Genomic DNA, 72,089 nt, shown 5'->3' on the forward strand with positions numbered 1-72,089 from the left:
TTTTGAAAAATAGATTTTTTTGAAATTTTTGACGTCCTACAAAAATAAATCCATTAATACAATAAAAAAACAGAAAATTAAAAAATTATAAAATGAAACAAATAAATAAACCAACATAGACAAACCCACTACATCCTCTCCCTGATCCTTCGATCCAAGAACACGTTGCTTGGGCTTGGCAGCGGAATGGCCTGGCCTCGGGTGTCGAACCCTGCCCTATCCGTCGTCCTGCCCCTGCTGCATCGGTTCCTTAAAAAAAAAAAGTGACCAGCGTTGGGGATTTTTCCGCCCGGGGCGAAGGTGTTTGTGTGGTCTATTCCTTACCGTGGCTAATTTGGATTGTGTAAAAATTGGGCTGTGATGAAATTGGGACTTTCTACGGGGAACACTACAAGAATGTAAATGTTTATTTCTTCAAAAACGTTATTCTACGAAAGTTCTTGACAGATTCTTTGAAATTATGACCTAACGTTGAATTCTAATAAGGACATCTTTTTCGGTGCCTAATTTTTAATATATGTGTGGGAGGACACAGAAAAACGGGAAGGATGAGCCGGACAGGCAGAGGGGATAGGGGAAGAGAAGAGACAGGAAAGGAAAAGATGGACTGAGAAAGGAGGGAGGAGGTGATAGACTGCGAGAGGGGCAGAGAGGGGGGTGACAGGAGGAGATGGAGAGAGAGAGAGAGAGGGCAGGAGAAGATGGACAGAGAGTGGAGGAAGCAGAAGGAAATGGACAAAGAGAGGGGCAGATGGAGATACATATAAGGAGAGGAGGAGATTAGAACGTACGTCCAACTCACATACATATTAGGAACGTCACATTTCTCTTTTATTTTCCATTTAGGTAGACTGAGCCACAGGAAAGCGTGGCCGGGCACAGTTAGTTCTTAATCAAAATCTTAGTGTCAAAAACTGAAACAATTCGGACATTATAAATTTGTATTTTTGAGAGGTCTAAAAGCAACGTTTTGTTAATTAGCGCAGAAAGTAAAGAGCCAAAACAGTTAATGCTAACCCATGTTAAGCGCACTGAGTTTGCAAGTAAACAGCGTTAAGTACCCACTGGCAAATGTTTAAATATAAAATTTTGGCTATAATTCATTATTTTAAAAATATGTCACTAATGTACACATACTTGAAAACAATTACTTACTTGAATGAAAAAATCACGTTTCGCGTACTTTAAATATCTAACTTATGACATTTTATTAAAGCTTTCTGCCCAATTTGTCAAAACAACCAACCGCTCTCTTACCACTGTTTACAATATGGTTCAAATGGCTCTGAGCAATATGGAACTTAACAACTGAGGTCATCAGTCTCCTAGACTTAGAATTACTTTAACCTAACTAACCTAAGGACATCACAGACATTCATGCCGGAGGCAGGATTCGAACCTGCGACCGCAGCAGTCGCATGGTTCCAGACTGAATCGCCTAGAACCTCTCGGCCACCGCGGCCGTCGATGGCCTGGGGCAAGATCAATTTGTGTTGAGCAAGAGTTTAGGAAGACGTGAGGCAAAACAGACCCTACGACTTTTATTAGGCGATGGATTGAAGAGAGTAAAATGTACTATTAGAGCATTAGTGGATTTAGAGAAACAACACATAGCAGTAGTAACTGAAGTAAAGTCTTGGAAATTCTGATTGTACTAAGGATCAAACATAAGGAGTAAAATGTAATCTGCAGCCTATGCATAAACAAACTGCAATGCGGTTTGAAGGACATGAAAGGAAACAGTAAGTGAGAAGTAAATGTGACAAGCACTATCTCCAGTGCTTCCCAGTCTTGTACATGGAGCAAACAGTAAAGAAAGACAGCTAGGATCTTGGAAAAAGAAGTAAAGTTCAGAAGGAATAAATAAAAACTTCGCGGTTTACAGAATCAAATGTTCTTGTAATAACTTGGCGAAAAGTTTTTCCGAAGTAGTCTGGAACAATATTGCCTGTAGCTCAAAATATACATACACGTATCGAATAAGTTATAAAGAAAAGCTGTATTTTACTGTAATTATGACTTTCAGTGTATGAAACTTTTATGACTGGTTATTAGTACAAAGACGACAGTGTTATATAATCAAGCAACTGCGTAATGATGCGGATTGTGAACAAGAAAACTACCTAAATGTCAAATATCCAGTAAATCAAAAATGAAATTTTGCGAAGTATGAATAAACAAATTTAACTACTGTACACAGCGATAAGTGATATTCGTGACATAGGCATCACACGCGACAGTTGATGCTGAATCTTAAGATTCTATTATTAACATCTCATTCTGCCACGTTACAAGATGACTTTGTAAGGCTGCAAAGAGTATGGAAGAACAGTTCCACGAAATTGATTGTGACTTGAAAAGAGATTGGAAAGTGTAGGTCGACAAAATTAAAACGACGCTAATGGAAAGGATTCTGACTAAATCAGGTGATACTGAGGAAATAACACAGAAAAGCAGACCAAAAGCAGTAGACAAGTTTTGGTGTTTGGATACCGACATAACCGTCGACAGCAGAAGTAAAGAGAAGATACAATGCACACTCTGAATAAGAGATATATTTGATATCTAATACAAATTAATTACGAACTTTTTTCTGGAAGTACAAAGATTGGACAAAAATATGGAAACACCAAAAACTAACACAGTATCATGCCTAATATGGTATAAGAGACCCGTTGACACTCAAAAAACTTTTCAGCCCTCTCGGATTGAATAAATACAGGTCTTACATGGTCTTCAAGGGAATCTTATTGCATTATTACTGCAAAGTGGTGCCAAGTTCAGCTAACAGTGATGGAGGTGGATACAGATAACTGATTCTTCTCTACAAATTGGAACACAAAGCCACAAAGACTCAACAACACTGATATTTGCTTAGTGTTATGGCCAGAGGAGATGCGATAACTCAACTTTGTGCTTACAATAGCAGTGTTGGACGACACGTGAACGGGGGCTCAGCACCATTATGGAACAAACAATTTAACATGAGATCAACCTGATCTGCCAAATTGGTCACGTAATCTTTGGCAGTAATGCGACCTAACAGAATAACCATGAGCCCCACTGTACACCACGATATGGTTGCCCAAAACATAGGTCCCGCTTTGTTTCACTCTTGGGACGTAAACTCGACCAGAAGTTGGAAACACTGTGAAACAATACTCATCCCACCAAATGACCTTTTTACATCGCTCCATAGTCCACGTCTCATGGCTTCATAACAGCGTTTCCCTTTTTCAGACATCTGCATCACTGATTAGCGGTTCTGAGATTCCAGCTTAAGGAGGTCCCTTCCTGTTGTTTTGTTGCTGACAGGACTCAGTAACGTGACATTGAGTTCTGCAGCGACTTTTAGGGCTGTCGCTCTTTATTTTTCGCTACACTACTCTTAAATGACCGTCCGTCACGATCACTCATCACACGCTTTCATCCCCGTTGTGACTTAGAGAATGATGTTTTTCGGCTTTTCCTATATCATGCCGGCCGCGGTGGTCTCGCGGTTCTAGGAGCGCAGTCAGGAGCCGTGCGACTGCTACGGTCGCAGGTTCGAATCCTGCCTCGGGCATGGATGTGTGTGATGTCCTTAGGTTAGTTAGGTTTAAGTAGTTCTAAGTTCTAGGGGACTGATGACCACAGCAGTTGAGTCCAATAGTGCTCAGAGCCATTTGAACCAACCCATATCATGTGTAGGAGTATGAAACCGGAATTTCCCTACAGATGGTGCTAGCCGTCAGTGTATGGCCCGTGCGACAGCGTCTGCACCTCCATTTGCTTCCTGTAACAGCTGAAGATGAATGTCAACACACCAAGTTCCAAACATCGATATCTGTTTCAAACCTGCCGAGGTTTATGCTTACGAACTACGATTTGAGGACAACATTGATTTTCTGTTATTATTTGAAGAAAACCACTGCAGAATCGAATCGAATGCCTACCGAAGCTTTTGGCGAACATGCTCTTGGGAAACACAGTTTTCCGACTGGTTCAAAAAATTCAAAAGGGTGATTTTGAAGTGAGAAACGACGAGCGTGGGAAGCCACCGAAATAGTTCGAAGACAACGAATTGCAGGCTTTATTGGATGAAGATTGTACTCAAACTCGATAGGATCTTGTGCAACTATTTAATATGACGCAGACAGCCATTTCTCTTCGGTTGAATAGGAAAGGTGTAGAAAGTGGAAAAATGTGTTCCGCATGAGCTGAATCAAAGACAACAAGCAAATCGAAAGACCACATGTGAAATGTTGCTTACCAGATACAAAAAAGTCGTTTCTTCATCTAATAGTGACAGGTGATGAAAAAGGGATATATTTTGGGAATCCTAAGCGTCGTAAATCATGGGTGAATCCAGGTAAATCATCGACATCCACGGCTAGACCAAATCGGTTTGGAAGGAAGACAATGCTCAGTGTTTGGTAGAATCAGAAGGGTGTCATCTACTACGAGCTGCTAAAACCTTGTGGAACCAATACAGATCGCTGCCAGCAACAAATGATCGATTTAAATGGAGCATTACGTGAAAAACGACCGGAATATGGGAAAAGGCAACAGAAAGTCATATTGCTCCAAGATAATGCCCCATCATACACAGCAAAACGGGTCAGGGAAACGATCTAGACGTTCATTTGGGAAATAGTAGGGCATGCGGCTTGTTCTCCAGACTTGGCTCCGTCCGATTATCATCTGTTTGCATCACTGGGACACGCTCTCGCTAATCAACGCTTCAATTCGTATGAAACTGTACGAAAACGGCTCGCTGACTGTCTCGCTTCGAAAGAAGAACTATATTTTTGGTGTGGCATTCATAGCCTGTCGCAGATGTGGGAAAAATGTATAGACGGCCATGGAGATTAATTTGTGTAACAATATTGTTTATCAGTTTCAGACAACAGACTTGTAATTATTGCAACCAAATTCCGGTTTCATACTCTTATACCTGGTATGCTGCATAAATCTTCGACAGCAAACATTTCGGCTATCTTGGTTAGGTAATCACCCACCAGAAGAGCGCAAACATTTTGCCCACGTATAAATCCAGTTAGCTCCGACGTGTTGGACTCGTAGCCACATGAAACACTGTTTTGACCATAGCTTACACTTGCAAAGTATTGAGGACACTGCACAGGTGACGATCTTTATCAAACACAACAGCGCTATCTGCAGGCTGTGCCAGCGTCTACGCTAGTATTTACGTTCAAGCATGCATTTGTCTCGGTGGTTCCATATTTTTGTCTAACCTCTCTATTTGTAATGACTTTGCTCTTCTGTGGAAGCGAAACGTGGACGATAAACAATAGAGATATGATGAAAGGACGTTATTTTGAAATGTGGTGCTACAGAAGGATGACTAAAGTTAGATGAGTAGGTCGGATAACATTTTTTTTGGAAATTTATGGTAAGGTACTATGGGACGAAACTGTTGAGGTCATCGGTTCCTAGGCTTACACACTACTTAACCTAACTTAAACTAACTTACGCTAAGGACCACACACACCTCCATGCCCGAGGGAGGACTCTAACCTCCGACGGGGGAAGCTGGGATAACTAATAAATCGAATCGGGGAGAAGAGTAAGTTATAGCTCAATCTAAATATAAGAATAGATAGGTTAGTGCGACACATCCTGAGGAGGAATAGCTAATTTCGTACCGGAGGCGAGTGATAGCAGAATAAATCGGAGAGAGAGAGTAAGAGTGAATAGCTTCAGGTGGATGTAGGTTGCAGTATTTATGCAGAGATGAAGAGACTTGCTCGGATTAGACCAGCATGGAGAGATGCATCAGACTTCAGACTGAAGATCGTAACAGCAATATCGTGTATTCTATTTTCTGAAAAATTGTAAAGAAACATGCACATTAAGGAATGGGCGTATGTTAATTAGACACACTTCATTACTAAAGAAAGCTGCATGTTCACTGTAGAATTTTGTCACACGTGGGCTCTTGACTTCTGCGGTGAATCGACGTTTCTCTTGCCAGGTGTGCCACGGTGTGGCATCAGGCGGCAAGCGAAGACACGGAAATAGGCGGCTGCCTTTCCGTGACTCAGAGGGCCCGTATTCCCAGCAGTGAGGTCACGTACCCAGGGACGCCAGAAAGGCGCGCTGCCGACGCTCTAAGCAGCGCCTTTGACTCTCCGTTCCTGTCACTCCCAACTCCTATCTAAAATGTGAATCTATTAACAGCTCCCGAACAATAGTACAAGTGGAATGGTAAAGGCGTAACTCAGTGCCGTGCTTTTTGAAATCAGCTCCACTCAATCATACGTGGCAGGCCTTCAGAAGTACGTAAGAGCGTCTTGGCGCCATGCTGGCGCTTACGTGCATATATTACTGATTATATAACCTCACATTCATGTCAAAGAACTCCAAAGGCTCCTCATGTCGCTTTGCACTTTAAAAAAATGTTTAAATTACCATTTTTCACTGATCGTCACACTGGGCTGTATCCAAATACTTTGCGTGTTACACTAAAAAGGGCTATCCTCTCTTCAAAGTTGTCTTCGCAGTGTAATATTCGCTCATTGTACTGAGCGCAGTTAGAGGTTATCAAAAACATTGTACGAGCGTTCACATACTGGACAGTCTGCAGGCTGCATGTGTAGACATCTGTAGTATTGAAAAGCGCTGGCACGAATGATACTACGATCACTTAATTGTTTGCAACATAAGACGGTAGCTGTCGTGTGATGGGTCGAAAGACAAATCTGTAGATAACAGTTATTAAGGTACTTAAGAAGTGCACTGAACATATTAACTTATAAAACAGTCGACGTGACGTGGCCGAATGATAACCGGAGGTAGGCGATAGTGTGTAGTTATCGTCCTAGCAAACTAATTTTGCAGGCGATTTCTAGTTGCAGTTCGAGTCAGTGGCTCTGTCAGTAGGGAAAATGACGTCTGTCATTATTTGACAGTAATTCTGGTAGCGTACACCGATGTTTAGGATTTTCTAGAAACCATTAAATAATATTTGCTGGCATCTCAACTTTGCATATTTCTACGCAATATTGGCGTCTTATTTCAGTCAAGCTATCTTTTTCAGAGGCATCATGAAGCAACTGAGGAAAAGGTATCTTTCCCCGTTAAAAAATGTCGTATATCAGAGCCGGATTTAATCATCTGATCATCTCCAAGCATCGAAAAATTATTTGCAAAAGTCTGTGTGGCAACGTTCTTACTATGGCATCAAATAAAAGAAACACAGCCAATGTAATGTCACAGTTAGGATCATGCCATTCAAGCTCTTGTAAATACTTTTACGGTACCCGAAGACGCTGAATCGATCGAAACCAGTAGTTAATGTAGATTTGTTATAAAGCCTCACATCATAGTCCAGCCACCAAGAACTGTTAATAAATACTTTTTCGCAACCGGTTTCAGTCTTCTGACCATCCTATATATCAAGGGAGAGAACATATGAAATGCATTTGAATTAAAAAGAGTATTTGTTTTCATTTATTCTTTTGTTAACAGCGCGTTAACATCTTCAGATTATCTGTCGCGAGAAGAATATAAGAAAAAATTAGGACATGGTCCTGGCTTTCACGATTCTAAATGTAAGGAATTGTTACTGACTTCATAATTTTCGTTTTGCAGCATATTAAAAGCTTAAAACCCCACGCGCCAAAACGGATGAACCCGCTGAGCCACAGTCAAAAGAAACTAATATAATATCGTGTAACCAGGGGATGAGATGCTAAATAAATACTCAAACTGAACGACACACGCCTTAATAAAGTCGTACCATCAGGCCAGAATGGTGGAATAGTAGAACGACCAAATGCAGAGAGATGTGTACACATTTAGACATAATACACAGATATGCCGTCGTAAGTTCGTTGCAGGAGCGTCAGTCGGGCATAAGTGCGAAAAGTCTAATGAAACTCGCAAAAAATGAGGACGCACATAGTTGGCGCACAAAGCACTCATCTAACAGTCAGCATATTTATAGCTCACAGAAAAGATTTACAAATGGATGATCCACTATAATGAATTTAATCCAGCAGAGAGGCGTTTTATGTTTTTTAATATGTTATATAAGGAAAAGATCTCTGCGGGTTGATCTGACTCGACGCGTGCTTCAGTCTAGCACACAGCCGGTTTATGATTTTTAAAATGTTGTAAAAAGAAAATTTTAAGGTCTGTAACGATTCTATATTCAGTTTTAGAATGGTCAAAGCTAGAACCGTACCCTAATTATTATTTATTTTGTTACCTTTATTTTGTTAACTTGAAGATGCCAACAAAGACGAAACGCGTTGTTAATAAAAGAATAAATTGCAACCAAGAGTGTTTTTGATTCAAATGCATTTCATGTGTTCTCTCCTTTCATGTACAGGATGCCTGATGATCAGAAGACTGTATCCAGTAATCAGTAAAGAAGCATTTACGAAGGTTGGAACTTAAATAGTGCCAACTATTTATTCACAACTGATGCAAAAGAGTTACATGTTTGCAGCTGTTACTGTCCTTTAAAGTAGTAACCAGCGTTGTATAGAACCCGTTATCAGCGATGTGGAAAGCGTAGTATACCTTTACCAGAGCCTGTTCTGTTGATGATACGAATGGAGCGGTCTACTGCCTGTCGAATCTCTGTAACAGTTCTGAAGCGAATGCTACGAAGTGGTTCCCTCATCTTAGGAATCAAATCAAAGTCACAAGGACTCAGGTCCGGGGAGTATGGTGGATGGTACAGTACTTCACAGTCCCATCGACTGAACAGAGCAGCCACAGCTTGCGCTGTATGCGCCCGCGCATTGTCGTGCAAAATGATGGGTGGGTTGCGCAGAAAGTGTCGCCGCTTCTTTTGCCAAGCTGGACGCAGGTGATGCTCCAAACACGAACAGTAATACTGTGCATTGACGGCCTGACGTGGAGGAACGTAATGCGTTAGGATAACACCATCACAGTCGTACACAGAATCACCATAACTTCAGACCGCTCCATTCGTACCATCTACAGAACAGGCTCTGCTAACGGTATACTACCCATTCCACATCGCTGGCAACGGGTTCTACACAACGTCTGTGACTACTTTGAAGGACAGGTGCAAACATGTAACTCTTTTTTATCGGTTGTGAATAAATAGTTGTCAACACTTAAGTTCCAACCCTCGTAATAGCAAAATTAAAAGTCGCTTGTATTGAAATATGTTCTCGAACAGGGCCTGGCGTCATGTGCTCTCTTCCTTCATATATAGGATAAAATGATGAACTAAAGGTTGAAACAGATTGTGATATAGAAATCTTTATTACCAGTTTATTACCGGATGAACTGCAACTTTTCTTAAATACATTACTGACCATTAAAATTGCAACACCACGAAGACGACATGCTTCAGACACGAAATTTAACCGACAGGAAGAAGATGCTGTGATATGCAAATGATAAGCTTTTCAGAGCATTCACACAGTGTTGGCGCCGGTGGCGACACCTACAACGTGCTGACTTGAGGAAAATTTATAACCGATTTCTCATACACAAACAGCACTTGACCGGCGTTGCCTGGTGAAATGTTGTTGTGATGCCTCGTGTAAGAAGGAAAAATGCGTACCATCACGTTTCCGACTTTCGTAAAGGTCGGATTGTAGCCTATCACGATTATGGTTGATCGTATCGCGACATTGCTGCTCGCGTTGGTCGAGATCCAATGACTGTTAGCAGAATGTGGAATCGGTGAGTTCAGGAGGGTAATACGCACGCCGTGCTGGATCCCGACGGCCTCGTATCACTAGCAGTCGGGATGACTGGCATCTTATCAGCATGGCTGTAACGGATCGTGCAGCCACGTCACGATCCCTGAGTCAACAGATGGGGACGTTTGCAAGACAACAACCATCTGCACGAACAGTTCGACGACGTTTGCAGCATCATGGACCGTCAGCTCGGAGACCATGGCTGCAGTTACCCTTGACGCTGAATCACAGACAGGAGCGCCTGCGATGGTGTACTCAACGACGAACCTTGGTGCACAAATGGCAAAATGTTATTTTTTCGGATTAATCCAGGTTCTGTTTACAGCATCAAGATGGTCGCATCCGTGTTGGGTAACATCGCGGTGAACGCACATTGAATGTGTGTATTCGTCATCGCCATACTGGCGTATCATCTGGCGTGATGGTATGTGGTGGCATTGGTTACACGTCTCGGTCACCTCTTGCTCGCATTGACGGTACTTTGAACAGTGTACGTTACATTTCAGATGTGTTGCGACTCTTGGCTCTACCCTTCATTCGATCCCTGCGAAACCCTACATTTCAGTAGGATAATGAACGATCGCACATTACAGGTCCTCTACGGGCCTTTCTGGATGCAGAAATTGTTTGACTCCTGCCCTGGCCAGCACAGTCTCCAGGTCTCTCACCAATTGCAAGCGTCTGGTCAATGGTGGCCGAGCAACTGGCTCGTCACAATACGCCAGTCACTACTTTTGATGAACTGTGGTATCGTGTTGAAACTGCATGGGCAGCTGTACCTGTACACTCTATGCAAGCTCTGTTTGACTCAATGCCCAGGGGTATTAAGGCCGTTATTACGGCCAGAAGTGGTTGTTCTGGGTACTGATTTCTCAGGATCTACGCACCCAAATTGCGTGCAAATGTGATCACATTTCAGTTCTAGTATAATATATTTGTCCAATGAATACCCTTTATCATCTGCGTTTCTTCTTGCTGTAGCATTTTTAATGGCCAGTAGTGTACTTACAAAGTGGGTGGCACCACATTCATAAATTACACAAAAGTTGTCATCAGCTCTTCGGTATTTTGAAATATGATTTTTTTAAATATTTGTGGTAGGTAGGGCACCCTATGCAAAACACACCATGCCCCAGAACACGTGGTCCGATGTTCAGAGTAACTTCGTAAACGTACGCATCATCGGCCAGTATGGAAATGATAGAGCTGCACTTCGTTGTGGCAAGTAGAAGGCCACCACAGTGCGTTAGTGTTGTTCGTGTTCAGTGTTGTTACGAGATCTGGTATGGTATACAGGGTGAGTCTGGAGAAAAATCACACGATTTGATGAGTTATAGTGTTGGTGATTTTGAACAAAAAACGTTATTTGGTCATAAGGCCTATTCCGAATGGTTTCGGAGACGGTACACATTAATGCAGAGTCTTATTTATTTTCTGTAATTGTCACTGCCTACAAAGTATCATAGTGATCTGGAGGAAGTTGAGAAGAACAATTTCATACGAGACGCTTTTGGTCTGTCAAGTCGCGAAACTACCTCAAATTGGCTTACAAGAGTAATCTAAGCTTCAGCGCAAGAGCATCACGAGAGATTTTCAGTATTCTTGCGCTTCCTTCGCGTAAACTGTTAGCCTAAAGCAAAAATCAGTAACACATTTTCTGTTGAAAATGTAGGTTAATTTTATACTGCGACATGTTTTCGACGGAGGGTGCGATTTCCGAGTTATTCGAACAAAAAAGTACAAAACTGGTGTTAAACGTGTTCTGTCTCAGAAACGATCGGAAATAGGACAAATGTCAATATGTAGTACCTTGTTCAGAATCGCTGTTACTATCACCCGTCAAAGCTATAAGGGGCGTGACGAGTTTCAGATACTGAGTGATCAACGTGGAGGATATGTGGTGGTAGTAGTAGTAGCTTTATTCATTTGTAGATCTCTTTTTACTAGGATATAGGACAAGTTAAAGTATTTACAAATTTAGATCAATTTAAAATAAACTAATTTTTATACACATATATTTACTAACTTCTGGTTACAGACTATCATTACATTTACTCCTGGTATACAATACTTTTTTTACAAATAACTTGTTAAATAATGTAATGCCACATTGTTCACCCATACCTCACAATCAGTCACTGCACACACTATACACACATTGTTTCATAACACTTCACTCACTACACACGCACACACACACACACACACACACACACACACACACACACACACATACACACACACACACAGACACTGGTGATCTCTGGGCCATTTTCTGTAACGCAGAATTCCGTTTGCTATCCTGAAAACCGAGTCAGCATCCCTCCATAATGAGTGAGATGTTGAGCTCAGAAAGAGGAAGAGGTGTTAGTATTGTGCTATGTATAGCTGGGAGGTTGTTATTTGTAGAAAGGAAAAAGAAGGAAAAAAACATAAAGTGAAGCTGTTGTGCGGCATGTTGGATATTTTAAAGTCATTATTATTATTATTTATTTGCATAACATTTTTTATCTCTGTTTTAGCTAAGTAATCCTTCAATGTATAAAATGTACTGCAGAACAGGTACTTTTCAGTTGCCTTATTAAATAAGCGTATTTTTTGCAGTTTCTTTAATCTCTTTTGGTAATTTGTTGTACACTTTTATTCCTTGGAAGAAATGCCGTGTACTCGTGTGAGACAGTGGTATGATTAGCTCACGGAAAGGTTCATCATAGTGGGCCACCATTTAGCTAGATGGATAAATCATGCCATATTCTGATGAGTGCGGCTTCCGGATGTGAAGTTGCCCGATGTTGGACTGAATGGGAACGTGAGGGCAAGCGTACTCATTGTCAGGGTTCAAAAAATGGTTCAAATGGCTCTGAGCACTATGGGACTTAACTGCTGAGGTCATCAGTCCCCTAGAACATAGAACTACTTAAACCTAACTAACCTAAGGACAGCACACACATCCATGCCTGAGTCAGAATTTGAACCTGCGACCGTAGCGGTCGCGCTGGTCCAGACTGTAGAGCCTAGAACCGCTCGTCCACTCCGGCCGGCCATTGTCAAGGTTCCAGTCAAGGACGTCTGCGGCGGTGGTAAGTTGCTATGGGACCAAGCTGCTGAGGTCATCGGGTCACTAGTTAATCTAACTTAAACTAACTTACGCTAAGGACAACACACACACCCATGCCCGAAGGAGAACTCGAACCTCCAACCCGGGGAGCCGCGTGAACCGTAACAAGTCGCCTTAAGCCGCGCGGTACTCTGCGCCGCAAGAACATCGGTCAACCAAAGGAAGATCGCCGTATTGCACACCAAGCACGCCGTAGCCCCTTCACATCTGCGGCTGCCATCCGAGAACTACTATCGGAAGGCTAGTAACAGCCGGTCTAAGGCTGCCGCACACTCCCATATGCACCACAACAACAAGGACTGCATTTGGAACGGTGCTGTGGGCAGGAAGCATGAACTGATGATGAAAGACTTCACATTCTGTTCAGGAGTGAATCAAAGCTGCGCTCTGCCTCGGACATAGCGAGTATGGCGGCGACCTGGCAAGAGGTTCAATCATTCCAATGTTTAAGAGATAGCCGTAGCGGTGTTACTTCTGGTGTGTGCTGGAGCCATCAGGTATCACGACTTGTGACTGTTGGTGACGACTGAGTGAATCTGATGACACAACGTAAGTCATGGACATCCTGATTCCTCATGTATTACACCTCATACCTTGCTGCCATATTTTAAAAGGACAGTGCTTCTCCACACATGGTGTATATGTCTCTATGAAATGTTTGTGCGATGCTGAGGTACTTTCATGGCCCACAAGATTCTCAGATCTGTCCCCGTTAGAACATGTTTAGGACCAGTTCGGACCTCAATACCGTCGCAGTGCCAGTATCCATGATATCAAGGTCCATTTACAACACTAGTGGGCAACATGCCGAGGAGGGGATTCGTCGGCTTTGTGACGCCCTTCCAAGGAGAATCAATGTATGCATCGAGACCAGAGGGGGAACAACGTCGTAAGCTCACTCTGTCAAATTCCTTGTCCAACTGACTGTAATCTCTGCAACTGCCTCGCACGCCCTCTCAGCCCTTGAAGTTTCATTTTCTCCTTTCTTTCAAGGCGCTCCATTTTCTTTTTCTCAAGTGGTGTGTATATTGACTTTAATCCACATAAAGTTGAATCAACGAGTGGCTAGCCAGAGAGTGAGGAACCAAAGCGAAAAGCCTTGTGCCACGATGTCATGCCACAAACGCGTACAGAGCAGTGAGTTCAGCGACAGTATAAATCACGAAGTGCGGTGGAGACATCTCAAGAAATGATATTGAATAACACGCAAGTTCCGCTTTAAAAATTCATTTTTTATATTAAGTATTACTGACGTCCGCAGCTCGTGGTCTCGTGGTTAGCGTTGCTGCCTCTGGACCTCGGGCTCCCGGGTTCGATTCCCGGCAGGGTTGGTGATTTTCTCTGCCCAAGGACTGGGTGTTTGTGTTTCTCCTCATCATTTCATCATCATCATCAGCATTCGCGTAACGGGGTGGCGACAAGAAGGGCATCTGGCCACCCCTTAAATTAACCCTGCCAAATCCGACAACAACTATGCGACCATGCGGAACTGTGGAACAAAGGCACAAGTAAAAGAAGAATATATTCAGTATTACTGAAGGTAGACGGCTATTACGTTGCAGCATTTCGAACATAGTGACGAACCAGGCATCTGTCTGATCGCACAGGGAACCTATCTTTGCCCTCGGGAACAGACTGCCCTTCTTCTCTTGCCGCCATCTTACCGAGCGTCTCTTGCGCAGCGAATGCTAGCCCGTGACTGGAAAGCGCAGTTCATTCCTGGTTATAGAAAGGATAAAAGATTTTATTCACCAAAGTACAAACGTCGGTGTGTTGTAGCATCCTAGATTAATTCAAATATAATGACGCTCCTGGAGGAGCAATGTTGCTCTGAAATAATCAGTAGGTATTCAGAAAAAAATCACAAGAGTGAAACGCAAAATACTTTTGCAAGCACGATATTTTGCAAACAGCAAAGGCAGGTGAACACATAGATTCTTTGTTTCTACGTTTTCGGGCTTTCGACGCTGTACTACACTACTGATCAAGATGGGGCCATATGGGGTATTTTCTTGGATATGTCATTAGTTCGATGAATATTTGAGTGATAGAACTCACGGCTGAGCTTCTCATGGTCGGGATTCTCGGTCTTGAAGAATTTCGTAAAGGACATAAAAAGCATTTGCCGTTGTCTAGAAGTTACTTATTTAATAATTTTAGTTTCAACCTTTTGGCCATTTTCAAGTGGTACTGCAAAAGATTTTGCTTCAACGCATGTCGGACATTAATGTACGAGGGTTTTAAAGTTTGACATATGCTGAAACAAAATCTTTTGCCGTGTCACTTGAAAATGTCCCAAAGGCAGAAACTGCAATCGTGAAATAAATAATGTAAACAGTCAATGGCAATATGGGTTAGAAAGAACCCACTGCGTTAGGCTGGACGGCGAATGTCCTATATAAACGACAGTAACACCCAGTTTGTCCTAAGGAAGCATACATTATCTGACGAAAGTATCCGAGCACCTAGTAATAAACATTGATATGTAGGTGTTCGTCCTCTGCTCTTGAATTCTGCTAGCAATACTTCGAGACAAGTGTGACGGGGCGTCGGGATGGTTCCCAGTGTGCGAAAGAAGAGATTCTCGAAGGTAGATGCATATGACTACAGCAAAAAAAGGCAACCTTTTAGCGTTTTTCTATTTACCATCATTGTCTTATTTGCTACGGGTATTTATTTTTGAGACCTCGGCGAGTGCGGCAAAAGCGCCGGAGCAACGTCTCCCGGCACAGCTATCCTCGCAGTGCCGTTCTTGTCAGCGAGAGTGCATACCGAGCCCCAGCTGATGTTGCTTCAAACACTGTGGACATATCGTGGAATCAGCCGTAGCATAACGAGTTGCAGCGTCTGCTGAAGCTCTGAGGAAGACAGCCAATGGACGGTAAGGTGACCCGATGCCGAGAACTCCCCAGAGGATTATGGAAAGCTACGGCTGGCTCCATCACGCCCCAGTGCCACAAAACTGGGGTGACTTTAGTTCAGGCCTCAGAACGTGGAAACGCCGCTCGATACTGGCGAGTGCACCCGCGGTGGCGACAGAACGCAGCGCTGCCAAGAGTTTGGGCGGTCAGGCAGTTGTCGAGTGTTGGAGACTCGGTGACGGTCTTGCCAGCCTGCGTCATAGGAACGTCGTTGTCTTCACGGCAGTGTCCGATACAGACTGGGCGTCATAACATAGTCCAGCTGTCCGATGGCGACTGACTGGCCCCATGATCGGGAGGAGGGACGTAAGGGGTGAGGATTTGAACACTCCTGTCAAGATGCTCATTATACCGAAGAGGTAGCACTACCACATTGTCCCGCCACGCAGGAGCTTCTTGAGTGTTGATCAGTGACCGAGGATTTGGTGATTGCCTCAGGGAATAGGCTGAAGCACAGAAGTGGCGCGCCGCTAAGGATGCTGTTTCGGCTTGAGTCCTCGCCTGCTGCAGCTTAGAACGCCGCATTTCAGCTGCAGACACCGTTTGATTCATTACAGAGATGTCTGAATATCTGCGGAAGAACTGCAGCCCATTCTTGCTCAAGAGCCGAAACCCTAAAAAGTAGTGCTGTTGGACACTGGGATCTGGAGCGAAGCCACAAAGCATTGCCTAGCAGATGCCGCTTTATGACGAGATGGATTTTCATGTTGATACAAAAGAACATTGTCTCTGAACTGTCCAACTACTGAACACGCTACACAATGAGGTAAAACGTGTTCATATTTTTCCGTATTTCGCGTTAGCTTAAGCGCAGTAAAGAGCCCGCACACTAACCACGAAAAACACACTCGTATCGTAACACCACCACCTTTACACCGCACTTGTCCGCCTGCTCAGCTAAATGGTAACGTGAAACTTCCTGGCAGATTAAAACTGTGTGCCGGACCGAGACTAAAACTCAGGACCTTTGCAGGAGAGCTTCTGTGAAGTTTGGAAGGTAGGAGACGAGGTACTGGCGGAATTACAGCTGTGAGGACGGGGCGCGAGTCCTGCTTGGGTAGCTCAGTCGGTAGAGCACTTGCCCGTGGAAGGCAAAGGTCCCTAGTTCGAGTCTCGGTCCAGCACACAATTTTAATCTGCCAGGAAGTTTCATATCAGCGCACACTCCGCTGTAGAGTGAAAATTTCATTCTAGGATGGTAACGTGTTTGCCTGCAGTTACTGGGCTCGGACAGGGTTTGGAGATTTTCTCTGCTCGTGGACTAGGTCTTGTGTTGTCCTCATCATCATTCATCACCACCGATGTGCAAGTTACCCACTGTGGCTTCACCTGAAATAAGACTTGCAACCCGGCGGCCGAATTTCACCTGATGGGATCTATCGGCCAACAACGCTTCACGATCATTTTATTTTTTCTGTACTGCACTGTTGGCACTACATGTGATGGCAGATAACTTTTTCCAGGGATTCGCTATACCCAAACCCTTCCATCGGATTAACATAGGAAACAGCGAAATTCATCATTCGTTTCGAGTCATCCACTGTCCAGCGGCGTCGATCTTTGCACAACCTCAAACGACGCTTAGCACTGACTTACGAGCAGCTCCTCGACCATCGTACCTCATTCTTTTTAGCTCTTTATTCCCAATCATTGTGCTAGCTGGATTAGTGGTAGCTCTTTGGACTCTCGAGTCACTCCTTCCGTTGATTTCATGATATTTTTTACAACCACCTTCCGCAACACTCGACGCTCTCTGAGCGCCAGTACTCGATGTCTGCCTACCCTTGGTGTACCTGCGGTTGTTCCCTCACATTTTTTCTTCACAGTAACATCGCCAATAGTAGTTGTCCCTAGTGGATTTGTTAGTAACTACTGCTTCTCTACTGGCCACATAGTTCCCCACCCCCTCCCCCCTCCCATCGCCTCCTTTTGTACTGGAGGGTCCGCCTTGTGGCACGTAATGGCCAATTGCGCAGAGCATAGGGATGCTTCTTTTCATCAGATAGTTTATAAAGTTCGCAATACACACAAATGGTCTGTCAAATAGCTTCAGAAGTAGCACCAAATTTTACGCTAACAATATTGTCAATCGCAGTAATTCGTCATAGTTGAATAATCATCATAAAATTCAATGGCTTGGTCATACGCTACTACCTGTTTCGGCTTTGTAGGTAGCAATAGATCTAAATTTTGCAATAACGATAAGTTGGCGGGTAGTCAGTAGACTGACTACACTCTTGTGTTTTGCTGCTATAAAGCCGAAACCAGTGAAAAATCTTAATAAAGTTTCACGTGACCAAGACACTTTCATAATCTAACCCGATACGAAGTCTTGTTCACAGGTCCAAACGGCCTCATTTTGTAATCATAATGAAGTGTCGAATGACTTGGACATCATTTCCACTTGGTGTAGTGAATCGCACCTCACTTTAAATGTGAATAAATGATAGATAATCTACATCTGCATCTATACTCTGCAAGCCATATTGTACACTGAAGAGCCAAAGCACTGTGCAGCAAAGATGCCACAGATGACAAACAAAGAGGTCGTGCTATAAAAAGAAAGGGCACCCTACACCATCACTCCCGCTTGTTGGGCCGTATGGCGGGCGAGTCTGATTGGTATCCTACCGTTGTACGGGGTGTCCCGAGACCCGTCTTTGCTCGCCATGGGAGCGCAGTTCTAAGGGGGACTCATCTCTGAAGACAGTTTTACTCCGCTCAACGAGATTCCAGATCGAATGTACACGTCACCATCGCAGACGAGCTTGTTAATCTACGTAGGTTAACGGTAGTCGGCGAATGGGGCGCCTTGAGATCAGCCCCCCTACTGCGAGGCGGCTGTTAGTGGTGTTTCTGGTCACTGAAGCAAGAGTGACACGTCGGATAGATGATAATGATAAATCCGGGGCTCCAAGGGCTTCTCTGACGATTGCAGGGCCCTCTCGTTCTGTTCTCTCTCTAGGTCGACCGCTTCCCTCTTGGCCCTAAGTTCGGTCATGGTTCACAAATTCCTGCCAGAATCGAAAATTGTGGCTCCGTTCCTATTCAAATCTCAAGTGAGTCTCCAATTACTCCAACCGGCTTTTCTGAGCCGAACTCCACGTCCTCTGTCAAATGCTGGCATCTGCGTATATTGTTCACCCGGCTTTCTGCTAGGCTTAGTCACTATCCATCTGGGTTGTTGTTGTGGTCTTCAGTCTAGAGACTGACTTGATGCAGCTCTCATGCTACTCTATTCTGTGCAAGTTTCTTCATATACCAATACCTACTGCAACCTACATCCTTCTGAATCTGCTTAGTATATTCGTCTCTTGGTCTCCCTCCTAGGCATCCCTGCTTAGCCACTTTGCATTTCCTGCCGATCTCATTTTTGAGAAATTTGTATTCCTTTTTGCCTCCTTCATTTACTGCAACTTTATATTTCCTCCTTTCATCAATTAAATTTAATATATCTTCTGTTACCCAAGGATATCTACTAGCCCTCGTCTTTTTACCCACTTGATCCTCTGCTGCCTTCGCTATTTCATCTCTGAAAGCGGCACATTCTTCATCTACTATATTTCTTTCCCCCATTCCTGTCAATTGTTCCTTTATGCTCTCCCTGAAACTCTCTAAAACCTCTGGTTTACTCAGTTTATCAAGGTCCCATCTCATTAAATACCCACCTTTTTCAGTTTCTTCAGTTTTAATCTACAGTTCATAGCCAATAGATTGTGGTCAGAGTCCACATCTGTAAATGTCTTACAATTTAAAACCTAGTTCCTAAATCTCTGTCTTACCATTATATAATCTATCTGAAACCTTCCCGTATCTCCAGCCCTCTTCCATGTACGAAACCTTCTTTCATGTTTCTTGAGCCAAGTGTTAGCTATGATTAAGTTATGCTCTGTACAAAATTCTACCAGGTGGCTTCCTTTTTCATTCCTTACCTCCATTCCATATTCACCTACTACGTTTCCTTCTCTTCCTTTTCCTACTATCAAATTCCAGTCACCCATAACTATCAAACTTTCGTCTCCCTTCACTATATGAATAATTTCTTTTATCTCATCATACATTTCATCAATCTCTGCGTCACCTGCGGAGCTAGTTGGCGTATAAACATGTACCACTGTGGTAGGCGTCGGCTTCGTATCTGTCTTGGCCACAACAATGCGTTCACTGTGCTGTTTGTAGTAGCTTACCTGCATTCCTATTTTCCTATTCATTATTAAACCCACTCCTGCATTACCCTTATTTGATTTTGTATTTATAACCCTGTATTCACTTGACCAGATGTCTTGTTCCTCCTGCCACCAACCAAACTTCACTAATTCCCACTACATCTAACTTTAATCTATCCATTTCCCTTTTTAAATTTTCTAACCTACCTGCCCGATTAAGGGATCTGACATTCCACGCTCCGATCCGTAGAACGCCAGTTTTCTTTCTCCTGATAACAACGTCCTCTTGAGTAGTCCCCGCCCCGAGATCCGAATGGGGGACTATTTTGCCTCCGGAATATTTTACCCAAGAGGACGCCATCATCATTTAACCCTACAGTAAAGCTGCATGCCATCGGGAAAAATTATGGCTGTAGTTTCCCCTTGCTTTCAGCCGATCGCAGTACCAGCACAGCAAGGCCGTTTTGGTTAGTGTTACAAGGCCAGTCCAGTCAATCATCCAGTCTGTTGCCGCTGAAACTACTGAAAAGGCTGCTGCCCCTCTTCAGAAACCACACGTTTGTCTGTCCTCTCAACAGAAACTCCTCCGTTGTGGTTACACCTACGGTACGGCTTTCTGTACCGCTGAGGCACGCAAGGCAAGGTCCATGGTTCATGGGGGGAATCCATCTGCGTACACGGAATGAAATTTGCAAAGAGTTCATGCCTTGGTATATACATGTCTCCTCTTTACTATTTGTACCAGATATGCGGTGAAACTGCACTGCAGCGACACACATTCATCCATCGGCAGCCGAAGTTTACAGTTTTCCATTATCCCTCGATACCTGCACGAATATCAGTTTGTGCCCAATTTACGTAACTCCTTCCGTAGTTTTTCCTTTTTTTAGCCTAGAATGTACTTTAGGTTAATACCAACAAGCTGTATGATAGGAACTATTACGTAAAATATGCATTAGAGAAGGCGAATGGAAAAGGTAGATTTGTTCGAAAGGTTCTTATAAAGTGCAGAGCCCCTGTAAAAAAGTAACAGTACACAAAAAGTTAGGGTTGCCTGTTCTGAAGCACGTTTCCAGGATTTGGACTCCTTATCAATCATACATGACAAAAAATGGTCGATGAACTTAACTGTGCTATCTCTTCTGCAACTTCTTCCTTTTCTCTTCACATTATGTGGTATACAAATTGCCTCTTTTATATAGCCTTCCTACATATCATCTTCCATTGCATTTTTCAGAAATAATATCTAGGAAAGTATTGGATGCTTCCTTATAAAACTAGAAGATAAATGTTCTTTCCAGTTATTTATAAATTGAAGTTATTATATATTTTACTTAATCTATAACTTAAAACGCACTGTTTGCCTTCGGGAATTTGTGGTAGGATACCATCTGGACATTCGCTAACAAAACATAAAACATTTCGACGAAATATGTGAAATATATTGGATGTTGCATTCCAGCTACACCTTACTCCTCTATTTAGTTTTGTTTGTCTTTCTCGCATTACTGTATTTATTTATTCCGTACTTAATTACAATCCTTTAATGAATGTTATTGTACACCGGAGATAAACTGGTCTTCATCTTGTGGTATTTGTTTTTATTCAGACCATTGCATTTTCTTACTATGCAAATTCTGCGTGAATTTCTAGATTTTCTACTTTCGTTTGTGGTTAGTTCAGTAGCTGTGATATTTTCATTCTCAGTTTTTCTCAAACCTAATTGTAGCAGATAAATAAGTCCTAAAAGATTTTTAAGTGGTCATTAATGATACTTGCTTATAACGTAGAAATGTGTTCTAAAGGCAGATTCCTTAATAATTTCGCTGATGACCTCTGGCGTGGATTATTCATCAGTGTCATAAATTCTGATCGTAGAAGTAATTAAGCCCGTGTGTAATGCAATAAAGCTCATTTCAGAAAAAAGGATCTTGGTGGTTATTTCTTGCAAGTGACTGTGTATCTGTTAAAATTTATTTCCTTGAGTCTGAAAATCCCTTCTGTAACAAGTAGTGACTTGCCCGTTAAGCTCCTGTTACCTCTCGCGCAAGCAATTGCACACATGGCGTAAAATTCTAAAAATCCACCAGCCTTTTCAAACCGTCCAGTGTTGCATAGCAAAGACATCGCTCCGTGGGTAGAGCTTAAGCGCAAAGCCAGTTCTCATTGTGAAATTACATTCCAGCTGACATTTACCGCTTGGGTCACATTTGCTTGTTTGACATTGGTTCTCAGTGGAATAACACGCAGGCAGTAATATGATAACAGTAATTTTCCAATTTCGCTTCTCTCGCATGACTATTTCAGTAACAGGCTAACACACAAATGCAATTACTACTTCATCCTTCGCAGGGCGTCAATGTTTACCGAAGCAAATCGTGGCCTGTACGTTCTCATCCAGCGACATTGAATGGTTACGATAGCGATTTTGTGGAGAATTTAAATAAAAAAGTCCTCGGTAAAAAAGGGTCACTTGCTATGTCCATTCGGCGAGCGCTTTTAGTTCGGCCACAACTTGAATTAATCTAATCAAAACAGTGTAAGACCAAGTTATCATACATTGCAATATTTCTACATCGCACCGGAGTATGTCGGCAGGGAATATTTTAAATGTTTTTGAAGAAATATGTATCACAATAGCATGAAATCGAGCCCCATTTTCAACCTTGAGTAATCAGATGGAATTGAGACACTACAATATTCTAAATGGATTGTCACTGGTAACTACTAGCATGATTTTCACGCAAATTTAACAACTGTGTAATACTGAAATACTACTCCTTTTGTAATTTTACAATATTGAGGTACTGATGTAAAGCAGATTACGTTTCATTTTTCATTTTATACTTACACTAAACTAAAGATATTAACGTTACGCAATGCGGTTCTCAGCCTTCGGTTGTTTTCCAGTAATGTGCTAGTTTCTATTGTGTTTACTTTGTTTTCCTCTTACAGCGCTACCGCTACGGTCGCAGGTTCGGATCCTGCCTCGGACATGGATGTGTGTGATGTCGTTAGGTTAGTTAGGTTTAAGTAGTTCTAAGTGGTAGGGGACTGACGACCTCAGAAGTTAAGTCCCATAGTGCTCAGAGCCATTTGAACCATTTGAACCTCTTAGGCACAGTGGGCCTTCTGCCTTCCAGTGTACTGCTAGCCTCTACGGGCTGCTTACACCACATCAGTGTGGTAGCAATACGGCGGCAGTACGCATATCACGCTCGCCCGGTTGGCCGTGCGGTCTAACGCTCGGCTCTCCGGACGGGAAGGAGCGCTTGGTTCCTGGCACGAATCCGCCCGGTGGATTTGTGTCGAGGTGCGGTGAACCGCCCAGTCTGTGGATGGTTTTTAGGCGGTTTTCCATCTGCCTCGGCGATTGCGGGCTGTTTCCCCTTATTCCGCCTCAGTTACACTATGTCGGCGACTGCTGCGCAAACAAGTTCTCCACGTACTCGATCACGCAAACATAGGGGTTACACTCGTCTGGTGTGAGACGTTACCTGGTGATCCACTGGGGACCGAACCCCACAGTAACCCTGGGTTCTGTGTGGGGCGGCGGAGAGGTGAAGTGGGCTGCGGTAATCGTCGTGGGGTTGTGGACCACTGCGGCTGCGGCGGGGGCGGAGCCTCTTCGTCGTTTCTAGGTCCCCGGTTAATATACAACACATAACAATACACATATTACACGGGATTTTAAGTTATACTTCATTGGTTTTATACAGATGGTGTGTATCGGATGTTATAGTATCCCAGTGGATGTTAACTGGTAAGCTGTTTTTCAGATTTCTTCCGTTCTCGATGTTTTGGTTCCATACTAGAGTATGGCCAGTCTGTCGATGGGGTATTGAATAGAATTGGAGAGAAGAGAAATTGTGGCACAACTTGACTAGAATCGATTGGTAGGGCATATTCTGAGGCATCAAGGGATCACCAATTCAGTATTGGAAGGCAGTGTGGAGGTTAAAAATCGTAGACGGAGACCAAGAGATGAATACACTAAACAGATTCAGAAGGATGTAGGTTGCAGTAGGTACTGGGAGATGAAGAAGCTTGCACCGGATAGAGTAGCATGGAGAGCTGCATCAAAACAGTCTCTGGACTGAGGACCACAACAACAACAACTAGAGTATTATTTTTAGATGATATTTCCCGTGTACTTACAGTACTTTCCCTATACGTTAATTAACTTTTTAGGCATTTTACCCTTATTCGCAGTAGTGCCCCAGTCATCATTAGTTTTTTTTCTAGTCCTGGCTCCGTCAGAAGTCACGCTATGTACATTTTGACAAGAATTTCTTATGTGTACCAAGTTTTATTATGATAGCTCCCCATCGTGATTTTGACACTTTAACGTGGGTAACTTCCCGAAAGCTGGTACTGCGTAACTTTCCGTCTACATTACAGAAATGTAAGCATTGTGAATACTCTTCATTGTTTTTTGTTGAATGTCAACACTATGGTTCAATATATCCACCATTTCAAAAAATTTACTCAGTGATTTGTATTCTTGACAGATAAACCTGATGATGCGTCTATATTGGTGTGAAACATGTAGTTGCGAATAAAAGAACCTTCATACAGTTATGCGGCTTTTGAAAACACCTTCACATTATTGGCTTTTTAATTGTTATTGAGTGCTGAATGGTGCTATTGTCGTTAAGTGCCGTTCTTGTAGGATTCTACAACAAATGTATGTCAAATATATGAGTGGATCACTTAAGTCCCCTTCTTGTAGACAGGTGTGAGCTGTGCTTTCTTGGAACTATTAGGCAGTTTTCTGTTCGAGGGGTTTGCGATTGTTTATAGTTAACAAAGGGGTTAATGTAGCCGTAAACTGACTATAGAATCTCATAAAGATTTCATAAGGTCCCTTCAGTTTGTCAACGCCACTATCAATAACACTTACTTCCCACATCTTCTCCGTTGTATGATTATAATATTGGGGCAATAGTCCTAGGTTGTCCTTTTTAAGAAGTTAAGCATTTCTCATCTTGCTTTACTACTCTGTTCCACTTCCTGTCTTCAACACGAGAGACTGGACACTAACTCTGGCGCTGCTAACAGCCTTTATATACGACCAGAATTTATTTGGGTTCTTGAAAGGTCTTTCGACAATTTTCTGCTCTGGTGGTCATTGAAGGCTTCACGCATTGCTCTTCACAGCTAAACGCGTTTCATTCAGCGTCTCCATACCTCTCGCCTTATACTTCGTTTCACATATATTATGCTGAAGTCTTTGTCTTTACCAGTTTTCTGTCAGTGATTGGCTGAATGCTTGCTATTATTCCCTTATGAGGTTTACCCCATTACTTCCTACAATGTATTCGCCAAACTGTAGTTCTCTGAAGTTTAAGCATCTGAAAGAACCTCAGGCTTTGGATATTTATTACTGACTTCCTCTGCTACTTAGCTTGATGTATTAAGTGTCCTTAAGACTTATTATGCATCACACAGTTTATTCCTAATAGAATAAGTCATTTCTTGAAAGAAAGGCGAAACAAAAACATTGAACTGAAATAAACTTGGGCTTTGCTTAAAATTAAGAATGCCTCATTCGTGATCATACTGCAGAAGCGTTTTGTATTTTTTCTGTTACAACTATTTACGTTTGTTATTCTAGATGAACGCAATCATTGTCCAAGAAAACCGATGTAGTGTATGAAAAATTAAACACTGACAAAATAAATCTAAACGGGATGAAGAAAAAGTGCGTATGATCGGCGACCTATCGAATAATGTGGCAGCCATAGCTGAATATATTGCACTGAAACAGGCTGCTAAGGTATACAGCGTATTACCATAATAAGTTAAACTGAAAGAAGAGAAATCATATTCTCATATAAATATTTGCACGTCTGCCTTACTAATGATAGATGACGAAAACAGGTTTTAAAAATAACTGAAGGCACATCTGCTTGAGTACTCCTTTCATGAGCATATAAGCTGTTTACGTAAGTGGGTTTCACTTACTGAAATAAAATGTAAATTATGATTAAAGTAATATACAATCAAGTTACTGGACAGAATTTTCACTGTAGTTGAGTAAATGTTATCCTCTTTAGCCTATTATGTCGTTACAAATCATAGCGAGGTATCCCAAACATCAACCATGAAAAACGTAAATGGATGAACTAAATGAAATTAATCCAAATAATGAAACAATTGACACAACAACGCAACTGGATACAAAACTTAAATGCCACTACAAAAAAGTTATAGCAAGTGTAGAGAATCACTTTTCTCCGCGTACGGAAGTTCCTTGATGTCACGTCCCACAGGCAAATTGTTTGCCGAATTTCTGAATCTATAAAGACGACTTTATTCCGCAAACTACCTTACGGTATGTGGCGGAGGGTAATTTTTGTACCACTGTCTGCTTTCCCCTTTCCTATTCCATTCACGGGTGACGCGTGCGAAGAATGATTGTCGGTAAATCTCCGTTTTATCTCTAATTTCTTGGATTTTCTCAGTGTGATCATTTCATCAGGCTTATACGTAGGGAATTGATATGTTGCTTGACTCTTCCCGGAACTTGCTCTTTCGGATTCCGACAAACAAGTGTTCGTTAAGTCTGTGCTTTCATAGATGTATTGCACTTCCGTAAGATTCTCCCAATGAATCTCAGCCCTGCATCCGCTTTAACCACTATTTCTTTTATGTAGTCACTCCACTTTAGGTCGCTCCAGATGTTTACTCATAGTTATTTTACGGTAGTTACTGTCTCCAGTGGTTTTCCACCAATAATGTAATCAAGCAGTAATGTATCTCTTCGCGTATTTATACGAATTTCATTATATTCATTTACATTCATTTAAGTTGCAATTCTTTGGACCAGTCATATATGCTCGGTCGGTGTTCTTAGAGTTCGCTGCAGTTACTGAAGCTGTCTTCTTGTAGACCACCCCATCATCTGCGAACACCGTTCTGCAGCTTCTGAAGTGATCTACTAGGTCATTTACATAGGGTTACGAGCTGTCATGTTTAGATAAGATTATGTGATCCATATCTCAAACTGAACTGTCTGTGTAGCCAAAACAAAAAAAAAAAAAAACAGGAACACAGTTCACTCGTTTTTCTCCCCACTGCTTCACCTGCATATGCAGTTGACGCATACGTATATTGAACACACATCCCTTCTCTCACTCTCTGTCCATTTCTTCCTCCCTCTGTCTGTCCACCTCATCCTCCCACCTCTATCCATCTCCTCCTCCCCCTCTCTTTGCTTATTTTCTCCAATCCATCTCTCTTTCCATCTCCACCATGACCCCCTCCTTTTTCACTTGCCCTCACAACCACTCTACACCTTCCAGTTTCCTCATGCAGATTCCCCTCCTCACATCTATCTATCCATTTCCTCCTGGCCCTACCTGTAAGGGCCCAGAAAATCGTATCTTGCCTCAGACATGGAGGCTACCCAGGCAAGCAGGTTGATCTGACAGGCCTACACTGCCACACAACTGCCTGTTGTGTAGAGCAGCCTATACGCCAGAGGCTGAAAGAAAAGCGTTGTTTGTATTCTTTGCTCCTATTGGACCTAGGAGGTTATAAATACTGCAGTGCTAATACTTGTGAGGCCTACTGTTTCTGTGCTAAGTTTGGTCAAAATCAAACTGGAGGAGATGCCGAACATACACTCTGCTTTACATAGATATAACATATATTATAAAGAGTAACGGTCCGATCACATTTCCTTGAGATTATCCTCAAATTACCTTTACATCAAACTTCCTGGCAGATTAAAACTGTTTGCCCGACCGAGACTCGAACTCGGGACCTTTGCCTTTCGTGGGCAAGTGCTCTACCAACTGAGCTACCGAAGCACGACTCACGTCCGGTACTCACAGCTTTACTTCTACCAGTATCCGTCTCCTACCTTCCAAACTTTACAGAATCTCTTCTGCGAACCTTGCAGAACTAGCACTCCTGAAAGAAAGGATACTGCGGAGACATGGCTTAGCCACAGCCTGGGGGATGCTTCCAGAATGAGATTTTCACTCTGCAGCGGAGTGTGCGCTGATATGAAACTTCCTGGCAGATTAAAACTGTTTGCCCGACCGAGACTCGAACTCGGGACCTTTGCCTTTCGCGGGCAAGTGCTCTACCAACTGAGCTACCGAAGCACTACTCATGTCCGGTACTCACAGCTTTACTTCTATCAGTATCCGTCTCCTACCTTCCAAACTTTACAGAAGCTCTTCTGCGAACCTTGCAGAACTAGCACTCCTGAAAGAAAGGATACTGCGGAGACTGTGACTTCCGGACGTGAGTCGTGCTTCGGTAGCTCAGTTGGTAGAGCACTTGCCCGCGAAAGGCAAAGGTCCCGAGTTCGAGTCTCGGTCGGGCAAACAGTTTTAATCTGCCAGGAAGTTTCATATCAGCGCACACTCCGCTGCAGAGTGAAAATCTCATTCTACCTTTACATCAGTTGATTTTTATATCATATAGAGTACTGTGTCGACCTCTGCCTGTAAGGAAGAACCGAATTCAGTCACAGCCCTTGTCTGATACCTGGTTAGCTTGCATTATTTCACTAAACTGCTCTGTGGGATGCTGTCGAATTCCCTCCTAAACTCAACGAACAGGACATCAGCCTAGACCCTGATGTCTATGGCACTCTGGATCTTATACACAGAAAGAGTTTCGCAAGATCTATGCTTGCGAAATCCCTGTGGATTTTCATTCTCCGAAATTGTCATCATAAATGGGCAAGAAAGATGTCCCATAATTCCACACAGAATAGTCATATAATTATATGTATCTGCCCCATGAGCCTTCTTGAAAACGAGAATGAACTGGGTTTTGTTCCAATCGCTAAGTGTCTGTTGCCTCGGCAATCTACCATAAATTATTGCTAAAATGGAAGCGATCTCTGTAGAATCTCACAGGAATCTCATTCGGGTGAGATGCCTTCCCACTATTGCACGATTGTAGTTTTCTTTTCTATTTCCTAACCACTAATATCGATGCCTACCATTTTAGGATTCATACAATGACTAAGATGACTAAAAGGATGAACCGTTTTACAACCTTCCACAATGAAACAGTTTCAGACCTTCTCTCACTCATTTTCCGTTTCGACGTCCGTGTGATCACCGAGCGACTCAATAGATAATTTGGATGCGCTTATTGACTTTACAGAGGACCAAAAATTCTTAGGGATCATGGTCAGAGCAGGCGGAAAAAAATTACTTAGAAATTCACTGAACGGTGCTCTCATTGTTCTTTTTGCGCTCATTTTCGCTTTTTTCAGCTTTTGTTCGTGAGGTAATCTTTGACTTCACTTAAATCTGTGATGGAACTCTCCTTGGTTTCTTAGGCTTGGGTATTACGTCTTAAAAACTTGCTCGGCACATACATCTGTAAGGAGTGTTGAATAGTGCTTTTGAATTCCATCCAGTTGTACTCCACATCTTCGTGCTCATAACTGAATATTGATGTTGATTTCCCGGATACTCTGCAGTTTGCATCCTGTCATTCTAGCTAAGCAAACAAATTTTCTTACCTTTCCCCTGGCTGCGTTTCTTGTAACACTAGTAGTCGCTGCCGCCATCACAGCCTTATGATCACTGATGGTCTGTAACGTATTCTCAAAGCTGAAATATATGTAAGGCGCTACACTCATGAGTTGGTACTCTCTGTTCGAGGTCATTTTCAGACAAAACTTTCAGAATAATATTACACGAATGTCTGTCTCTGACAACACGTGTGATCATTTGGCTCTCCCATTCTATATCTGGTAAACTGAAGTCTGTCCATATTACAAATGTGATCAGGGAACTTTCTCACAACACTCTGCAAATTCTCTCAGAAACGCTCTGCCGCTGTAGCTCCTGGCGCACGTGGTCTATAAAAGCATTCGATTGCCATGTTTGCCTCCTTTTTGATGTTTAATTTCATCCACATTAATTCACATTCTGAATATGTAATAGCCCCACTAGATATCATCGAATTATTTACACTGCAATAAATACTTGGCGATCATTGGCGTATAACCTAACCTTACGATGTATTTTCCATTTAAATTTAGTATTTCGTTGCTGTTCACTTCCTAATTCAACCAACTTCTTTTTGTTACACTATCTAGGTGTTATTGTCTTTAATAAGCGACACTAATTCTAGGACCTCATCGTGGATGTTGTTGAAGTTTACTAGTACAATATTAAACGTTTCTGTTTCCGAGTGCAGGACGAATGTTCTCTGAGAATAATATTGTCGATCTATCTTCGGTTTCGTCACAGATCCGAGGAAGAGTTCGAATCTAAAAAAAGGCCACATGTTTATGCTACCCAGTTACCCGGTGGCCTACAATTACCCATGCTATAGCAGAGGTCAAAACATTCGCATTAGATATAGTTGCAGAATGATGTGAGACTCTGGTTTAGACCTTCCACTCTGCTGAGCATTCATTCAGGAACCGAGTTGGCAGGAAAGTCTGCCATCGGTCCAACATTGCGAGGCATCATGTCCTGGCTCACGTATGTGTTATCAACGCTGGCTAGCACATCGTACCTGTTAGTAGTGGGACAGCCGTGCGGCTAGTTACCAGTTTCGATCACTGCCCAGAGATATGCGAACTCTGCACTGTCTACCACACACCTTCGACTGAAAACAGGCATCGCATTGGAAGACGCTGTGACAATGGAGCTACCAAGGGGGTTTCAATGGAACAAAGGTGTTGCAGCTTTCGCCACCGGTGTTCCATTGCCGTTCCATGACAAAATATAATTCAGAAAATTATACTTTCACATATTTCTTTACGCAAATTACAAATATGCATTAGAAAAGCACTCTAACATCTAATCATATTTTACAAATAGCCTTTCCATATCACAGCTATGTTTCGATAAAATTTAAAGGCAATAATTTTTAAATAAATTTAGGTGACTCGTTAAAGAATACCGATACAACCTGCTCTTTTTTCCAGTCGCTTGAAACTTTGTCCTGAGCGAGAGTTTCACGATAAATCCAATCTAAGTAAGGGGCCAATGCCTCAGAGTATTCTCTGTAAAACCGAACTGGGATTCCATCTGCAGCTGGTGACATATTTGTTTCCAACTCATTCATTTGCTTCTCTACACCAAGGATGTCTGTTACTATGTCCTTCATATGGGAGTCGGTGCGACGATCAAACGACGGTACGTTTATACGATCCTCCTGCGTGAATGATTTATTAAACGTAGGATTTAAAACTTCGGCTTTCCTTTCGCCGTGTCGTATTGCCAATTCAGACTTGTCAAAGAGCTGATGGATATGAGCCTTCGACCCGCTTACGCATTTAACGTAGGACCAGAATTTTCTCATGTCCAAAGGAACATTGCATCGTAATTCACAATAACACACGCGATGTACTGTATTTATTCACCTACACAGGGCTGATTACTTTCAAAAAACTGTCTCGCCTGTACGGGAATATAAATAATGGATTACGGTGGATGACGACACATGGAAGCTTGAATCTGATCGTGAGCGGAAAATGCAAGTTCGAGTCCCGGTCTGGCACAAATTTTCATTGTTGTCATTCCATTATACAGCTGATGGTTGTCTATATTCGCAACTGCGAAAACATTTCGTCTAAGAATTTCCTCGAGTTCTCGGTAAGACCTTGTGCTAAGGTGTGGCGGTGACAGTGGCTGCGTGCTTCGCACATCTCTCTTTTTATAGATGCACGACTTTCTGTTAATTTCGCCTGTCGTCATTTCCCTGTGAATGGAAAGTGCAACAATCTCTGTTCCCTCAGCAATTTCCGAATTTTGTTATTAAACCACTGCGGGTCTTATCCCGAAATCATCTTAGTCGGCACATGCTTCTCCTGGGCGCTGTTTACAATCCGTTTAAACTTTGCCCATAATTATACAATTACGAATCCAGAATGCTGTTAAGTCACATTGTTTCATTCGTTACAGGGGACCTATTTCAGCCAATAGCCATTGTCAGGTAATCTGTATTTAAACGGTACATAATTTTGGTACAATAATACCTTATTACTAAATATTAACTATACAACATTGTTATAAAATTTGTTCCATACATCACACGTTATCGCGGTTCTGTCGCTGTCTTTGTTTTAACTACACTCCATTAGTGTTCTTGGAGTAATAATGGTTGGTTGTATTAGACATTACTTGTTATCTAATATAATTTTCAGATTGTCTTCCATTTATTTAGAGCAATAATTATGACAGATTATGTGACAGATATACCAGTGGTATTGGATTGTTACAATCAGTTGTGTCTAGTATGGTATAATTTTTGTAATCTTTGAAATTAATTATAAAACAGACTAAGTTCATAACATTAATAAACATACCCTATAATCTACACTTTTTTATAATTGATTTCAAATATTACATGATATTCGCTGACTTTCTCCAGCAGCGTTTTCAAAAATGGTTAATGGGTAATCTTTGCTAGTGGTATCGTTAGTGGTCTTGTGAAAGCTCTTAGTGTTTCGTAATATTTTGTGTGTCTATCCGTTTTCTTGATTGATTACTTCGATAAAGTATTCGATGTATTATTTTTCTTTTCGTCGATTCGTTCATTAATAATGTTAGTGGACAGTTGTGTGTATGTAAATAGATTTCCATCTCTTCCACAACGTTCCTTAGTGGTCCTTTGGATGTTACGTGCTGAATTTGGATAGCTTGTTCTAAATTATCTGTTATCTGCTGTACGTCGTTCGGTTTCTAAATGGTGGGAAAAAGTTTCGCTGTATCTCATGTGGTTGTGGTATATAACACAGAAGTTTGAACCCGTCTGGCATGTCTAGAATTTATTACAATCCAATTTTGTACGTACCTTGGTACGAGTGAATTGCTAATTTCGTTTCACCCGATTCAATTTGTGAGGTAATATTGTGTCGTGTTTGATAAACGAATCTTATGTATGTATTTTTTAGTAGCGACTTAACTTAACTAGATTTCTTTCTTAGGTATGTAGTTGGCATGTATGGGAATTTCTGTTTGACTGGTGTTTCTGTTGTGTTATTTCTTGTCTTATAGTCTACTCTACTGCTTTTATATTTCTGTTGCATAGTTGAAGGACTATTTGTGGATTATAATCATTACTTTTCTTGTAGAGTCGTGTTCTGATGGTAGCTTTATTATTCTATTTACTATGGAGTGAAAGTAAGCGTATTTTAGTGTGCACTAATAATATTTTCTGTTGTAGTAAGCTTTCTGTAGATTTCAGATTTTTGTGCATTAATGCTTTTATGATAAATTCAATATAATATATTGTTTTATTATTTTCTGGCTCTATTATAAATTCGATTTTGGTATTCAGGGCATTTAGTGTCTTGTGTATTTGTTGGATGTCTGAATTGTCTCCGTATACCAGCATTATTGTATTATCAACATACCTGTAGTAATATATGGCATTTTTAGTCATAGAGCTTTCTTGTCGCAATAGAGAAAAGTGCCCATGATACACACCGACGAAATTATACTATTATTAAAATTAGTACTAGAGCAAAACAATTTTCAGTAAAATAACAAAATTTATACACAAACAGGTGGTGTACCTATGGGATGCAGTATAGCTCGTACTATACCAGATACATTTCTAAATACGCTAGAAGAAAAATTTTTCAACAACAAAAACACTTTCACTAAAAGAATCATATATTACTACAGATGCTGATGAGACAATAATATTAGTGGAAACAATTGAAACATCCGACAAATACAATAGACACTAAAAACACTGCATTCCAAAATCAAAATTGATAGAGAAGCAGAAAGTAATAAGGCAATACATTTCATCGACCTTATCACAAAAAGCATTAACACTGTAAGTTGGCTGTTTAAGTTTTTTTATTGGTAACGCCGCCGCCACGTAGCGCTCTGTATGAAAATCCCTGGCTGTGCCCTGTGGAGCCTGTGGCTGGTTGGCATTGGTGTAATACTCGCCATTGTAGTGTTGGGCAGCGGCAGCTGGATGCTAACAGCGCGTAGCATTGCGCAGTTGGAGGTGAGCCGCCAGCAGTGGTGGACGTGGGGAGAGAGATGGCGGAGTTTTAAAATTTGTAAGAATTGGTGTCACGAACTGATTTATATATTATGACTATTAAGGTAAATACATTGTCTGTTCTGTATTTAAATCTTTCATTTGCTAACTATGCCTGTCAGTAGTTAGTGCCTTCAGTAGTTTGAATGTTTTATTTAGCTGGCAGTAGTGGTGCTCGCTGCATTGCAGTAGCTCGAGTAACGAAGATTTTTGTGATGTAAGTGATTTGTGAAAGGCATAGGTTAATGTTAGTCAGGGCCATTCTTTTGTAGGGATTTTTGATAGTCAGATTGCGTTGCGCCAAAAACTATTGTGTGTCAGTTTAAGCACAGTCGCATATAATTGTTCAAAGGGGACGTTTCAACACAAACAAATTTTAAATCTACCGAAAGCTTACTGCAACAGACAATAATGTTAATGCACATTCATGTCACTCAGAAAGGTACAAAAACGCTTATTTTTACGGCATGTATCATGGACCCTCTCAACTATGTTGCAAAGTTATTTCCATAAAGACACCGTTACGGTGTGGCTAATGGACGTAAAGTAATTTGTAGAGATGATCATGATGTCACTTATCTTGATGTTGCTGAATATACGTTGTACATGTGGCTTCGTTGTCTAGGCGACGATTGATTCCTTTGTTGCTCCGGATGAAAAGAAGGTGCGGGTTTTGATTATTACCAGACCATCTAAATCAGGAAGCAGGATTCCACGATTTTTTGTTTGGAAAGAAAACACATATTTACTGTCAGAACTTTGAACTCGAAAATAATTTAGTAAATTTCACACTCTCGAATCACATAAATAAAGTACCACGTGCATTGTGGACACCACACGTTTATTAAGAAACACACATAAAAACAACAACTCTCGATCGCAGCCAAAACACAAGAGCCCAAAATCACGTTGCTGACCAAAGAACTTACAATTTCTGTATCGGTTATTGATACCGCATTTTTAAGTTAAATGAAATATCAAATAGCATAAAGGATAATTCAGAGACAATAATAATGAGAGTGACAAAATTGTACATATAAATAATGCAAGTCAAACTTTTAGAAATAATAAAAGTCGTAATGTAAATACACACACTCTCAAATTTGCATTGATCGTAACACCTACCTAACATCATACTAAGCGAATGATTTTCGAAAACAACTTCAATTAGTGTATAATATCTCATAACAAAATGGACTCTATTGGTTAGTTCCATTACACATGATAAATAGAGTAATAAACCTAATATTAGAACACGACTCTATCAAAAAGAAATTAGAATCGTACAATATGTGGCGTAGCATAATGACTAAAATCCAAAAATAGTCGCTCAAATATACAACAAATATACCAAAGCAGTAGAAGCTGCTATACGAAAAGAAATAACACACGTCCAGATCGTACGCTTGCGCTATCACTTCAGACCTCTAACCTCCATCACCACTAACAATAAATTTCCAACCTCCATCACTGGTATTAACCTCCAACCGCGAGTCCGTCCATCGACACACAGTCTCTTACATAGGGAGCACAGTGTTGTCACAGTTATTAACGCAGTCTATCGTGCTGCAAACATACAAACATATAAAAATCCTCCTTACATTCTTAAATACAAAAACCACCACGATTTAGCGAAACCAGTCTCGCAGCCAAAAAATTGGAAAATGGATGCCAAAAGCAATCGAAACAGTGATTCTGAACGGCTAGTCCAAAGAAGTAGATGTGCTGAGTTTATTTATGCCCATCATTTCCACCGACACGATATCTCATTTTAAACGACTGCATTGGGCTGTGTTCGTCTGGCATTCTGAATGTCCACCAACAAGGTACATGGACAGTCGCTTCTATTGTGTCGATCAAAAGTGAAAAATCCATGCTCTTCACATCATCGATTATACGTTGCGTGCTCGCGAGTGGGAGAACCGGAAAATTCACTTGGTTTTGCAGAAGACGGTAAGAACAATAACATTCATAATCCCAAAACACTTCAACAAACCTTTCCAAATTTAATTTTATACACAAAAAATCACTGTCAATGGTTTATTTTGTACATACACCGTCAGAAAAAAGTCACAACACCAGAAAATAGTTAACGTAGGGTAATGAAGTTTCTGGAATACATTTATCTTGGTAACATATTGAAGTGAATAACATTGTAAAATCACAGGTTAACGTAAACGAGATAATCCACTGGAATGATGCTACATTAATGTAACAGAAATATTCAGCGCAAACATGCAGACGTGCATGCATTGTGTTGTACAAGGTGCCGGATGTCATTTTGTGGAATGGAAGTCTATGTCTGCTGCACTTGTTTGTCGGTCAGTACAGGGACGTTAATGCTGGATGATGCTGGAGTCGTCGTCCGATGATGTCCCATACATGCTCTACTGGAGACAAATCTGGTGATCCAGCAGAAAAAGGTGACATATCGACACTCTGTAGAGCATGTTGGGGTACAGCAGCGGTGAATGGGCGAACGTTATCCTGTTGGAAAACAGTCCGTGAAATTCTGCTTAAGAATGGTAGCACAAGACGTCGAATCATCAGATCGACGTACAAATTTGCAGTTAGGGCGGGTGGAATAAACACGAGAGTGCTCCTGCTGTCATACGGAATCTAACTCAAGAAAATAACTCCAGATATAGGTCCAGTGTATCAAACACACAAACAGATTGGTTACAGGCCCTCAACTGGCCTCCTTCTAACCAACACACGATCATCACTAGCACCGAGGCAGAACCAGATTTCATCATTAAACTCAAGAGGTCTTCACCCTGCCCACCAGTGAGCTCTGGCTTGACACCACTGAAATCGCAAATTACGGTGGTTTGCGGACAGTGGAATGCTTGCTACAGCCCTTCTGCCTCGGACTGTCCTTGAAGTAAACCTATTTGTAACACTTCGTTGTATCACTGTCGTGTCAAATGCTGCAGATACAGTAAGAGGCGCCAAAACCAAACGAACGAAATAGAGAACGCAATACTGTAACAAAATAAGGAAACAAATAAGAACAAATTATTCTGTTATTATTAAACAATAGAGCGTGTAATGTTCAAATGTGTGTGAAATCTTATGGGACTTAACTGCTAAGGTCATCAGTCCCTAAGCTTACACTCTTCATAACCTAAATTATCCTAAGGACAGACACACACACCCATGCCCGAGGGAGGACACGAACCCCCGCCGATACCAGCTGCAGCTTGTAATGCAATCTGTTGCTAATACATACGATCTGTACTTGTGGCCCATGTCTAAAGGAGGTGTGGAGTAATAGGCTTGAGTTATGCTGGAAAATGGATCCTTTAGAACTAATGTGCGCGCTCCACTTACTCAGATGTCAGTTCACAGTAGGAAGATTAACGAATGTTTCCTACGTTCTGTATCGTCAGACAATAACAGAAGATTGCAACAAAATTTTTAGTGTGGATATCCACGACTGGAGAACTGCAACATGATGAAAAAGACCGTTTCAGCTGTATGATAAATTTTTACTTATGATCCAATTAGTTTCATGGCCTTAGAGCCACATCTTCACGGATACATATTTACTCCGTTTGAAATAAATTATGAAATAAATAATTCTCCCTGGAGAGTGGCTCTAGCGCCGCGAAACTAGTTGGGTCATAAAGATTTATCATACAGCTGCAGCGGTCTTTTTCATTAACATAAAATAACAGAGTCATTTGTCCGTCCTCTTTTGTTTACTGAATTATGTAGGTAATTCGTAATAGCAAAGTGCCTACAGTGTGACAGATGTGTTTCACAGTATCGGCGATGAGGAACTGGTCTAGGGCTTAAAGTGTGCATTTTAGATCCCATGTTGTAAGGTGGTCGTGTCATTTTGGTTTTTGTTTGTTATCGATGTGATTGTCAGAGAGACAATAAGTTAGGTTACTATTAAACAATCTTTGGTCTTGTCATGGCATATTCTTCGCCTTTGCGCAGTCTGATTCATTCTTAGTTGAAGTGCGGTAGGTGATAGACGTATTCAGTAGTTCTGTGTTGATTTGTGATGGTATCTGTTATATGAGCAACGATGTATTGTAAAGGACGGTAAGGATGAATGTAATGTGTATTTTGGAAGACGAAAAGGATATAAAATTTGAATGATGTTATTATTCTTGAACAGAAGAAATCTGAGGTAAGACTGCGCAGCTTGAAGTGATTATTGTTAGATAGCTAACTTGCTCAGAGCTGAGGTAAAGACCATCCCACTTCCCTGAGTGATGCATTAATCTATTAACTGATTAAGCTGTTTGGTTTTTATAGAAATGGTTCAAATGGCTCTGGGCACAATGGGACTTAACAGAACTACTTAAACCTAAGTAACGTAAGGACATCACACTCATTCATGCCGAGGCAGGATTCGAACCTGCAACGGTAGCGGTCGCACGGTTCCAGACTGTAGCGCCTAGAAACGCTTGGCCACAGCCGCCGGCTGGTTTTTATAGAAATCCTCTGATAACATTGTAGTCTCTTTAAATCATTGTTCACTTTGTTAAGCACAATATTGTCCAGGTGTATGTTATTTGTCAAGATCACGCGAAGTTATACTCTGTCTTTTGAATATACATTTCATTCTAAAATCGTTGTTTTGGAATAGCATTTCTTAGGAATGGTTACTCTCTCCACGCTTCTATGTATGATTATGAATTACCATATTAAAAGTTAGAAATTTTATTTTGAAATAGAAATCTAGCTTCGCCACTGCTTATTTGTTGTTGTGCTTTTGATAAGTATGCAAGAATCTTGTCATGATGCGAGGTAAATGAAAATTTTTATTAGGGTCAGATAATTGTCTCACTATCGTTGCGGATCTAATATAAACACAATCTGCATTCAGATCAGTTACAGTTCATTTCAAACGAAATGCACACTATTTTTTTTAATCGATATTTATTCTACATGTTTGAAAGTTTTACAGTGTGTAGATACATACTTTAGGAATAATATTTTCATTTCTCCAAATAATTTCCATCCTTCTCAACTGCCTTACGCCATTTTGGAACCATCAAATGTATACCCGGACGGTAAAATTCTGGATCAACCTGTTCGAGCCACTGTTTGGCAGCGTTTCCCAAAGAGAGGATAATCACATGGAGCCAGGTCAGGACTGTACGGTGGGTGTTTCAGTGTTGTGTATCCGAGTTTTGTGATCGCTTTCATGATTTTTTGACTCACATGTGGCCGTGCATTATCGTGCAACCGCAAAATATCCTGCTTTTGCCGATGTGGTCGAACACGACTCAGTCGAGCTTGAAGTTTCTTCAGTGTCGTGACATATGCTTCAGAATTTATGGTGGTTTCACTTGGCATGATGTCCACAAGCAAGTGTTCTTCGAAATCGAAAAACACCGTAGCCATAACTTTTCCGGCAGAAGGTGCGGTTTAGAATTTTTTTTTCGTGGGTGAATTTGGATGATGTCACTCCATTGAGTGCCTCTTCATCTCTGGTGAAAAATGATGCAGCCATGTTTCATCACCTGTCACAATTCTTCCAAGAAATTCATCTCCACCATTCTCATACTGTTCCAAAAGTCCGCTGCATAGGATTTTCCTTCTTTCTTTGTGAGCCACTGTCAACATCCTGGGAACCCACCTAGCACAAACCTTTTTTACGTCCAACACTTTCAGAATTCTGCAAACACTCCCTTCGCCTATCCCAACATAGCGTGACAATTCGTTGACTGTGATGCGTCTGTCAGCAGTCACCAATTCGTTAACTCTCTGCACATTGTCTAGAGTGTGTGCTGCACGAGGACTGCCGCTGCGAGGACAATCCTCAGTATTGCCGTACCCGCTTTCATCGCGTAACCTGCTCTCCCATCCACTAACTGTACTGCGATTGATAGCAGCATCTCCATACACCTTTTTCAACATCTTGTGGATGTTACCCACTGTCTCATCTTTACAGCACAGGAATTATATGACAGCACGTTGGTTCTGACGAAAGTCAAGTGTAACGGTCGTCTTGAAGACGTGCTGTAACGGCGCTACTCACGGGAACAGGTTGAACTAAGTTTGAAAACAAAAGGCAAGGATGTATCTAACACTGTAAAACTTTCACACATGCAGAATGAAAACTGTATTTTTACAAAGATAGTGTGCATTTCTTTTGGAATGACCCTCGTAGGCACTGTTTAGTCAATGATTAGCAGACGAGTTTAAATTGGATAACAGTTGGTGGGTAGATGTTGTTGTTGTTGTGGTCTTAAGTCCTGAGACTGGTTTGATGCAGCTCTCCATGCTACTCTATCCGGTGCAAGCTTCTTCATCTCCCAGTAGTTACTGCATCCTACATCCTTCTGAAACTGCTTAGTGTATTCATCTCATGGTCTCCCTCTACGATTTTTACACTACACGCTGCCCTCCAATGCTAAATTTGTGACCCCTTTATGCCTCGAAACATGTCCTACCAACCGATTCCTTCTTCTACTCAAGTTGTCCCACAAACTTCTCCTATCTCCAATTCTGTTCAGTACCTCCTCATTAGTTATGTGATCTACCCATCTAATCTTCAGCATTCTACTGTAGCACCACATTTCGAAAGCTTCTATTCTCTTCTAGTCCAAACTATTTGTCGTCAATGTTTCACTTCCATACATGGCTACACTCCGTACATATACACTCCTGGAAATGGAAAAAAGAACACATTGACACCGGTGTGTCAGACCCACCATACTTGCTCCGGACACTGCGAGAGGGCTGTACAAGCAATGATCACACGCACGGCACAGCGGACACACCAGGAACCGCGGTGTTGGCCGTCGAATGGCGCTAGCTGCGCAGCATTTGTGCACCGCCGCCGTCAGTGTCAGCCAGTTTGCCGTGGCATACGGAGCTCCATCGCAAGCTTTAACACTGGTAGCATGCCGCGACAGCGTGGACATGAATCGTATGTGCAGTTGACGGACTTCGAGCGAGGGCGTATAGTGGCCATGCGGGAGGCCGGGTGGACGTACCGCCGAATTGCTCAATACGTGGGGCGTGAGGTCTCCACAGTACATCGATGTTGTCGCCAGTGGTCGGCGGAAGGTGCACGTGCCCGTCGACCTGGGACCGGACCGCAGCGACGTACGGCTGAACGCCAAGACCGTAGGATCCTACGCAGTGCCGTAGGGGACCGCACCGCCACTTTCCAGCAAATTAGGGACACTGTTGCTCCTGGGGTATCGGCGAGGACCATTCGCAACCGTCTCCATGAAGCTGGGCTACGGTCCCGCACACCGTTAGGCCGTCTTCCGCTCACGCCCCAACATCGTGCAGCCCGCCTCCAGTGGTGTCGCGACAGGCTTGAATGGAGGGACGAATGGAGACGTGTCGTCTTCAGCGAAGAGAGTCGCTTCGGCCTTGGTGCCAATGATGGTCGTATGTGTGTTTGGCGCCGTGCAGGTGAGCGCCACAATCAGGACTGCATACGACCGAGGCACACAGGGCCAACACCCGGCATCATGGTGTGGGGAGCGATCTCCTACACTGGCCGTACACCTCTGGTGATCGTCGAGGGGACACTGAATAGTGCACGGTACATCCAAACCGTCATCGAACTCATCGTTCTACCATTCCTAGACCGGCAAGGGAACTTGCTGTTCCAACAGGACAAGGCACGTCCGCATGTATCCCGTGCCACCCAACGTGCTCTAGAAGGTGTAAGTCAACTACCCTGGCCAGCAAGATCTCCGGATCTGTCCCCCATTGAGCATGTTTGGGACTGGATGAAGCGTCGTCTCACACGGTCTGCACGTCCAGCACGAACGCTGGTCCAACTGAGGAGCCAGGTGGAAATGGCATGGCAAGCCGTTCCACAGGACTACATCCAGCATCTCTACGATCGTCTCCATAGGAGAATAGCAGCCTGCATTGCTGCGAAAGGTGGATATACACTGTACTAGTGCCGACATTGTGCATGCTCTGTTGCCTGTGTCTATGTGCCTGTGATTCTGTCAGTGTGATCATGTGATGTATCTGACCCCAGGAATGTGTCAATAAAGTTTCCCCTTCGTGGGACAATGAATTCACTGTGCTCTTATTTCAATTTTCAGGAGTGTACTTTCAGGAACGACTTCCTGATACTTAAATCTATACTCGATGATAACAAATTTCTCTTCTTCAGAAACGCTTTCCTTGCCGTTGCCAGTCTACATTTTATATCCTCTCTACTTCGACCATCATCAGTTATTTTTCTCCCCAAATAGTAAAACTCCTTTACTACTTTAAGTGTCTCATTTCCTAATCTAATTCCCTCAGCGCCACCCGACTTAATTCGACTACATTCCATTATCGTCGTTTTGCTTTTGTTGATGTTCATCTTATATCCTCCTTTGAAGACACTGTCCATTCCGTTCAACTGCTCTTCCAAGTCCTTTGCTGTCTCTGACAGAATTACAATGTCATCGGCGAACCTCAAAGTTTTTATTTCTTCTCCACGGATTTTAATATCTACTCCGAATTTTTCTTTTGGTTCCTTTACTGCTTGCTCAATATACACAAGGAATAACACCGGGGAGGGGCTACAAACCTGTCTCACTCCCTTCCCACCACTGCTTCACCACTGCTTCCCATTCATGCCCCTCGATTTTTATAACTGCTATCTGGTTTCCGCACAAATTGTACATAACCTTTCGCTCCCTGTATTTTACCCCTGCCACTTTTAGAATTTGAAAGAGAGTACTCCAGTCAACATTATCAAAAGATTTCTCCAAGTCTACAAATGCTAGAAACGTAGGTTTACCTTTCCTTAATCTTTCTTCTAAGATAATTCGTAGGGTCAGTATTGCCTCACGTGTTCCAACATTTCTACGGGATCCAAACTGATCTTCCCAGATGTCGGCTTCTACCAGTTTTCCCATTCGGCTGTAAAGAATTCGAGTTAGTTTTGGGTACATAGACTTTGATAATATGTAGAGTTTTATAGAATATGGGGTAAATTGCGGCCTAATTTCATATAGAAACAAATATAGTGGAGAGGTTACAATGATTACAAGACGATTTTGTCTGGTTTTGGTCCACAATGACATCTCTCATAATATGAAGTACCTTCTTTTCGAAAACTCTGTGCACTTTCCGTTCCTCACTGCGTGCCTACAACGCTACAAATCGGCATACACTCAGGCGGTGGACACTGTTTATAATGTTTGGGTTGATCAGCGCAGATTGGAGGTGGTGATCACTTGGCGACACGCGGGGTCTCCATTCGTCAATCGCCACTCAGCTGTCTCCGTCGGATGTCGGTCTCTCGCTCACCCGGCGCGACGCAGCTGCGGCCGCCGGCCGTCAGGCGTGCCTGATAACGCACCGGGCGTCGGGCGTCTCTGGGATTAGACACAGCCACGCCCTGGACGCCACGTGTCGGCGGGACGGCTGGGCACACGTCTGCTGTTGCCCGGGGACGCGCGGCACGGGCAGCTCTGGCGCCGGTCAGTCACCAAGGTCACGCGCCGAGCACCACCTCGCCGAAGGCGAAACTGAAAGTTCAGACAGCGTTTTCCGCTGACGTGTTAACATGTTATGCCCGAATCAACTTCGCTAGCCTGAACAAATATAGATTTCCTGGGCGTTAAAAAAAAAAAAAAAAAAAAAAAAAAAAAAAAAAAAAAAAAAAACTGCGAAGAAATCACCTGAATCGGACCTAAATCTTGTGTTGTACATGTACAGACAAAAAATATGATTTCAGTTTCAGAAAAATTTGATGATTTAATCAACAGGGAAGCTTCACAGAATGAGCAAGTCAGTAACGCATTGGAGGCAGTTATCCGGTTTAGCACTGATTGACAGAGTTTTTGGGTGTTCTCCTGAGAAATATCGCCCCCAATTCTATCCTGCTGGTTCGGTAGCCAGTCAGAATCCCGAGTGGTTGGAAGGCCCTGCACATAATCCTCCAAATGTTCTAAACTGGTTGATTCGTGGAAGGAGGCCAAAGATTAGATTTGATTAGTATCTGTTCCATAGATAATGAATACGACACTTCGTAATGATGTGGAACGTGACAGGTTAATAAAAGGTATCTATACAAGATATTAGATTACACAAAATATTAGATTACACTTAATATTTTTAATTCTTTTTTTTTAACTTTTCGTGGGGTTTGGGGAAATTACCCACTTAGTATATCCAAAAATTCATCTAATGGGTAGAAGGAGTTGCCATAAAGAAATTCGTTTAATTTTCTTTTAAATGCCATATGGCTATCTGTGAGGCATTTGATGCTATTATGTAAGTGACCAAAGACTTTCGTGGCAGCATAATTTACCCCCTTCTGAGACAAAGTTAGATTTAACCTTAAGTGGTTAAGATCATCGTTTCTCCTAGTGTTGTAGCGATGTACACTGCTATTACTTTTGAATTCTTTCGGAATGTTAATAACAAATTTCACAGTGAAGTTCTCTAGCTCTTTAAATAAGTGTCTGCAGGATGAACTTGGATGAGCTCCAGCAATTATTCTGATTACACGCTTTTGTACAATGAACACTCTTTTACTCAATGATGAGTTACCCCAGAATATGATGCCATACCAAAGTAGAGAATGAAAATAGGGGCGGTAAGCTAATTTACTGAGATGTATATCGCCAAAATTTGCAATGACCGTAATAGCATAAGTAACTGAACTCTAAAGTTTCAGCAGATATTCAGTGTGTTTCTTCCAGTTCAACCCCTCATCAATGCATACACCTAGAAATTTTTAATATTCTACCTTAGCCACCGATCTCTGATCGAAGTCTATGTTGATTAATGGTGTCATTCCATTTACTGTGTGGTACTGTATGTACTGTCTTTTGTCAAAGTTTAGTGAGAGGCCATTTGCAAAGAACCACTTAATCATTTTCTGAAAAACATCATATACTATTTCATCAGTTAATTCTTGTCTGTTGCGTGTAATAGGTATACTTGTATAATCGGCAAAAAGAACCAGCTCTGCAACTTCGTGAATATAGAATGGTAAGTCATTAATATATGAGAATAGCAGAGGAACCAAGACCGAACCTTGCGGCACCCCATTCTTGATTGTTCCCCGGTTTGAGAGATCACCAGTTTTTTGCATATTATGTGAACTGCTTATTTCAACTTTCTGCACTCTTCCTGTTAGGTTTGATTTAAACCATTTGAGCGAGGTCATCAGTCCCATTGGATTAGGGGAGGAATCCGCGTGTTCCCTTTCAAAGGAACCACTAAGACATTTACCTATACCGATTTGAGGGAATAACGAAAACTTAAATCAGGATGGCTGGACGCGGGTTTGAACCGTCGTCTTCCCGATTGCGGGTGCAGTGTGCTAACCACTGCGTGACGTCGCTCGGTACGCGACCTTGCTGGCCAAGGTAGGGTTTGGCAAGCGCGAAGACGAGCAGTAGAATCTATCGGGCATTATCTTGCTGAAACGTAAGCCTAGGATGGACTGCCATGAAGGGCAACAAAACCGATCTTAGACTATCGTCCACGTGTCGCTGCGCTGTAGGGACGCCGCGAATGGCAACCAAAGGGGTCCTGCTACGGCACTTCACATCATCACTGCTGTCTGTCGGCCTGTATAGCGGGCGACAGTCACTTTGGTATCTCACCGTTGTCTAAGGTGTCTCCACACACATCTTCGGCCTGGAGTATCATTGAATGGAGCAGAATCGTCTTCAGTGATAAGTCCCGTTTAAAAATGATCTCCGATAATTAGCGAAGACGTGTCTGGAGACTCCCCAGACAGCGGTGGGGTAGTAACCTGACTGTTGGCCGCCATACACTCCTACAACCAGGAGTCATGGTCTGGGGTGTCATTTCTTTTCATAGCACGACAACTTTGGCTGTCATCCGCCAAACCGTTCCTGTTCATCGGTACGTCGACGATATTCTACGCACCGTTTTGTTGCCCTTCATTTCGAGCCACCCTGATGTTACATTTCAGCAAAATAATTCCCTCCTGCTCAAGGTTACAATTTCTACTACTTCTTTCCGTGCTCGCCAAACCCTTTCTTGACCAGCAAGTTCACCGGATCTCTCCCGCAACTGAGAACGTCTGGACCATTATAGGCAGGGCCCTCCAACCCTTTTGGGATTTTAAAGATCTAACGAGCCATTAGGACAGAATTTGCCACGATAACTCTCAGGAGGACAGCCAACAATTCTATCAATCAATGCCAAGCCGAATAACTGCTTGCATAAGGACCAGAGGTGGAACAACGGGTTATTCACTTGCTCATTTGGTGAAGCTCTTTCTCTTGATATATCATCCGGCTTTTCTAAAATTGTAATCGTATGTTTGTCTGTTCATGTTCATCACATCTATCAATTTCCATTCTGTTCGGATAATTCCTTATCGTACGTCTTTTCTTTTTTTGGGTATATTTTATAAGAATGGGCTCACAACTCGATGTAAGCCAAGTATAAATGATTGAGGTTTCTTGTTTCGTCAACATTCAGTATGGCTAGGCTATCACTGAGTATAACGCAGTAGTGAGTATTACTAGCTTCCAATGTGCAAGCAGTGACTTCAGTACTGAAATAGAATCTCCCTACCAAGTAGTTGTACTAGATTAGGAAGACAATAGCAGTTATTCGTGTTCTTTAACAGCCTCTAAAAGAATCTTTATCTCCTGTGTAAATTTTCTCCTACAGGAAATTTATAATACTTTGGGTCAGGAACATAAGGTATGTTTAAGCTACAAGTATTGTAACGCACCCGTAGTTTTTGTAACAAGACATTAATGGTATTCTTCTTTAGAAACTATCACAAGTAATTCAGGCAAAATGTCGCCGAACAGATACAGATTCTCAACTCATTAACGTCATCCTTCTTTTTCTTTCTCTTTAGGTCTCATCCCAAAAACTCTCTGTAACTTTTACATCCAGTGTTTCCCATAGTCCGAATGACAGTCTTACTTCCCCTCTGCCGCCCCCATGCAGTTGCCGAAAGCACCCGATCAGCTATTTCAGAATATAGTGGAAAATATTTCACAAACTTCTGCTTGGCTTTCATTAGGACTTCCTACGTGCATATTTCTTTGCCTATCCTGCTTGAAAATGACTCTACAGTCTAAACTGCGGTCGGGGTGATTGGTATGGAAAGGACACTCAAAGGCGAAGGTCTTGTATGTCAAGAAAAATATTAGCTAATTGTTCGTCGTTCAGAGGTGTGAACAGTATAGCATAGCCTCCGGTAAAAAAGGAGTATAAATAGGTTATCGACATGCAACAATAAAGAAGCCTGATCTGCGCTCTCCGAAAAGAAATAATTATGATCTTTGTCCATTTGTATAAAAAGAATAATCTTTTTTTGTTTCATTGTGTTCTCGTTTCTGATGTTCTAGCTGACGGACGCTTATTGTTCACGCTCTGTATTTCATACCACTATCTGTAGCAATATTAGAATTTGTTTGAATATATACGAAACTACTAGTTATAAAATGTGTTTTTATCAGTAGCAAGTACCTTTCCTGAATGCGTTTTAGTTGCGTAATAATTAAATATTGCCCTGGCCATTTTTATGCAGGCGATGCGATTAATGATAAAAATCATATAAACTCTTTTAATAGTCATTTCATGCTTAAAGTATTAAAAATAACCATCTCAATAAATGGAAAACGGCGTCTTGTAATATTTTCCATTTCGTGTTAGGCCAGAGGTACAGTTTATTGATTAATAGGAATTTCTATAAATCCTTAAGCTGCCATTGCACATAGGCAGCTATCCTGGAGCTTCAAGCCTCGAGGGAAAAAAATCAAGCATTGTGTTTAATGGATTATCGCGTGATATTAAAGAAAGGTTTTTTTAATCCATCGTGAGTAAGACGGATATTTTCACGTTGGGATACGTATGGTATTTCTGGCGATAGCGCCCTGAGAAAATTTACCCATGGCCCTTAACAAACATAAAAGAGTATTTTCAAAACCATTTCGTTCAACAGGAATAACGCCACAGTTATCGTTGTATGAATTAATAGCATTTTCAAAAAGTTACTCGATAACAGCCACTCTTAGAAATAACACAAACCTCTTCATACAACGCGTGTTTTGTTGTATGACAAGTCTTCAGTCACCAAAGTGTGCGCCTACTACTCAATATTTTAGCCGTGGCAGCAACCGGAAGTATGATTCTGAAACCAGTAGTCAAACGACTGACTAGCAGACCAAAATGACTGGACCGTTTCGTTCATTTCATTTCAGTTAACATGCTTCTCTTACCAAAATATATAGTACAGTCTCAGGTACTCTTTGCCAAGATCTCTATATGAATGACCTCTACTGCCTGTAGTACTTTGCGCACTATCGAGATAAGTCGCAGACTTCTTTCTTTACTTTGTCCAGTGCAGTCAGCTGATGTCTGGATTGACAGTTTAACAATTTAAATACTACACTTCACCATCACTTACCATTTCTGTGATCTGCAAATCATCGCTCTCATGACCCAGCGCTTGTTGCTGGCTTCCCTAAAAGCCACGTCTCCGGCAAAGTGCAAGTGACTAGTCAGGACTAGACAGATAGCAAAATAAAGATGAGTTCAGATAAAAAAAAGTAGAACTTCATATCAATGTCGTCGCTACATTTGACAAGGCAGCCGTAGATTGTAGCCAGATTTACACTTGTATTTGTCTAACGAAGCGGAATTAATTCATCACAACGATGGATACAACCGAGTTAATCGTAGACTTTCATGTATACTGCTGAAATAATGATTTCGTGGCCGTTAGCCTCGCCTCTCTGACGATGAAAAGTAGCGTCAAGTTTCACCAGCCACCGGAATCACGATTCGAAGACATACACTAAAATGATGTTGCACCAAGTTGTCATTGGGACCATCGTTATGAACCACATAGGTGAATTCCAATTTCTATGGGCTACAAAATCTCGATTACTGCTTGTGAAACCCCCCGATATCCGTACTAAATACTCTAGTATTAGGTTACTCAAATTATTATTAGTATATTCGTAATTACATTTGTCAGAGGCTTGTGTGATTTTCTTATATGCAAAAGTTTCTCACGCCCTACGAAAACTGTTAATGATTATTGTTGTTGTTCCAGGTGGAGGCACTTCGAACTGCAATCATGAACGTGTTGAATGAGATGGGTCTCCACGACATCACGCTCCAGTTGTGAGTATTCACCGTCAAGAACTTACTATGAGGAAATACATCATTCGCTTTAGACTTCTCCATTCATTAATGTCTTCCGCTCCATGTATCCACGCTGCAACTGCGTGTTACCTATGCGTCTCCTATTAGGTCACAGTTTCTAACTCTTCCCTTTTCTTTGAATCCAACAAAAACTTTTTGGTTCGTCTACCCATCCGTTCACCTCGTTATTGCCATCCACGATTCCATTCTATTGCCGTTAGTGCTTCCTCTCGAAGCACGGTTGTTCTATCGCGTACTTCCCGACATGCGTCACTCCATTACTCGCTGGGCAACCTCCAGCTTTTTAAAGCTCATTTGTTATCTCACTGGCATAAGTCCCTTTAAGACATACTGGAGACAAAGTTCCAAAAACTATTTACTTTACTAAATGCACCGCAGGCAAATCTTCGTTTTCTGTTCATATATCTTTCTGTACATCGAGTCGCTGTTTTCAGCTGCCTACATTGTAAAAATTCATCAACTGTTTACATAACTTGATTATTTATTTGTTGACTATCCTTTTGTATTTGTTGCAATTATCTTAGTGTTGTAATTAATGCTCAGGCGTCCTTTTAATTTAGTAAGTTCTTACATTCATTGTTTACGTACACTACAGGCGGGCACAGCAATAAAATCCCAAAGGAAAGACACATCAGATTCAGTGCATAAACACGTGTTCCTCATTCGTTTTCCTGGCTCGAAACTTCGTTTAGGAATATTGAGAACAAATGTGGCGATAAGAAATCTTCTAACCAAATTCCCCGCCAAGCTCTAAATTTCTCAATCTTATCATGAAATTTAGTAGAAACTGTACTTTGACATCTACAACCGGCAGCATACCAACATAGCTGGAATCATCGTCTAGTTTAACAAACGCCTTCCAATATAGGTTTTGTTGGAACTGACTCAAACGCTCTCTCAAAATATACGAATCGCAGTCGATGTGGTATTTGTATTCATTTCTCTGTTCTGCTAGAGCGCTGATGCCTTAAAATTAGTACACTGTGCGACATACACTGCTAAAGCCAGTTGTCTGTTGCGCCACATTTATATTTGCACATTAAAGAGAGGAGGCTGGCAGATTTACAGCTTTACATATCTATATTCTTAGTTGTAAGACACACAGATTACAGCCTGCTAGACGTCCCTGTTGTGCCCAGCATTTAGCGAAAGGCTATTTACAATTTGTACAGAAACCAGATGGCTGTTATAAGAGTCGAGGGACATGAAAGGGAAGCAGTTGTTGGGAAGGGAGTAAGACAGGGTAGTAGCCTCTCCCCGATGTTATTCAATCTTTATATTGAGCAAGCAGTAAAGGAAACAAAAGAAAAATTCGGAGTAGGTATTAAAATCCAAGGAGAAGAAATAAAAACTTTGAGGTTCGCCGATGACATTGTAATTCTGTCAGAGGTAGCAAAGGACTTGGAAGAGCAGTTGAACGGAGTGGACAGTGTCTTGAAAGGAGGGTATAAGATGAACATCAACAAACCAAAACGAGGATAAAGGAATGTAGTCAAACTAAGTCGGGTGATGCTGAGGGAATTAGATTAGGAAATGAGACACTTAAAGTAGTAAAGGAGTTTTGCTGTTTGGGGAGAAAAATAACTGATGATGGTCGAAGTAGAGAAGATATAAAATGTAGATTGGCAATGGCAAGGAAAGCGTTTCTGAAAAAGAGAAATTTGTTAACATCGAGTACAGATTTAAGTGTCAGGAAGTCATTTCTGAAAGTATTTGTATGGAGTGTAGCCATGTATGGAAGTGAAACATGGACAATAAATAGTTTGGACAAGAAGAGAATAGAAGTTTTCGAAATGTGGTGCTACAGAAGAATGCTGAAGATTACATGGGTAGATCACATAACTAACGAGGAGGTATTGAGTAGGATTGGGGAGAAGAGAAGTTAGTGGCACAACTTGACGAGAAGAAGGGATCGGTTGGTAGGACATGTTCTGAGACATCAAGGGATCGACAATTTAGTATTGGAGGGCAGCGTGGAGGGTAAAAATCGTAGAGGGAGACCAAGAGATGAATACACTAAGCAGATTCAGAAGGATGTAGGTTGTAGTAGGTACTGGGAGATGAAGAGGCTTGCACAGGATAGAGTGGCATGGAGAGCTGCATCAAACCAGTCTCAGGACTGAAGACCACAACAACAACAACAACAACAACATTTGTGGCACGTGATCTTTCACTGTAAATACCGCGGACGGCCTGAGCGTAGCCTCCGAGAATGTCGTAATTTTATAAAATTAAATATATTCCATTGTCGATTACATTGCCTTTGTTCAAATTATTCGCCGACAAAATAGAGTTAGAGTGGATTAATAGTTTTGCTTTCAAATCAGCAGCTAGAAACACCGTTGGGTACTGTAGCAGCTTGTGCGATGAACACGGACCCACTTCGTTCTTATTAAGTATTTATCTCAACAACAAAATATTACTCACCTCCCTCAGAAACACGGGTCGCTTTGGAGAGGTACAATCGGTACCAGCCAGTAATGTCAGGCTTCATGTAAATCACGGTAGAGAAATGGCCCGTATGAGCCATTAGTGCCTATTACATCGAGGTAGTAAGATTGACCGACGCGACAGATGACAGAAACAAGCTATTACTTTTGTACGCTCTCATGACCACACCGTGGACAGAGCTGTCCGATTTCTTGGTATAAGAGCAAAGACTGTTCGACACGTCAACGACGAATGATGTGCCACCTGCTACTATGAAACATGCCGTATGGACAGTTATCGTAAAAGGATGCCAACTGACAAAGACTAGATGCGATTACCACACCTTGTGTACGGCAATCGGTTTCAGACCCGACGGGAATTTTCTCTTGCGGTTAAGCTCTTCTGCCTGCACACAAATATATGTTTTTCGATGGAATCCCCCTTGGGCAAACAGCTCTTTTTCTTTTTACCGTCCGCAGCTCGTGGTCGTGCGGTAGCGTTCTCGCTTCCCACGCCCGGGTTCCCGGGTTCGATTCCCTCCCTCTGTGGAGTCGTTTCATAGGCTCTTGTCTCACTGGATTCTGTGCATCCTATTCTGTCCTATTGCCTGATTGCTGTCTAATTTATTAACTCTCCTAGGAAGACTGAGCAATCAAACTAAGGCTTATTAAATGATATTATGTTTGATTTTTTTGGTGTGTGGACAGAGAGGTTTACCCCTTTTAGTCTGAGATTGGTTTGTCTGTCAGGTTAGTGGTGGAAGCCTACCCCTCTGGTAGCTTCCCTTGCACCGGTAGTTAGGCGAAGCTCGGTGCAGAAAGGACACTCCGCAGCTAGCGGTTGGTGAATACAGTTCGTAGCTCCTAGAGAGGCTTTCTGCCTTGCCGAGTTAATTTTATTTTGTGAGAGTAAAATCATTCTGCTATTGCACCATTAAAATATCTTACATTTGTGCCTGCTTTAATGTCTAATTTCTGAACAGTTAACTCGTAATCAAGTTTAACACGTGCTGAAGTTCGGCCGTTCGTAAGCGGCAGGCGCGGATTCCATGTAGTATATCTGCTATACAAACCTTGAGAATCGGATAAACCTCTTTCCAAGCTAGTGCATGAGCATAATGGTGATATGTATCTCTCTGAACTAATTCTGTCGTGGGTATATAGATGTAATAATTGAATTATTGTGTTCCACTTCCATTTTGTGTGTTTTTCCTTTGTAATTGCGCTATTCTACCATTTTTTTGGCGATTTATTTAGTTAAATTTTTCATTAAGGCGCCAGTCAGGTGTATCCATATGATTTGCATCAAATTCAGTAATGAAATGAATGTGCTACGTAAAAGATAAACTCTGCGTCCCTTATCTTTCTCATTGATGTTAGTTTTCAAATTAGTTTTCTATTCCCTGATTTTTTTAAGTTAATCTGCTTGCTTATGATGAACAAAAATGGGGGAAAAAATCAATTTAATTAAACTAGCTCATTGATATACTACATACATTGCTGTTTATCTTGTTACTGTCTTTAATTAAAATTTCATTCTTATAATTAAATTCTTAACCCCTACTATCACTTCACCAGATTTTTTTTAATTTTATTTTTTAGAAGTAAATTTTCTTCATTATTTAAGTTCTTAAGAAAGCATTCAGTCTTGAAAACAGAGAATATTTTTATATACATCTTGTTAAGACTTGCTGCGGTTTCTGTGGCTTCTATGCTTTGCATTACTGCTAACTGCTTGCAACGGATGTTCGAAAATGGGTACCTTGCGAAAGGCTATTCTTCTCAGTTACACATACAGCTTCATGTCTTAAATGAGCCAACACTGGACAGTAGCTGACTAAAGGCGTCTATTGTGATACGAGGGCCGTTCAATGTGACACATTTTTTTCTCGGCTATTTCGCTTGAAAAAATGTGGAATTTGCTGTCGGACATCGTGGAATATTACCGCTTCAGCCCCTATAGTTTCATGAAGTTCCGATAACGTGGCGGTGCTATACGTACGTAGCCTTCAAATTGGCGTCTGTAACGGAGTTGCTTCCCAAGAAGAGAGCTGTCATTGAGTTTCTTCTGGCAAAAAACCAGAACATCAGAGATACTCATAGATGCTTGCAGAATGTCTACGGAGACCTGGCAGTTAACAAAAGCACGGTGAGTCGTTGGGCGAGGCGTTTGTCATCACCGCAACAAGTTTGCGCAATCCCGTCCGATCTCCCTCGTGCCGACCGGCCGCACACAGTTGTGACTCCTCCGCTGTTGGAACGTGTCTCATTCGAGGTGATCGGCGAATTACAAACAAACACTGCTCAACTGGTTGTCTTTTTTGCTAGTGCTGACGCATTCGTCCACCATCTGGAGCACTCAAAGCTGTGTGCCCACTGGGTTGCTTGCCGCCTAATTGAAAGCACTAAAAAGTAACTAAGAACCATCTGTTTGGCATTCCGCGGGAAGCAGTACGTGGAATGATGTGGAGGTTATTGATGTAGCACGACGCTGGCTGACATCGACCAACAGAGCCCAAAGAGATGTTTAAACCCTAGAGTGTGAAGTTCAGGTCAGAAGTGGTTGTATGATGTTTCAGGGGTATTTTTCCCGCCTTTACTTGGACCTACTCATTCACCTCACCATGAACGTAAAACTGGTATTTATTTCCAAATTAACAATGGCCAAGTGCTACGGTTTTCTTGACGATTATACTGTGGACTCGCTTTTGTAGGACAGCATGCATACGGTCGTGGTTGGATGAACGCTCGGGCGTCCTATCACACCGCGACTGGCCTGCTATATCGCCCAACGGTATACGTCTTGGTTATTTGGAACAACTGGTGAGACGAAGCGATCAACACCCCCGCTGTTCTGTCACTCTACAGCATGGATAGCCAAGAGTTTGGCTCGAAAGCCATACCATGGCACGAGTGTCACAGTACTTAGCTTGGCTGCACATTTCCCCCACCACCACACTGCACTGCCTGAGCAGACGGAGATATTGATGCCACCCACTCTTGTTACATTTGTCACTATATAGGGGCCTATGAATTTTTCCTCTTCACTGTCATTATGTTTAGTAGTGCGCTTATGCGCTTACGCACTGGCATCATTACTTTTCGTACGATGATGTACTCGACGCCATGTTAATCTGTTTACTGTCATTATGCATGTAATAATTTACTTATCCACAGACATCGTTATTTATTAGCATGGTGTGTTTAAGTAACTCTGATAGTAATTTCAATGTGCTCACGCTTTTTGGCTGTTTATACCGCCAAGCGTACATGTTTCTCGCAGCACGTGCTTCAGGATTTTTTTCCCCGGTATCCACGCTCTCCGCTCTCCCTCAGTGGACATGTAGCTCTTAACATTGTCTGCCATTTTATGTGATTGCTTTTACTAACGTGACAAGCCGTTCATTGTAGGGGCCTTTACTTTTGCAAATGGATGTACAGATCGTTACCGACACATTTCAGGTGGAGATGTTAGATCGTTTTACTAACTTACAGTTTGCTAATGTGAAGTTTGTGAGTACCACTTTTCCTTGGTTGGTATATATTATGTTGTTTGTGACATGCCTACACTTGGTGTACGTAGTAGTTTCTGTATGACACGTAATACTGGTCCATGATGTTTTGATAGTAATTTATGTTGTCTCACTGCATGCAGCTTTCTTGTCCGTCTGAAAAGGACGGTTTTAAATCCGTTGAAACCATGGTTAAGGTTAATTCAAAGCTACTATTTATTGCAACTGTAAGTAGGCTGTTTAGGTTTTTTTTATTGGTAACGCCAAGTAGCGCTCTGTATGAAGATCACTGGCTGTGCTGCGTGCAGTCTGTGGCTGGTTTGCATTGTTGTCTGCCATTGTAGTGTTGGGCAGTTGGCTTTTAGCGGCGCGTAGCGTTCCGCAGTTGGAGGTGAGCCGCCAGCAGTGGTGGATGTGGGGAGATAAATGGCGGAGTTTTGAAATTTGTAAGACTGGATGCCATGAACTGCTATATACATTATGACTTTTGATGATATTAAGGTAAATACATTGTTTGTTCTCTATTAAAATCTTTCATTTGCTAACTAATCCCTATCAGTAGTTAGTGCCTTCCGTAGTTTGAATTTTTATTTAGCTGGCAGTAGTGGCGCTCGCTGTATTGCAGTAGTTCGAGTAACCAAGATTTTTGTGAGGTAAGCGATTTGTGAAACGTATAGGTTAATGTTAGTCAGGGCCATTTTTGTAGGGATTTTTGAAAGTCAGATTGCGTTGCGCTAAAAGTATTGTGTGTCACTTTAAGCGCAGTCTTGTATAATTGTTCTAAGGGGACGTTTCAAATTGACACCAGTTCATCAAATTAAGTTACTTGTAAGTTACATTTTACTGCACACGTTTCTGTGGACAATATGTGAGAAATAGGGACTGATAGTGTTTGCACGTATGTTAATAATTCAGCAAGGGACTGGTTAACAGCATTGCTGGTTCTAAGGACAATTAAAAAAAAACTTGGTGAGTGGACAAGTGGTAGTTCATGGACTTGCTATATTCTCCGCAAGACTCTTCGATGGTGATTGTGCACCTGCACAGTCGCAACAGATGGCTGCTGGCCGTCTCTACAAGGCCTACAGTGGGTCTGCACCTCTGGTGGCCCACCAATATCGTAATCTCTAACAAGACTACAATGGGTCTGCTCTGTGTTGACCTACCTACCAATAGTCTTCAACTTCGACTAACTCTGCTGTGGGTTTGCTCTGTTGTGGCCCATTACCTGTCTGCATGTCAAGAGTCAGCACTGTCTTTCCGTTGGAAGGACAACGCTACTTCTTCAAGACTGCACGGAAATTCACTACTTACGTGTGCATTTTCTTTTACTGCTCAAACTTTGAGATAAACACTGCTATTTTACTGTGATGAACGATCAGGACTGTCTTTATGGAATGTGAGAAAATTTTAGCTTTTGACCAACACTGTATCAATAAGTGTGTGCATTTGATTTCTTTGTTATTGTAATCATAATTATGGAAATTTTTTTTTCAAATCTCTTTTCGCCAGTGTCCAAAACAATTTATAAAATTTTATTGTGGGGAGCATGGGGGCTATGTAAGTAGGCTGTTTAGGTTTTTTTTATTGGTAACGCCACGTAGCGCTCTGTATGAAGATCACTGGCTGTGCTGTGTGGAGTCTGCGGCTGGTTTGTATTGTTGTCTGCCATTGTAGTGTTGGGCAGTTGGCTGTTAGCGGCGCTTAGCGTTCCGCAGTTGGAGGTGAGTCGCCAGCAGTGGTGGATGTGGGGAGATAAATGGCGGAGTTTTGAAATTTGTAAGACTGGATGCCATGAACTGCTATATACATTTTGACTTTTGATGATATTAAGGTAAATACATTGTTTGTTCTCTATTAAAATCTTTCATTTGCTAACTAATCCCTATCAGTAGTTAGTGCCTTCCGTAGTTTGAATTTTTATTTAGCTGGCAGTAGTGGCGCTCGCTGTATTGCAGTAGTTCGAGTAACCAAGATTTTTGTGAGGTAAGCGATTTGTGAAACGTATAGGTTAATGTTAGTCAGGGCCATTTTTTTGTAGGGATTTTTGAAGGTCAGATTGCGTTGCGCTAAAAATACTGTGTGTCATTTTAAGCATAGTCTTGTATAATTTTTCTAAGGGGACGTTTCACAACCGGTCGGATGTCCTATTCGCCTGCTAACTTATCAAGCTCTAGATAATGAATGGCTTGATGAGCATTTTCAACTTCACGTGGCGTAGTAAATTGTCCATTAAATTTCGCCCATACAGCCGCGAAAATAAAATTTCCTCCACTGATATTGAGGCCGCGTATCGTCTGGCTATCCTCAGAGTGGGTCACAAGACTGACAACAAGATGCCAAGCGCCGCCTCATATACTCCACCGCGGCGGTACTGCGTATGCGAGTCGCAGATGTTGGTCGGCGACAAAGAAATACGCTTACGCACCCGCCGCCTGTGACGAAGGAGTACAGACATTCGATTCGCTTATCGATGTATGATCGTCCGCGGTGACACCACGACGACTTCTCTGCACTTTAATTACCCCAAAAGCCGGATTCCATGCTTTGTCCAAATTAAAACCATTACCTCTATTTATTTAATTATTAGCTAATCTAATCTATAGCTTATTCGAACAAGTGCTTTTATCATATTTTCAGTTTAATGATGAATTTTATGAGTAGATTGATGGCGTTGCTATGGGAAGTCCCCTCTCCCCTTTGGTAGCTAATTTGTTCATGGAAGACTGAGGACAAGGCACTGGACTCAGCAAGTTTTCAACCAACGGTCTTCTGGAGGTACGTGGACGACACATTTGTGGTATGGCCTCACGGAATGGATTAATTACATCGATTTCTTGAGCATTTGAATTCTATCCATGCTAGTATCAAATTTACTAAGGAAATAGAAAAAGACAGCGGCCTCCCCTTTTTGGATGCTGTCGTTCGCTGTAAAGTTGATGGCACATTAAAAAATACACATATCTATATCTACATACCAGTAGCTGCCATCACCCTTCACAGACCATAGGTGTCCTTAAGACCATATCCGATAAAGATAATTTGCAAAAAGGACTCACATACCTCGAGAGCATCTTTCAATCGATTGGATTTTCTCCGAAACAAATTCGTAGAGGATTCAATACCAAACCTAGAAAGCAGGTATGTGATGGGGAAGAAGATAATAATGACTTCAGACCTAGAGCGTTTTTGCACTATGTGGGTGCTCTTTCCTCGAAGATAGGCCGTATTCTTGAGAAACATTGTGTTAAGGTGATCTTCCTGCCCCATAGAAGATTGCAGCTTTACTCGGCTCTGTGAAGGACGATTTACGGATTCGTAAAGCGGGTGTACATCAGATTCCTTGCGGATATTGTGAGAAGTCGTACATAGATCAACAACACGCACCTTTCATGAGAGATGTGTGGAGCATCGAAGATACACACGTCTATTAAGCCAGACAAGTCAGCTGTGGTCGAACATTGCATTGATACAGGGCATTCCGTGAATTACAGTGATGTGAAGATTTCAACATCCACCTCTTCCTTTTGGGAATCGATCTTCAAAGCAGCTATAGAGATTAGATTTTAATTTGGACAAAGCATGGTATCCTGCTCTTGGGGTAATTAAACTGCAGAGAAGTCGTCATGGTGTCCCCGCCGACGATCATATATCGATCAGCGAATCGAATCTCTGTAGGCCTTCGCCACAGGCGGCGCATGTGTAAGCGTATGTCTTTGTCGCCGACCAGCATCTGTGAGCCGCATGAGGAGGTACCGCCGCGAGGGGGCATATGAGGCCGCGCTTGGCATCTTGTCGCCAGTCTTGTGACTCACTCTGAGGGTGGCCGGGCGATACGCGGCCAAAATATCACTGAAGGAAATTTCATTTGCGTGGGTACATGTCCGAAATTTAGTAGACCAATGAGTGGCATGTCCGGCAACTCATACCAAACATACACATTTAGAGGGCGTATATTTTTGATTTACCACAGGTTACTGAAAATTTTGGTATGTTGTTCTTTCCAGAATGAGATTTTCACTCTGCAGCGGAGTGTGCGCAGATATGAAACTTCCTGGAAGATAAAAAATTTGTGCCCCACCGAGACTCTAACTCGGGACCTTTGCCTTCCGCGGGCAAGTGCTCTACCTTCTTCTTTGCTTGAAAATAAATAATTGCCACATTTTTGTCGTCTAAACTCGGGCATTTATCCTTAAGAAGACAAACTTCTTCTCTACAAGGCGAATAAGTTGAAAATACCAGCACGTGTGAAGCAGAAAGTCAAGTAAAGAGCGAAGAAGAATTACACATGAGTGAAGCGGAAATTTACGAGTTACATTACAGTAATTTCTTTCGTGTCCGTCACCTTCCTCAATACTGCGGCGTGGTTTCTTCTCGTCTTTAGAGCTGGAATGAGAAATGGCTGTCTGATGCCTAACAATTGCCCCTTTCCGATACATGCTGTTTACTTCGAAAGCGTTACCATCCTAGCAGCAATTGACTAAAGCAGGCAGGAAAACGCTGTTCATCCCGTAACCAAATGCTAATCTTACAATTCCTAGCTACTGAAACATCCCCTTTGAAAAGTTAATGAATTATTGCGCTTTCAAACCTCTTACGTTATTTGATTTTCAAACAGCTGAGCAAAACTGAACGTACTCAGACTTTTCTCTCTTTACTTATTCTGATCATTTAAACTGACACTCAGTAGTTTTTTAGCGCAACGCAATCTGACTTTCAATAATCCTTACAAAAGAATGGCCCTGACTAAAAATAACCTAGACCTTTCATGAATCGCTTACCTCACAAAAATATTCGTTACGCAAACTACTGCAATACAGCGTGCGCAAATACTGCCAGCTGAATAAAAGATTCTAACTACTGAAGGCACTAGCTACTGATAGGCATAGCTAGCAAAAGGAAAAATTTTGATGGAGAACAAACAATGTATTTACCTTAATAATGTTCAAAAGTCATCATATATATCAGTTCATGATATCCAATATTACAAATTTACTCTTTCTGATGGACACACGTCCATATCGTCCGCTTTCAAAACTCTGTCATCTCTCTCCCCACATCCACCATTGCTGGCGGCTCACCTGCAACTGCGCAACGCTACACGTTGTTCACATCCAAATGCCTAGCACTACAATAGCAAATATTCCAACAATGCAAACCAACCACAGACTTCACACAGCACAGTCAGTGATTTTCGTATAGAGCGCAACGTGGCGTTACCAACATAAAAACCTAAACAGCCTACTTACACTACTTCATCTCTTACGCACACAAAGATTTTTTTTTTCTAGGCCGTGAGGTTTCCATTTGTTATTCTTAAAAAAACTACGGGTTTAAGAGCTTGGGGCCCGAACTGAAAGAGATGCTTGAGGTTGCACGATGAAACAAAGTGAACGTCATGATGTTAAGGCAAATATTCCGTGTTTGCCTGAGGAGATTTAAGAAACAAATGAAAACATAAATTAGCGTGACTACGGTGTGAATTCTGAATTTTTTTTCCCTTAGGGCAGAATTCCGCTAGTAAAGTGTGTGTGTATTTCTTTTGTTCTGTTGTCACTTCCTTTGGAGCTGCTTGATTTCTTTTCTTTTTACAGTGCGTCTCATCGCAGCGTATAGAAGTGCAAACTAGTTGGTGCACAAACGGTGGATTCACTTGTTAGGTTAGTTGTAACAGTTAATTGCAAAACGTTGATCGCACTTAGTTACAAACTACAGGCCATACAAATATTGCATACGCTCACAAATCTAGATAGCTCAGACGAAGCTGGATTTACAAGCAATTTTCGTCCACGGCAACTGCGAACACCTAATCGCCACTTGGGCCGTAACGCTCTTTGATTACTATCCCACCATCTCTTAAGCTGGCCAGAGATGGGAGGGGTCCATCTGTTGCCTTAGAAGCTCAGCATGGGCGCAGAGGGGAAGAGAAGTCTTATTCCTTAACATCATCCTGCAGCTTCAAAGAACGAAAATCCGACGCGGCTCTACCGTACGCCTTCTTTCACGCACAAAGGAAGGATTTATGCCGAGATATTGCTTCGCAGTTTATGTGTTTGCCTTTCCCGGCAATTTGAACTCGGTGCCGCCAGATACCTTAGGGAAACAGCAGACGCGCAACGAAAAAGATGCGAAAAAGGGTAGTATTAACTTTCTACATGTAATTTCGCACTTAAAGAACCAAACGCTGACATTGTGGTGTTTCAACTTTATGCCTTAGAGGAACCTACTTCGCACCCAAATCATTATGTTTTATGTTATTTATGGTTCTTTCATCTTACTCGCCTATTTCAATGGGGAGTCAGCTGAAAGCGATACAAACATTAACAATACAGCACACTGCGCAGAAGTACCTGCATATACTTTTTCTTTTTTCAGTTGTAACTTTTTGTCAGAATTTTTTGAATTTCTAAGGTGAGATGTCTTGAATGTAAGCCAGAAAGCGCCTTCTCACGCTATGGTGCAACTTGCTTTTCTCAGTCAGCTTACTAGTACTTTTCTTCCCGCTGTTTGTGTCCATGGTAATAATTTTCGTGACATTTCTTATAACTTATTTTACATGCATGTAAATAATAATTTTTGATATACAACATGATCCAAAAATCCGGAAATTCAGTTTTTCACAGAGTAGTTTAGGTAGATAGGTAAATATTGACAGACACTTGAAGTGACATCGGGTTTTATTGAAACCAAAAAAAAAAAGCCACAAAATGACCAACGGAGGGCGCTTCGTATGTTATAAGAGCAATAAGTAGCATAAAAATTGATTTTTAGCAAAGTTGGTATTATTTATAGCAAGTATGTCGCCCGTCTTTCATCAACAGTACCTTTAGTCGAGGAACAATGCTGTGAATAGCACTGCACAGTGTATATCAGTAGATATGCTGAGAAACTGCTGTCGGATGTTGTCTTTAGGCATCCCTAATGAGGTCGGACGATTGTTGTGGATTTGCGACTTCAGGTAACCCCACAACCAATAACGACACGGATTGAGGTCTGGAGATCTGGAGGCCAAGCATGAGGGACGTGGCGCTCCGCACGCGATCCTCATCAAACGATTTGGGCAAGGGACCTCACACACACGTAGTAATATGTGGTGGAGCCCCATCCTGCATAAAAATCATACCTTCCAGCAGGTGTTTATCAGCCAGGCTAGGAACGATGCGATTCTGTAACATATCGGCTTACATCGCACACTGACAGACTGAAAAGCAGCATCCTGCATTTCCACGAAGAAAAAGGATGTTACACAGTGACGTGTTGAAAATTTGGGAGAGTTCAGAGGACGAAATTTTGAAAGTTTTGACATCAGGAACCCATATGAAATAAAGTTTCTGCAGTCACCACTGGGCTGTTGAAAATCCACGCACTACCTGCACGAAAAATTTCCAGGTGAGAATCCCAGTTGCGGGCTTACTAAAAAAAAAAAAAAAAAAAAAAAAACTACGCACCCTCCAACTCAACGTCGAAATATTACACGTTTTGGCTGGTTTAGATGTCTAGGGACCGGGATACATAGCTGCCACATTACAGGCCAAATACTGCAGAGTCTACAGTATACGCTAAGAATCCTAACATGAATCGAATGGTCGAAGGTTTCTATCACTCGGCAATTGCGAATTATGAATGTAACATATAAATTTATAAATCAAAGATAGAAATTAAATATTATGCGCAGGTACTATCTTAACGACTTTAAGTGATGAGTACGATAGTAGAAGTACTTTTTAGAATGAGGTATATTTCAGCGAAACACTTATTGGTGTCGATGGTCCAGCAATTAGGTAAAATATAAGTTTAATAACAGGGAAACAATAGATTCCTACTTCACGTAATTAGTTATGAACAATAAGATAGCTCGCGATAAATTCACTTCTAAACGCACAATACATCTCCACTGCAGAAGCCATGGAAATCACACAAGACTACAGGTCGGCACTCCGAAATATTTCTATCCTCCGCGACCACGCGCTAACTGCTGCACTGTCCAAGTCTTTCTCCCGACTGTGCGTCCGTCGGGCTGTACTGTCCGCGCCCAGCACTGACTCTCATGTCCTGTGCCGTATCGTCCAGAACTCCCCCGTCCTCTCCAGAAACGATGCTCCTCCCCACTTCCATACATTCCCTCCATTCACGAGCGCTGTGATAGGCTAGAGCGCACGCGCCATGTCTTCAATCCAACGCACTCTCAAAAACATATTGAAACATATTCGAAATACTGGATTTACCTTTAAATACTTGAAATTAAATAAATATTCCTACCGCTGGACCATAAACACGCTCTAAGAGCCGGCCGCGGTGGTCTCGCTATTAAGGCGCTCAGTCCGGACCGCGTGACTGCTATGTTCGCAGGTTCGAGTCCTGCCTCCGGCTTGGATGTGTGTGATGTCCTTAGGATAGTTAGGTTTAAGTAGTTCTAAGTTATAGGCCAGTGATGACCACAGATGTTAAGTCCCATATGCTCAGAGCCATTTGAACGCTCTAAGACACATTATTGAATACATAAACAATTAAATAAACATTTATCAAAAGAAAAGAAGCATACGGTAGGCCAGCACCCTAATGTCCCTGTGCTTTCTAAAACACAGTAAATATTTAACCAATTTCTTCATGAATAGTATATATAGGATATAAACAAAGACATAGATGAATATATATATTTATAAGCATGCTGCTGCCGTTTCTTCGTGTAACTGTGGAGTACTTATGGCCTGACTCGATCGATAATAATCGGGCACTTCGACCTCCAATAACTCATGTACTATTCAAGTTACATGCCTGTAATGTATACCAATTTAGGTTTACGCTAATAGCTTTCTAAAGACACGGCGATCGACAAAATCGGATGAAGCGTTTATACTTTGGAAATACGTCTCCGCGTGTTACTTGTATAATTTACAGTCAGATACTAAACTTTAAACTAATAAATATATTGAAAATCTGATTACACCAACAGAATCGTCGTGCAAATAATGTTAATGAACATGTTTCTTTTTGAGGTATCATGATCCTTTTGGCTACTGTTAATTTCTATACGAACTGTGAAATGTCTGCAATCAAGGTTTCACAAAGTCCGCCATCTTTGGCACTCCCGGCGCGTCTCCTTCATCGACTCAAAGCACCGTTCTCGTCACATAGGAATTCCCAGCCACGCGGCCGGACCGTGCACTAGGGCTACCACTCTCGTCACGTGCCCTTAGCGCTAGGATTTCACCCGGAACAAGTCCCGCCCATTCACCCCCCTCCACGCCTATCCATAGTGTAAGGCCCTCCCCTAAACAGCCGCCAGTTGCGCAAACTGGAAACTACAACAAAGTTTTTATCGTCACAGTCCCACACAGGTTACACTGTGATGAAATTCAGTAATGTTAAGAAATTTAAGTTTTTCTGGATAGTAATATAATATGAATCTGCATTATTAAAGAAATAAAAATACACTCCTGGAAATTGAAATAAGAACACCGTGAATTCATTGTCCCAGGAAGGTGAAACTTTATTGACACATTCCTGGGGTCAGATACATCACATGATCACACTGACAGAACCACAGGCACATAGACACAGGCAATAGAGCATGTACAATGTCGGCACTAGTACAGTGTATATCCACCTTTCGCAGCAATGCAGGTTGCTATTCTCCCATGGAGACGATCGTAGAGATGCTCTATGTAGTCCTGTGGAACGGCTTGCCATGCCATTTCCACCTGGCGCCTCAGTTGGACCAGCGTTCGTGCTGGACGTGCAGACCGCGTGAGACGACGCTTCATCCAGTCCCAAACATGCTCAATGGGGGACAGATCCGGAGATCTTGCTGGCCAGGGTAGTTGACTTACATCTTCTAGAGCACGTTGGGTGGCACGGGATACATGCGGACGTTCATTGTCCTGTTGGAACAGCAAGTTCCCTTGCCGGTCTAGGAATGGTAGAACGATGGGTTCGATGACGGTTTGGATGTACCGTGCACTATTCAGTGTCTCCTCGACGATTGCCAGAGGTGTACGGCCAGTGTAGGAGATGGCTCCCCACACCATGATGCCGGGTGTTGGCCCTGTGTGCCTCGGTCGTATGCAGTCCTGATTGTGGCGCTCACCTGCACGGCGCCAAACATGCGTACGACCATCATTGGCACCAAGGCAAAAGCGACTCTCATCACTGAAGACGACACGTCTCCATTCGTCCCTCCATTCACGCCTGTCGCGACACCACTGGAGGCGGGCTGCAGGATGTTGGGGCGTGAGCGGAAGACGGCCTAACGGTGTGCGGGACCGTAGCCCAGCTTCATGGAGACGGTTGCGAATGGTCCTCGCCGATACCCCAGGACCAACAGTGTACCTAATTTGCTGCGAAGTGGCAGTGCGGTCCCCTACGGCACTGCGTAGGATCCTACGGTCTTGGCGTGCATCCGTGCGTCGCTGAGGTCCGGTCCCAGGTCGACGGGTACGTGCACCTTCCGCCGACCACTGGCGACAACATCGATGTACTGTGGAGACCTCACGCCCCACGTGTTGAGCAATTCGGCGGTACGTCCACCCGGCCTCCCGCATGCCCACTATACGCCCTCGCTCAAACTCCGTCAACTGCACATACGGTTCACGTCCACGCTGTCGCGGCATGCTACCAGTGTTAAAGACTGCGATGGAGCTCCGTATGCCACGGCAAACTGGCTGACACTGACGGCGGCAATGCACAAATGCTGCGCAGCTAGCGCCATTCGACGGCCAACACCGCGGTTCCTGGTGTGTCCGCTGTGCCGTGCATGTGATCATTGCTTGTACAGCCCTCTCGCAGTGTCCAGAGCAAGTATGGTGGGTCTGACACACCGGTGTCAATGTGTTCTTTTTTCCATTTCCAGGAGTGTATTTATAGAGAATTGAAAGCATCATCTGCAATAGAAAACAAAGTATAACGTGATGTTATTTAAGGGCAATAAGGACACATTTTCTTAAACTAATTCACTTATTGTAATACGTTTATTTGAGGGAAACAGCTGAGCAAACATACAATGCGAAAACAATGGTCTTGAATCTGTCATGTCGCTAGTAAAGCCACGGATCCAGTCGAATAACTCTGTTGTCTAAAATCAACGTTATATAGAAATAAGTGAAGGTTGTTTTGTTTACGTATGCCCTCATAGTAGCTCACGAAAATAAAACAATGTAAGAATGTCATAAAGTAGAAATGCCTCATGAAAGCAGCAAGATATTTGCTTGTATGACACATTTTGTTAGTATTTGCATGGGTAATGGGTGAATTTTAACTTGTAAATTCTTCCATTAAAATGAGGTTACAATGAATTGTGGCTGTTTCTGTGTGATTAGCGACCTATATGCTGTTGCAAACGTCTCAGGAAAATAATGTGTCGTTATTCTTTGTCCTGTCTGTCTTTTAATCAAAAGATTTATTCATTTCGTAAATGTCATTCAAACCATTTTTAAAAAACAATAATGTGATGTATATGTTTGTCACAGAGCAGTTATGGAGGAAATAAATGCTGCGGTGTTTCATGGCTGTAAAACGTCCTTCATGCTGTGCTTTCACCCCTAATACTTTTCAGCAAAACTAGTCAGCGAATAGGACGCAAAAACAGCTTGGATCGATCTAGCAAGAACAAAGTAATTTTGATGCCCTCTGTAAGTATAGTGAACATTGGTGCTTGTTTCACATATACTGAGTTCTGAAATTTAAGTGTCAAGTATACTGTGGTTCTCTTTCTCCAAGCAAATTATTCTTTGAGGGTAGGTTTATCCTGTTTTAGCTTTGGGTGCTTTTCCTCACTTAGCAGTATGTTTCTTCATAGGCTATTCATCTGAATACCGAGTTCCCATATTTAAAGAATTCAGTGCTAAATTGTTTTCTCTTATGTTCTCTGTGGAAGTGCCTGACATAGCTGAGGCCAATTGTGCGCGTTTTTTGTAACGTGTATTTCAACCACTTGGCAAAATTTAAGACGCAAGATGTAACGTGTATTTTAACCACGTGGCAAAATTTAAGACGTAGCAAGATATTAATTTAACATTCACTCCAAGTGCAGCCGAACACGGTAAACCACGTGGTTCAACTGAAACGATGCCCAGGCGCCGAACAAAGACCGGGAAAACCGAGGGTGAGTGGGCGGGATTTGTTCCGGGTGAAATCCTGGCGCTAACGATTCCTCCTCTCGTCCGGCTAACGTTTGCCACCACGTGTTTGCTGCCGGGCTCCGGTTTTGACGAGCAGCCCAAATTCCGAACATACAATATTTCCAGGACGCCACAACTCGCCCATTGCTTCACACAGTGAACATTGGGCTGAAATTCTTAGGGATGTTTTACTGGACCACACAGCTTACCAAACGGCGCGTGCTATTTGAGCTTTCTGGGCAATGGCGTGCCTGACCTTGTGGAGGATGTTCGCTTCAATTGCGCGCTAGTTTGTAGTTTCAGAAACGATGGTGCTCCAGCGTACTTGCATCATCAGGCCAGAGTGATTGGAATGGGATGAAAGGGGATGCCCAGATCATTGGCCTGCGCCCTCTCTTGATTGCATCTCTCTCAAGTTTTTCCTGTTGAGTTAGGTGAAGTCCCTTGTGTACTCTGCACCGGTAGGAACAAACAGCACCCGAGCTTATTGAGCGCTTCTTTACAGCGTTTGATACCATCCGTCTTGTAGAAAAAAGACAAGACATGGTTCGTCGATGCACGCTATGTAACGAATTTGCCAGTTGTCACACTCAAGATCTACACGGTAGTGAGGCCACAGGTTCGGTTTACAGTATTTCATTGTGCTCTGCTGTCAGTAAACGTTTTCCAAGTATAGTATCCTGGTTTCCAAACTAAGTTTTCACTCTGCAGCGTAGAGTGCGCTGATTAAAACTGTGTGCTGGACCGGGACTTCTGCATTTTGCAGTCACGTTATTACCAGTCACCCTGACACGACTCAAGACCCGTCCTCATTAGTTTAGTTCCACCAGCACCTGATCTCCTGCCTTTCCCATTAAAGGCAGAGGTCTCGGGTTTCAGTCCCAGTCTGGCACACAGTTTTAGCCTGCCAGAAAGTTACGTACCGTATTCTGCTGCACCACGTAGCGTACCGAATGCGTACAAAATGCATAGTGTTGTGGTAGAAACTTTATTTAACATTTCCGGCTATAGGTTCCTAATACCAAAACGTTCAAAATTTCGTCGTCTGTAATCTCTCAGATTTTTATAGCGTCGTCCTGTCACACGCTCTATACTTTCCACTCCGTATCACGTACCCGCTGCGTCACCATGTGGCATTTAATCCTGGGGTGCGCAGTGGTCATTGATGTTTTGGCTCATCTGTATACATTTAGAGGGTGAACAGTAATAAAACCATAAAACCGACCAACTGCAGAAACGGATGGCTGACTGGAAATTGAGGGAAAAGGCTCCTCTGAACATGTGTCTAGAAATGGACAGCCTGCGTGCAACGGAAACGGAGCGTCCCGTAATACAGTACAGAGCTGCATCGCATCCACGTACAACAGATACTCAAAGTGGCTTCCATGGGATACAATGCACGCTTTCGTATCATGAATTGCCGCACTCTTTTCGCACGTTGTGGCCTCTCTCTGAACAGCGTCACAGGCGTCGTGAACACACTGTTGAACGTCTTCACATCAGGAACTACTTCAGCGTTCACAACGACTTTCAGATGACCCCAAAAGCTAAAACGCCGGAGGTTTTAAGACCGGTGATCTTGTAATCCATGCTACAGGGCCTCCGTGTCCTATCCAACTTCGGGGGAATATGTTGTTGAGGCGTCGGTGAACTGTAATGTAGAAGTGGGGTGCTGCTCCATCATCCAGAAACAATATGAGCTCCGGTATTACAAAAGGAACATTGTCAAGCAGCCCCGGCGCAGTATTCCGCGAGGTGTCTAGGTACGTTCCACTGTCGAGACTTGAGGAATAATAACCGGTCCAAGTATGTGGCAGACAAGAATCCTTGCCCACTTACTGAAGGTGAACCAATGCTGAGAAGACGCCTCAACCAATCCCCGAAGATTGCCTGTGGCCCACGGATGACAGTTATGCAGACTGATGATGCCAGTTCTGGTAAAGGCTGCTTCGTCGGTAAAGAAAACTAGTTACAAAAATTCCATAATTGTTATGGTCTGGTCAAAACGCATAAAAAGAATCCTTCCCGTAGAGGGAAATCCACTGCTGATAATCCTCGCATTTTTTGCAAGTAATAGGGATAGTAGCGGTTCATGCAGGATACACATAATCGTACTTCGGTTTATACCATGTTGACGGACCACTTATCTGGAGCTTGTACTACGTCTCAAGATCCTATTGAACCAAGTCCTCCAACTCTGGTGTACGCGCAGTCCGCTGCCTCCCTCCACGTTCGTCTGTCTGGAACGACCCACGATCACGCAAACGCCCAAAAAGGGGCTTGAAATGTTGTGTGATGTGACTGGTATCTGTGAGGATACTAGTTTTGGTATAGCCGAGCTGCCTCTCGACGTGCTACTTGGCCGTACACAAAAACATCTCGGCTTGTTCCCGACATGAACACTGGATCATTCTGCTGCTTACAGTACGCTGCGTCAGTCATACAGCCTGCAACACGCAAGAAACACACGGAACATAGTCAGAGGAACCGTCTTTCTCTAGCGTCGTCTACCGGACTTCCGGACGAATGTTCATAGGACCTTTTTTCCTCCATTTCCAGTCAACAAACCGTCTCTCTAATTCTGTTTTATTAATGTTCACCATGCATTTCGTTAGACTTCTTGGCTGTTGGACTGGAACATTAATTACACTCATCAAAAAAGTTTTGCATCACCCCAGTTCCCAGAACTCATGAAGATAGACGTTGACTGAGGATAGTGTATCACAGAAAAAGTCCCTTTGAGTGTTCAGAGGTGTCAATGATCCCGCCCAATGATGTAACCAAACACGCATGAGCAGCGCCTATTAGACGAAGGGGGTCCGATCAGTTCCAGTCATTCCACGAGGAAGGAGGTACACGCCTCGTGTTGTCTGTAGTTCATCCATGTCTAGACAGTCAACACCGTGGTTAGATCGCTTCCGCATTGCTGTTTTGTGCCAGGAAGGGCTCTCAACAAGGGAAGTGACCAGGAGCCTCAGAGTGAACCAAAGCGATGTTATTCGGACATGGAGGAGAAACTGTCTGACGACATGCCTCGCTCAGGCCGCTCAAGGGCTACTACTGCAGTGATGACTACTACCTACGGATTATGGCTCGGAGGAACCCTGACAGCAACGCCACCATGTTGAATAATGCTTTTCGTGCAGTCACAGGATGTCGTGTGTAAGTAGGCTGTTTAGGTTTTTTTTATTGGTAACGCCGCCGCCACGTAGCGCTCTGTATGAAAAATCACTGGCTGTGCTGTGTGCAGTCAGTGGCTGGTTGGCATTGTTGTTATACTCGCCATTGTAGTGTTGGGCGGCTGCATGTTAACAGCGCGTAGCGTTGCGCAGTTGGAGGTGAGCTGCCAGCAGTGGTGGACGTGGGGAGAGAGATGGCGGAGTTTTGAAATTTGTAAGAATTGATGTCATGAACTGATATATATATTATGACTATTAAGGTAAATACATTGTTTTTTCTCTATTAAAATCTTTCATTTGCTGAATCTGCTTATCAGTAGTTAGTGCCTTCAGTAGTTTGAATCTTTTATTTAGCTGGCAGTAGTGGCGCTCGCTGTATTGCAGTAGCTTAAGTAACGAAGATTTTTATGAGGTAAGTGATTTGTGAAATGTATAGGTTAATGTTAGTCAGGGCCATTCTTTCGTAAGGATTTTTGGAAGTCAAATTGCGTTTCGCTAAAAATATTGTGTGTCAGTTTAAGCACAGTCGTGTATAATTTTTCACGTGTTACAACTCAAACTGTGCGCAATAGGCTGCATGATACGCAACTTCACTCCCGACGACCAAGGCGAGGTCCACCATCTTTGCAACCACGGCACCGTGCAGCATGATACAGATGCGCCCAACAACATGCCGAATGGACCGCTCATGATTGGCATCACGTTCTCTTCATCGATCGATGTCCCATATGCCTTCAGCCAGACATCCGTCGGAGACGTGTTTGGAGGAATCCCGCTCAGGGTGAACGCCTTAGACACACTGTCCAGCAAGTGCAGCAAAGTGGAGGTTCCCCGCTGTTTTGGGGTGGCATTATTTGAGGCTGTAACGGCTGTAAAACACGTGAATGCCATCCTCAGACCGATAGTGCAACCCTATCGGCTGCATATTGGCGAGACATTCGTCTTCATGAGTGAGAATTCGTGGCCCCATCGTTCACATCTTGTGAAGACTTCCTTTAGGGTAACGACATCGTTCGACTAGAGTGGCTAGCATGTCCTCCAGATATGACCCCTGTCGAACACGCCTGGGATAGACTGAAAAATACTGTTTATGGACGGTGTGGTGGACCAACTATTCTGAGGGATCTACACCGAATCGCCATTGAGGAGTGGGACAATCTGGATCAACAGTGTCTTGTGGATAGTATGTCACGACGAATTCAGGTATACTTGAATGCAAGAGGACATGCTGCTGGGTATTAGATGTACTGTAAGTAGGCTGTTTAGGTTTTCTTATTGGTAACGCCACATAGCGCTCTGTATGAAATAACACTGGCTGTGCTGTGTGCAGTCTGTGGCTAGTTTGCATTGTTGTCTGCCATTGTAGTGTTAGGCAGCTGGATGTTAACAGCGTATAGAGTTGCGCAGTTGGAGGTGAGCCGCCAGCAGTGGTGGATGTGGGGAGAGAGATGGCGGTGTTTTGAAATTTGCAAGACGGGATGCCATAAACTGCTATATACATTATGACTTTTGAACACTATTGAGGTAAATACATTGTTTGTTCTCCATCAAAATCTTTCATTTGCTAACTATGCCTATCAGTAGTTAGTGCCTTCAGTAGTTTGAATCTTTTATTTAGCTGGCAGTAGTGGCGCTTGCTGTATTGCAGTAGTTAGAGTAACCAAGATTTTTGTGAGGTAAGTTATTTGTGAAACGTATAGGTTAATGTTAGTCAGGGATTTTTGAAAGTCAGATTGCGTTGCGCTAAAAAATATTGTGTGTCAGTTTAAGCACAGTCATTTATATTTTTTCTAAGGGGACGTTTCAGTACCAATGTGTACAGCAATGTGGAC

The 72,089-nt window shown here is 42.5% G+C and overlaps 3 non-coding genes across 3 annotated transcripts; 1 reads left to right on the top strand and 2 right to left on the bottom strand.

Annotated features, from left to right (window-relative positions):
• Positions 1-27,643: 27,643 nt before the first annotated feature.
• On the bottom strand, positions 27,644-27,718 carry Trnas-cga (transfer RNA serine (anticodon CGA)). Its single transcript has one exon. It is a non-coding gene; the product is annotated as a tRNA-Ser (tRNA).
• Positions 27,719-27,943: 225 nt separating this feature from the next.
• Positions 27,944-28,018, bottom strand: Trnas-cga (transfer RNA serine (anticodon CGA)). Its single transcript has one exon. It is a non-coding gene; the product is annotated as a tRNA-Ser (tRNA).
• A 149-nt stretch (positions 28,019-28,167) lies between these two features.
• Trnas-cga (transfer RNA serine (anticodon CGA)) lies at positions 28,168-28,242 on the top strand. The gene has a single exon. It is a non-coding gene; the product is annotated as a tRNA-Ser (tRNA).
• Positions 28,243-72,089: the final 43,847 nt, after the last annotated feature.

The sequence above is a fragment of the Schistocerca gregaria genome, chromosome 7 (genome assembly GCF_023897955.1).
Source record: "Schistocerca gregaria isolate iqSchGreg1 chromosome 7, iqSchGreg1.2, whole genome shotgun sequence".
Taxonomy (NCBI): Eukaryota; Metazoa; Arthropoda; class Insecta; order Orthoptera; family Acrididae; genus Schistocerca; species Schistocerca gregaria.